The 72,089-nt window shown below is 47.6% G+C and overlaps 2 protein-coding genes across 2 annotated transcripts; both read left to right on the top strand.

Moving 5' to 3' along the window:
- The first annotated feature begins 9,387 nt into the window (after positions 1 to 9,387).
- Positions 9,388 to 16,659, top strand: LOC119402016 (uncharacterized). The gene is made up of 4 exons (XM_037669051.2): positions 9,388 to 9,598; positions 11,648 to 11,789; positions 13,768 to 13,926; positions 16,251 to 16,659. The coding sequence occupies exons 1-4, from the start codon at positions 9,405 to 9,407 to the stop codon at positions 16,623 to 16,625; spliced, it is 870 nt and encodes a 289-aa protein (XP_037524979.1). The 5' UTR covers positions 9,388 to 9,404; the 3' UTR covers positions 16,626 to 16,659.
- Positions 16,660 to 58,810: 42,151 nt separating this feature from the next.
- On the top strand, positions 58,811 to 71,344 carry LOC119403262 (uncharacterized). The gene is made up of 2 exons (XM_049418470.1): positions 58,811 to 59,518; positions 66,087 to 71,344. Exons 1-2 carry the CDS (start codon positions 59,035 to 59,037, stop codon positions 66,713 to 66,715), a joined length of 1,113 nt encoding a protein of 370 aa, XP_049274427.1. The 5' UTR covers positions 58,811 to 59,034; the 3' UTR covers positions 66,716 to 71,344.
- Positions 71,345 to 72,089: the final 745 nt, after the last annotated feature.

Below are 72,089 nucleotides of genomic sequence, written 5' to 3'. Positions count from 1 at the left end.
CTCTAGGCTACTTCAAGAATGCTTGCTACCATGTCTTGTAGCCACGGTGATATTAGCCCCTTCAGACACGAATTATGATGCGCTGTCTGCAAATGTGTCAAATTCGCATGGAATGTTTTCAAGACGCTCACTATTGGATTCCAAGAAAGAAAACGATGGAATGTGTTGTGTTGTGTGAGTTTCAGTAATTAATGTTATTTAGCGTGCAACTAATTATATCATTATTCTGCCATCAGTCAGCTTCAATACTTGCATAAAAACAATTAACTATTAGGCCCGAAAAGCATGCACACTTGCTTTTTTGGTTGTATTCGTCTCGAGCGGAGAAAAAAAACATACTCTTGACGTTAGTCCTGGAACGCGGCACGTCGAACGATCGTCTAACATGGTAGTGTCTCCAGCAAAGTGATCATCTGCAGCAATACGCAGGACAATGAAGTAAAATGACCGCTAGTTGTTCAATCAAGAAGCGTGCACGAATGTGCACACTGAGTTTCAGGCCATTTGAAGAAACACGCGGCATCGGACACGCCTCCGAAGTTCGCGTCCCCAAACGAGGACGCCGTGTCGCAAAGGGTTAGCGCACCTCTCGCAGGCTTGCTGCACCGTGAGCATATACAGGGTCATCCACATCTAAGGCGAACACCTGATTAGCTCTTTTAGTTAGTTAAATTAGTTGTCAAGATCTCCTAGAAGCTGATGTCTAATACATGATTTTGAATATTACTATTATCGACACTATAATAAGGCGTCATATAACGGATATTTTCTTTGTGAAGTAGGTTCTAGATGGACAGGCTTGAATGCCAATGAGGTGACGGATGCCTCATGCTACCTCGCGCGTCTGGCCATCTTCAGCGTCTCTAGGAAGCAGCATCGCGTGCTCCCTAGAGGGAACTAAACAGACCAGCAATAAAAACTGAAAGTCACTGGGCCGACTGGAAGCAGCATAACGAAAGTTAACTATCATCGCGTTTGACCCGCTTCATCACCATCGTCATCATCTGCCTTACTACACACACTGCAGGGCAAAGGCCTCTCCCATGTTCTGCCAATCAACCTGGTCCTGTCCTTGCTGCTGCCACTTTACACCAGCAGACTTTTTATTCTCATCTCCACCTAATTTTCTGTCTCCCCTTCGTGCGTTTGCCTTCTCTTGTAATCCAGTCACTTACTCCTAATGACCAGCGGTTATTTTGCCTGCGCGCTGCATGCCCTGCCCATGTCTAGTTCTTCTTGATTTCGACCAAGATGTCTTCAACACCCGTTTCTACCCTGACCCACTCTACTCTCTTCTTGTCTTTTCAAGTTACGCCTATCATTTTTCTTTCCACTTCTCGCTGTGTAGTCCTCAGTGCAAGTTAAACTCTCTTTGTAAGCCTCCAGGTTTCTGCTCCGTAGGTAACTATCGGTAAGATGCAGCTGTTAACATTCATGATTTGAGATGCTTGCCGAATGCTCCATCCCATTCTTATTATTGCGATAGCAAATATATGGATACTCTCGGGCGGATTTTTGCCGTCGCCGTCATGTCCCGGATATATATATATACATATATATATATATATATATATATATATATATATATATATATATATATATATATATATATATATATTGTGGGCGTTCATTAGACACATCTACCCTCTTCATGCATGTTCATCATCATGAGTGTTCGTCATCTTCATCGGTGGTGGGAACGCTGCTGGATTGTGAGATCTGTGCCTCGGGTGTGGTCGCTTCACCGTGCCTTCGGGGCCTAATAAAGGTCGCGTTAACCGCTGCGTTACAAGTGGTGGAGGCTGCTAAGCGATCTTCCTTCCTCTCGCAACCTGCTCTACCTCCTGGAGCTCCGCTCAGGTCGCCGTCTGTGCCAGGTGTCCGGTACCATGCCTCAGGACGAGCCAACCGGCGCACCTGCTTCTACTGCCACGGCCCCGACTACCGCGGCCTATCCACCATGGATTATCAGTGGGCACCAGCGTGATCCCCCCATGTTCGCCGGACTTCGAGGTGAAGATGTGGAGGATTGGTTGGACCACTACGACCGAGTGAGTTCAACAAACAACTGGGATGATTCGGCCAAGCTTCGCCATGTTTCTTTCTACCTCACGGACGTAGCGAAAACGTGGTATTTCAATCACGAAATTGATTTCACGGACTGGACCCATTTCAAGCAACAGCTTCGCCAAATATTCGGCACTCCGGCAGTTCGTTCTGCCCTCGCAAAGAAGACCTTGGACGCTCGCAAGCAACGACTTGGCGAATCCTACACCTCATACATTGAGGATGTGCTTGCTCTTTGCCGCCGTTTTAACACCTCCATGACCGAATCAGAGAGGGTTCGCCATCTGCTGAAAGGCATCGGCACAATCGCCTTCAATGCGTTGGCCATTCAGAACCCGACAACAGTCGCCGACGTTGTTGCCACGTGCCAACGCCTAGAGGAACTCGAGTCCCAGCGGTTGCCGCCGGACATCCCTGACAACACCGCCACCGCCGATCCCTCGTTGCGTGCTATGATCCGCGCGATCATACGGGAAGAGCTACATTCTCTTGGCCTATCAGCGACCCCGAGTCCACCTCAGGCCTCCAGCACTCTTTTGCGCGACGTGATCAAGGAGGAGTTGGCGTCCATGGTCGCTCCGGCGTATGTGGACTCTCTGGCCCCTCGACTCCAACCAACGTACGCACAAGTCGTCGCTGGTTCACCAGGTATCGTGCAATCGATGTCTGCACACTCGACGCCTGCCCACCTGGCTTCGATGACACCGAGTGCGCCTAGCCAGCCCTTTCACCCACCATGGCGATCGCCTCGTCCGGTCTGCTATTACTGCGGGTATCGTGGCCACATTGCACGCTTTTGTCGCAAGCGTCAGCAGGACGAGCGCCGTGGATTCGACGCCTACGAACGGGATGATGGTGCCGCCGGGGCCACTTTTCAACGCCGTCCTTACGCTCCGCCGCCGCGTCGCTCTCCATCGCCAACTGCAACATCCGAGACGGCACCAACTTACCGCCCCACTAGACGCCGCTCACCGTCGCCCCTTCGCCGCTCTACGTCACCACTGCGACCTGTCTCACAGTTCACCGACCATCGCCCGGAAAACTAACCTATGCAGCTTTTGGAGGAAAAGCTGCATTGAACGACAAGACAGAAATTCCTCCAGTGCGTCCATATAACATGGTATCTGTTTTAGTAGAGGGTGTATACGTGGACGCTTTGATAGACACTGGTGCTTGTTTATCGGTTATTGATCGTTCTTTGTGTTCCCGTCTCCGGAAAGTCACCACTCCTTATGATGGATCTACATTGTTCGCTGCTCAAGGGGACGTCATTCAACCTTCCGCCATGTGCACCGCTCGTGTTTTCATTGATGGACTTCTCCATTACGTACAATTTGCCGTGTTGAGTTCGTGTGACCACCAGATGATATTGGGGTGGGATTTTCTGTCTACGGCAAACGCTTCCATCTGCTGTCGAGAACGTGTTCTTCACATGACGGAAACTGACTATGCCCTTTCTGCGGATGACAAGCCACTTCGCTTGCTCGCTGTGCAGGATACTGAGCTACCACCTGGTCATCAACGAATAGTTACCATCGCCTCTGACGTGATCGACTATGGTGACGTGCTTGTCCTACCGTCTGCACGCTGTCTCGCAAGAGGGATAGCCTTTGCGTCAGGGCTAGTGCGGTTCCACGATGGCTGCGGACTTCTTTACGCTACAAACCAGACGTCCGAGAAGATTCTCATCCCTAAAGGCACTACAATGGCTTGCGTCACGGAATCCCAGCCTCTCTCTGTTGTTCCGCTCGTGCCGGTGTCCTCTGACCCTATTTCTGTTGCACGTTCCCCATGCATTTCTGCTCTCGCTGCGACTATCAGTCCCGACCTGACCTCATCGCAGTCAGATGAGTTGCTTGCCTTGCTGCAGAAGCATGCGGCATCGTTTGACGCACATTCCTCCTCTTTGGGACAAACGTCCATTATCACGCATCGGATCGAGACGGATGGCACTTCTATCGTACGCCGTCGACCATATCGCGTCTCTTCATCCGAGAGGAAGGTCATTGAAGAAAATGTCGCCGATATGTTGCAATGGAACATCATACGTCCCTCAGCGAGTCCTTGGTCATCTCCCGTTGTTTTAGTACGGAAAAAAAGATGGCTCCGTGCGATTTTGCGTAGACTACCGGGCACTTAATAAGATCACCCGCAAGGATGTCTACCCCATGCCGCGCATAGACGATGCCTTGGATTCACTACAGGGTGCCGAGTACTTCTCAAGTCTAGACCTGCGTTCGGGCTATTGGCAGATACCCATGCACGAGGACGACAAAGAAAAGACAGCGTTTTCAACACCAGATGGGCTCTACGAATTCAACGTCATGCCATTCGGCCTTTGCAATGCTCCAGCAACATTCGAGCGCATGATTGACACCGTTTTTCGAGGCCTGAAATGGAAAACATGCTTGTGCTATTTGGACGATATAGTTATTTTCTCATCCACATTCCATCAGCATTTGCAACGTCTGGACGAAGTTCTCACGTGTCTTGCCAACGCAGGCCTTCAGCTGAACACTAAGAAGTGCCGCTTTGCGAGCAAGACAATTAAAGTGTTAGGTCACATCGTAAGCAAGGACGGCATTCGTCCTGATCCAGACAAGATTTCCGCTGTCCAGCACTTCCCGCGTCCTGAAAAAGCCAAAGATTTGCGCAGTTTTCTCGGCCTCGCTTCCTATTTTCGTCGATTCATTCGAGACTTCGCCTCAATCGCTTCGCCTTTGCACAAGCTGCTCGGCTCCGGCGTTCCCTTTGTGTGGTCTCCCGAATGTGAATCGGCGTTTGTTCATCTGAAGTGTGCCCTCACGTCCGAACCAGTCCTTTGCCATTTCGATGAAACCGCACCTACACTCCTGCATACGGACGCTAGTGGTCATGGCATTGGTGGTATTCTGCTACAGAGAGACAAGTGCTCACGCGAGAGGGTCGTCTCATACGCCAGCCGTGTACTGACACCTGCCGAAAAGAATTATACCATCACCGAGCAGGAGTGCCTAGCCGTCGTTTGGTCTGTACAGAAGTTTCGACCTTACCTTCACGGCCGCCACTTTACTGTGGTTACAGACCATCACGCCTTGTGCTGGCTCTCGACACTCAAGAACTTGTCTGGCCGCCTTGGTCGCTGGATTCTTCGTTTGCAAGAATATGACTTTAGTATTACATACAAGTCGGGGAAAAAAACACCAAGACGCCGACGCACTTTCGCGCTGCCCGCTTCCTTCGGAACCATATAACGGCACCACCACTACCGCACGCGACGAGCTCTCGGCCGTCCCTTCTCCACACGTTTCATGCTTAGCTACTATGGGCCCGACTTATTCGAACGAGCGTGGTTCATTGTTATCTCACCAACGCGCTGATCCTTACTGTCGCCGCCTTATAGACCGCCTTGACGGGACTTCTCGGCCCCCTAACGCCCGTCTTCGTCGACAGCTGACGCAATTCAAGCTCGACAACTGCGTCCTGTACCGCCATATCTACCATCCTGACGGTCAACGCTGGGTGCCCGTTCTCCCCCACTCTCTTCGAGCTCAAGTCCTCAAGGCATACCACGACGACATGACCGCTGGACACTTGGGATTTCAGAAAACGTACGATCGCATCAGATGTCACTACTACTGGCCGGGCTTGTCCACAAGTGTAGCGAAGTACGTTGCTTCGTGCACGCTTTGTCAGCGTCGGAAGCTCCCCACATCAGCTCAAAGCGGACAACTACAACCACTCCCGTGTCCACTGGAACCATTTGAGGTAGTTGGCATCGATCTGTACGGTCCGCTTCCTATGACAGTCACCGGTAATCGATGGATCGTTACAGCTGTCGACCATCTGACACGCTACGCCGAAACAGCTGCCGTGGCTTCTGCATCAGCTTCCGAAATTGCTGATTTTATACTTCGAGCCCTAATCCTTCGTCACGGTGCTCCTCATGTCATCCTGAGCGACCGTGGAAAGGTATTCCTTTCCCAACTCGTTGACGAAGTGCTCAAGGCATCCGGCACCACCCACAAAACAAGCTCCAGTTACCATCCGCAAATGAACGGGCTCACTGAACGCTTTCATCGCACGCTCCCAGACATGATAGCCATGTATATCCAACCGGACCACAGAAACTGGGACGCAATTTTGCCATTTGTGACTTTCGCGTACAATACCTCCGTACAGCGTACAACCGGTTACTCGCCGTTCTATCTCGTCCATGGTCGTTTCCCCTCTTCTTTCCTCGACGTTTCCTTCTTCTCTGCGCCTGTTAAACCATCTCCATCCACCAGTGAAGAATACGTGTCCCGGCGGCTTCATTGCCGCCAGCTGGCCCGCGTCAACACTGAAGCAAGGCAACAGGACCGCAAGCTTGACTATGATGCATCTCATCGCGCCCTGTCCTTCAGCCCTGGCGATGAAGTGCTCCTTCTTACACCCGTTCGCACTCCTGGCTTGTGCGACAAATTTCATTTACGCTTTATTGGCCCCTACACGGTCTTGAAGCAAACGTCTCCCGTCAACTATCGCGTGGCACCTGTTGTTTTTCCAGCGGACCGCCGCTGCCGGGCCGCAGAGATAGTCCACGTATCGCTCATGAAGCCTTTCACAAGGCGTTCTTCTTCGCTTTAAACTGCGGTAAGGATGACCGCTCTCGCGTGGGGGGGGGGGGGGGAGTTAGTGTGGGCGTTCATTAGACACATCTACCCTCTTCATGCATGTTCATCATCATGAGTGTTCGTCATCTTCATCGGTGGTGGGAACGCTGCTGGATTGTGAGATCTGTGCCTCGGGTGTGGTCGCTTCACCGTGCCTTCGCGGCCTAATAAAGGTCGCGTTAACCGCCGCGTCACAATTATATATATATATATATATATATATATATATATATATATATATATATATATATATATATATATATATATATATATATATATATAAAGAAAAAAAAAGCAGAAGAAAAATATTCTGAAGTACCCGACCGGGGAGTCGAACCAGCGACCCCTAGCTCTTCAGCGCGCTGCGTTAGACAACTCAACCACATGCCATGTATGCGCCGGTGGAGTAAAGGTGTGCCATTTTGTTCACATTTACCGCTGGTGGTAGGCAGCTCGGAGAAGCTTGAGCGGGTTTTCTATAATGCAACGCTCCTACAATTTTTTTCAATTTGACGCGCACGACAAAGTGGCCCCTTTCTGTACCCACGCGTGATGTGGAACGAAAAAAAAAACACCGGGCACAGCTTGCGTCAGACGCCCCCGTGTTGCAGGAGGCGGAAAGGGGTCCCTCCACGCGCCGCATTTTAAAAGAAAAATAAATATCTAAAAGCGTCTAATTCTGCGTTGTCGACACGCAGTCTTGGCCAATCCCCCAGAGTGGGTATGTGCCATAATTTTGAGCAAACAAACAAGCAAACAAACATTGCCGACACTTGCAGCGCGTTGCTCAAGCACAAAGGCGTAACAACTGTGACAGTTGTTAGTTCACGCTAGTCCTGTGTATACCTGTGCGTTCATTTCGGGCGTCCTTTGTTCTTCAGCGGCGTGCTGCAAGTATCAAGCTGCTTGTTGTTCTTCGTGTGATATTCCAATTTCTTGCTATCGCATTCATTGCTTCGCCCTTGCGGCGAAACTGTGACTTTTTCTCCTAGTTACTTCAGTCTCATGGTTCGTCTCGGCGGCTACTACCTGTCCTAAGTAGACGTGTTCCTTTAGAACTTAGTGTCTCGCTACCTATCGCAAAGCGCTGTTCTCTGCCGAGACTGTTGCATATTACTTTAGTTTTCCACAAGTTAATTTTCAGACCTACCGTTCTGCTTTCCATGTCCAATTCAGTAATCATGAGTTGCAATTCATCCCCTGAGTTACTCATAAATGTAATGTTATCAGCGAATCGCAGGCTACTAAGGTACTCTCCATTAACTTGTGTCCCTAACTCTTCCCAGTCAAGGGTCCTGAAAACCTCCTGTAGCTACATGTTTAAGAAGCTCGAAAAAACGAGGACGAAGCAGAGAATACACAGAGGGCAGGCGCTTGCTCCTGTAACCTTTTGTAAGCACGCGGTGGATAGCATTGAAGAGATCGTGTCTCCCTGTCCTACGCCCTTCTTTATTAGGTGGGATTTTGTCGCTTTCTTTAGGGAAGACTATGGTGGCTGTGGAGCCCCTGTAGATTCCTTCCAGTATGTTTATGTACGGTTCGTGGACGCCCCGATTCCGCTTCAGCCTGCTTCAGTCTTTCGTAATACTCAAGCATTTCTGTGCTCTGTCAACGAGAAAATTGTGTGTTGTGCGTCCTTCGCGTATGGCTAACCCCTACAGAGAAATAACTAAATATATAAAACAACGCAAACTTTCTATGTGTACTGGGTTTCTGACTCAGAGCCCCAGTTTCCGAAGTCCCCTGGGCTAAACAACCCTGCCGGCAGAGCGTGAATTTATCTGAACCACATGAATACGCTGTACTAGTGGCACAAAAGAAGTGTGGAAGTAGAAGACTTTCTCTGAAGGTTTCGTTTTAATATTTTGTGGTAGTATAATCAAAGCCGTCGCTAGGACAAAACAAAGTGTGTGACCGGGTTAGAGGCATTCCATAGCTACGCCAACAGCGCGGGAGAGGCACAAAGACAAAGGACAGCGCCAGTCCTCGTCGGTCCTTTGTCTTCACGCCTCTCCCGCGCTATTTACGTGTTTAGGACAAAATGTCAAGCCGACCTGGGGGATTGTTAATATGAGGAAAGTACTGACTTTTGCGACAACCTTAATGCCGAACACATATTCCGGTGTTCGCCGAATGCGCCTTTCTTTTGAGTAGTTTCAGACACTGACGAACGCTAGAAACAACACGAAAGGCACCCTGTCCGTCCGTGTCTTCCGTCCAAACCTTTTGCGCTTATCGGTGGTCAAGTTTCGGGAAGGCCACAACCAGGCCCGTAACCAGGAATTTTTTTTTCGGGGGGGGGGGGGGTCCACTTGCTGAAAGCCTCGACTATTTGAGAAAAGCGCCTATTTTCATTATTTATTTTCGGTAAAACAACATGTACCATAAAAATTTCAGGGGGGGGAGGCCCGACCCCCCCCCCCCCTGTCTACGGGCCTGGCCACAACCATACATTTTCATACAACAATGATTTAGTCTTACACATCTCTTAGGCAACATTCGAAGGAGATTCTGTGTGGAGTTTGTTTTTTTTTTGTTAAGTGTGACGTATTCGGTTAAGCAGCAGCAGTATCAACAGCCATGGTCAGCAAAATCTAGAGAGTTTCGCAGAGGTAAAAGCTCCTCTTTAAAACATCAAACCTCTCGTGTTTTCTTATGCTTATCTGCTGCTTGTATGTGTAGGAGAGCAGCGTACTGTGGGAAATGTTCGGCGGCGGGAAGGACGTCCGCGAGCAAGCGTGCGCCTACGTTCACGAGAGACTCTTCAGGGCCCAAAGCCTCCAGGCGGCCACCGCTGTGCTGGACAAGATCATGGGCGACACTGAGGAGAAAATCGCGCAGGTCTTGGACAACGTGCAGCTTATGCTGAGCCAGCGAGTGTCTTACTGGCTTTCCAGGTATGTTCGTGGCGTCTTCTTAGTGCGTAAGCATTGTTTTCGAGGAAACTGGCAATAATTGGTGCAAATTAGTGTCCCTCACGCAACTCTTTGTAATTGGAAAACAATTTGACAATTGCAAAAGGTGTCACAAAGCAACGCGAGAACATTGTCAATGTAAGCGATTGGTAACTTACTTGTAGGTGGTCATTAAAAAGTTCGGCAGCATCTAACACTCTGTAACACTTAAATGTGCAAGCCTGCTGCATGCTTGGTAATGCATTGTGTCATGCAATAGGGGACCAGACTTCTTGCAAGACGTAACAAGCCGCACTATGAGAGACACGCATTAAATTATCTTCACGTTCTTAGTCGATTGCATTGCCCCCCCCCCCCTCCTGAAGGTTTCTGCACATCACGTGTTGTTGCAGTACCTCCTGGATCGACCAAACGACGATGCCATGTGGTGACGTCACATGGTGACATCACAACATGGCGTCAGCAGCGACGTAGGTCATGTGGGTCTTTGTACCGCGTCCTTCTCCTGTCACGTTTCGATCAAAGGGCCGCTCAACGAGACTCTTGAGGCTTTCGCCTTAAAAAAACATTGGCAATGTACACACCGCCACGCGGCAGTCAACAAAGTGGCGTCACTAAATCGTAGAAAAAACGAACAAGTAATAATTGAAAGTATGGTCGGGAGCGTATCGGCAATGACGTTTTAGAACAATGCTCACTGAAGCATAAGCCCGGGCCGCTAAAACAGAAAACACCGAGCGCCTCTATACACAAAGTCCTTTTTATAGGGTATAAACCAAAATTTATTCCGGCCAGTTTTTAAATACAAATGACATTTCTTTAGCCCCAACGACAGGTTTCGGATGTACAATGTATATCACCGGATGGCTAAAACAATTTCATTGTTTCTTTGTTCACACGTGACCTAATGTATTTTAGTTGGCAGCATATGTAAAATGACCTTTTTTTTACCATGGAATTGCCAACTGACTTACAAAACGTATGATTCCAATTGGAATCACTGGATCTTAAAGGGTTAACTTTTTCATAAGCTTCAGCATCATCATACTTTACGTGGAGGACTCTCCTTCCTCAACCATAGTACGCTTGTCGAATCGATCATCGATATAAGGCTGATCTTCAGTTATTTCCCAATAAATTTTCTTTTAGTTCATTTTTCCTCGCTAATTACATGATTGGAACCACGTTCCCGAAAACGTTGTATTCACCAAGGCCAACCAATAATTTCGGGCTGCTTTACCGAGCACTGTGTAATCGGGTGTGTTTTAGATAATATTCTGCAGTCAGAAGCTTATGTGAAAGCGCGGTTTGCTTTTTATTGCGATAGCAATTATATGGACAGTCTCGATGGATTTTTGCGGTCGCCGTTGCCGTCGCCGTCATGTCCCTCCCTTATGAAGTCCAAATTGATAAGATCCCCCACACATCGTATGTTCTACCGCGGGTAAAAGCGCGCGAGCGGGGTGACGAACGCGGCCGAAGCAGAGATCAAACGAGCCGGCCCACTTCCGCCGCTCGGAGGGTGCATGCGATAACATCACCCCGTTCGGGAGGCCTGCCGTCGAAGCAGACAGGAAATGCCCCGTCCGTCTTTAACGACCATGAAAAGACGCGAGCGGGGCGTGGGGGAGGGTGTCGCGTAGCAGCAACTTTGAACTTTGAATCTAAGGGCGCGGTCGCGATCGCTGGCACGCACGCTATCTCGACAGCATCACAGCGGGCAGCTCGTATACCCTTCTACGTGCTACGCTCTCAACGCGAAGTGACTATGCGGAGAGCATCTCTCCCTGGAGCGGCCGTGTTCTGTTACACCAGCGTTTTTGTAGTTACGCGAGATCGGGTACAAAACAGTTAGCTGCCAGCCTCACTTCGTATAACAGTACAATTTGTTACTATCGCATTCATTGCTTCGCCCTTGCGGTGAAACTGACTTTTTTACCGTCATTTGCAAATGCTGGCGCTCTAGTGCACATGTCGCCAAAAGTGTCGCTCGCATATATTAACCAACGACTCTTCATTTTACGTTCCCAGGCACGAAGAAGACGAGCTCCTTCGCTACCAGGTGAAGCGAAGACCGGGATACCGGGCCGAGCTGCAGGCAGTGGATGCAGAACTGGCGGGAGTGTCCGAGCCGTCGGCTTCTGACCTGGGGACGTCCGTCTTCTCCTGGAAGGTGCGATGCGCTGATATTGTCACTTTGTGCTGACTGCGAAGAATGCAGCATTCAAACTGGTAAAGGCTTAGCGGTCTTGACTATATAGTCAAGGGTCCCCATCACTTTAACACCGGCACTGTGGTCGACGGTGCAGCAGTTACTACGGTGACCATGCAGCAGGTCACGTTCACCACGGGCGAACGTGAAATCAGGCAGGTTTAGAACACCTATAATGTCGCGCGTGCTCGCAAGCGTGTTCAGAGGCTGGACACATTTTCCTTGATGCTAATAAGAACATGTTTTCTTCATCACGAAACTCACTAACACCATCGCTTCGCCAGGGTCAAATGGCTACGTCATCAGTTGACACCCGAACAACATCTACGTAACATGCGTTCATCCTGCTGCATTTACAAAGTAATGCTATTATCAGTAACCGTACACAGAAAACACCAACCCTTTGTCACCGTATCCTTGGCAATATTTTCGATAAGTTAAGTTTTCAGTGCGCTTTGGGGTATTGATTATATGTCCACACACACCGGGTGATGCGCATACTAACAACTGATTTTATTTCCGAGCCTACAAATGCTTCTTTACAGACTCCAAAAAGAGATAATTAAAACAACGAAGAAAAACAAAATGAAATGAAATCAATTCTCGATACATGTATCTGTGTCTCGTACCTGTGGTGCTCGTCAGTGTATGGCAGTACGTGAAAAGATGAAGTCATAACAACTAACCCCGTTGCAGCCTTATTGATTTGCATAACTTTTTTTTCAGAGGCTGCAGCAATGGCTTTAGCTATAAGTACCAGGAGAGAAGCCACCCCCAACCACAAGAGACATGTCGCTTTTTGATGACAGGCCTTTACCTTAACAACTTTCACGTTACTAGGTCATCTGCTGCAACACTAACACGTTGTAATATGGTGTCCTGGGTACCCGGACTTCGAATCCAGTGAACGTGCTGAATCCGTCGCTCGCTATCTTTCCAACCGATTGGATCAGCCCAGCTCCTACACCTTGCCTGTGCCAAAACACCCACGTGAAATTTTGGAAACAGCCTCATGACGGCCAGCGCAAACAAGACACGAAACACACAAAAAGTACACAGACAGTGTTTCCTGTCTTGTTCGCGCTGGCCGTCATGAGTGTGGTCCACGCTATATTACTTTGGAGACACCGGCGCGTGACGCTCCAAAAATGCGTCTCTTCGTACAAATCCTTAACTGAGGTCACAAGCCTAAGGGAATCCCATATTGACTTTTATCCGCATATTTTAACCACACGCATTCTGCGCTTTACGCAGTATAGCGCTTGATGCTCGTGGTACAGAGGTGCCCTGCCCATTCCCACAGTTCGTTGGACGTGTCGGTGTACAGACGGGTCCACTGTTAAAGGGAACACTTGCATGCAGGGCGTGTCCGGATTTGCTCTCCTGCAAAAGCATAATCGCTTACATTTGCTTAACACTACTGGTGGTTGACAGTTATGACCGCTTTTGAGAAATTAGTGCCGTGCACAAACAATCTTTCCACGACTACTTGCCCTTAAGGGGCCAACACTACGAAAGGTGCTCATTCGAGTATTCCCTTTAACAGTGGACTGTAGTGTACATTCCTATTGGTACTAATGTGGGACATTCTTAATAGTCCTAATGCCTCCTATTCATTATTTCTCTAATGTCTGACATTCCTAATCGTCCTAATTGTGGGCATATCTAATAGTCCTAATGTCTGACATTCCTAATGACCCTAGTGGGGTACATTCCTAATGCTCCTTATGCAGAACATTCCCAATGGTCCTACGTCGCACATCCCTAATGGTCCTGGTGTGGAGCATTTCTAATGCTCCCAATGTATGACATACCCATTCCCACACTTCTTTGGACGCGTCAGTGTACATTCCCAATGGTCCTAATGTCACACATCTCTAATGGTCCTGATGGGCATTTCTAATGCTCCCAATGTCTAACATTCCGACTTGTCTGGCAGGTGACGTATGACCGTGCCAGGAACATGCTGACCGTGCCCCATGGCCTCATGGCGGTCACGGTGAAGAGTGACGATGAGGAGCCTGTGCTGGCTGGCCCCGTTTCGGCGCCCCTTATGCGCCTGCTGCTACCACGACCGGAAGGACCGTACTCGTGGAAGGTGAGCTCAGTAGCGTGCATATATATATATATATATATATATATATATATATATATATATATATATATATATATATATATATATATCAGGGCTGTATCAATCCTGATACAGCCCTGATGAGAGCCCGGCAGATTTCTTCCTGTTCTCAATGCTGAAGAGAAGCCAGAACGGGCACCGTTTCAACGGTGTTCTCGCTATCCAACTAGCTGTCAGAGTCTCTCATGGCAATTGACTTTCAGGAAGTCTTTGCAGCGCAGGAATCCCGTTGTACGTGGTGTACTGACGCCCAAGGAAACCATTTTAAAGAGCTTAACTGACGTATCAATTGTAAATAACGAGGACCCGTGGTCGTAGATCATGAACACGTCTTTACTTCATGAAGGCTCGCTCCGAATCCACTTCGTTCTCCTCCTCCTTTTTGACCCTGTCCCCCCCTCAAGACTACGCCCCACTATTCTATTTTCAACATCATCCGAGGGGGAGAGGACAAAAAACGTCACATCAGTCATTTTGTGGCTTCCATTACACACAGGTTTTGCACCGGCCGGTTCACCACGTGGCCCGTAGCCAAACAAACGGAACAGGCTGTGACTATCGCGTCTGTGATGCAGTCATGTCACTCGGACAGCTGTTCTTGCACTGTCACCGCGTCTCAGATGCCAATCGGTGATGAGGCCTGCTCATCCGACGTGTAAATGAGGTGCGCGCTTCCATCTCCGTCGTTTCCACCTCGGTGTGGCATTGGTGGTGTACTTCGCACTCAGGTTCTGCAGACGGTTTACTGCAGCGTTTGGGAGTCTTCTCCATGTGCCTAGATACCTGCAGCGATGTTTCTTGCTGCGGCCCGAACCCTGCGAAGTCCCGAATTTCGAGAAGGTGGTCGATATCGACGCTTGTTCTCCTGATCGGTTCACCACGTAATTGACGAGTCCCGGTGCCTGACTCTCCCGCTTCTCGGTAGGGATATGTTCGTTGAGATGCTCGCACAGTAGGTTCGCGTGGTGGTGGTATTTCTTCGGCTTCGTTTTCGGGACCCTCCACTTCTCTTCCCGAGGCAGAAGCAGCGCTTTCTCCTCCTTGTGTACGCGCTCCTCCCTTCGCTCAGTCATAACGTCGTCCAGTTCCACGAAGCTGAACGGAACAAAATCCTAACATCCAGGCTGTGCATCCAACGACGAAGATTCCAAGAAAAACACGGCACGAATGCTAGCTCCATCGAAGGAGTCATTGTTGCAGGTGGGCAAGCTGTCGGCAACTTCTTCCTTTCCACGCTTCATCGGTTGCTCACTGGACACAAACTGTTCGTCAACTTCAACCTCATTATTCATTCCACAGCTTCCACCATTTTCACGACTGCCGCCTGTACTTTCGAGAATGCCTATCGCTTGATCCTCTTTCGGTTCTTTATCGCTCTTCGGAATACTACCACAGTTCTCCAATGGCTGTTCCTCTCTTGTCCAATTAACAGCGTGCAACGTTTGCTCAGGAGGACCTTCCACGCACATCATCGTCGCTTCGATGTTATTCTCTTTTTCATTCCTTTGTGGACTCGCAGACAATCCGCTTTTGTGGTTCGAATCTGAGCCTTCGAAACTTGTCATGTCTCTTTGCATGCCTTCGGAGATGCTGTCACAGTCGTCGGCAATTTTACACGAACCAGCTCGGTTGTAGTTTCCGCTTTCACGTCTGGCGTAAGCAAAAGGGGAATAGCACGTGTCACGCAGGAGAACAGACTGTTCGCGTTCAGACAGGAAATACTGCCCATCAGCGATGGCATACAAGACCTTCTCATGGTATTCTGCAGACTCGTCGAGTTCCTTGTCAAGTTCTTCGTCTTCAATAACGTCGAGGATCTTCCTGTCTAACTGGCGCAGCTCAGCTTCTTTGCTCTTCAAAAAGTTGACGTGCTTCATGACACGGCGCGCTTCGGCATCGGGATTCTGCAGCAGTTCTGTCAGGAGCGTAATAATCCGAGAGACGCTGACCCTGAGAGTTCCACGCACCTTCCGAAGACGCTCGGCCGAAGTCATTGTAGTCCACGAATGACCATTCCCGGGTTTCACGGCACCAAACCCTGCGAAGTGCCTGTGAGCTAGCCCTTGGACAGTAAAGACGTGTTCCAGATCTACGACCACGGGTCCTTGTTATTTACATCAATCACGTCATTAACTTCATTTCACCACACCCAGTTTCATTACTATATGGGCAGACGCTGTATGTTCATGCTCCCCAACCCCTTCTGAATTACCCTAGACTGAAACCTTTCTGAGAGTATTGAGAATAACAAAATAAACAAGTAAATAAAGAAATAACTAATTTCGCAGGAGGGTCACGACCAGCACCTTGCCTACGTCAGGGAGTGCTTCCGGTCGGCGCACAACACCAGCCTGGACGTGGACGGCGACTCGGCGCTACTCGAAGAGCTCGTCTACGAGTCCGCTCTGCTGGGGCCGCTGTTCGACGTCTACCGCAAGGCCATCTTTGAGACGTTCGACGCGGACGTGTACCTGCACCGGCAGTACGACAACTGGCAGCTCTTTTATGTCATCTGGACCATGACGCACTGCGGCGAGCCACAGCGAGCAGACTTGGTGAATGCGGTGCTCAGGAACTCCGTGCGCTTCACGCGGAGTTTCAACTGCGGCCTCAAGGACGCCATGTATCAGAGAAGGAAGTGTAACTTCTGGGTTTACTGGTGACCAATAAGATACGGGCACCGCCTGGTATGTGTGACATTGCTTTTCTGACGTCACTTTTTTTCTCACACGCATGTTGTTTTAGTCTTCATTTTGTAATCAAATAAAGTTTGTAGCAATAAATAAAAATGGTCAGTGCATGACATAACAATTGGAATGATGTACATTCATTCATTCGTTTTCACAACGGAGCTATTTAAAGGGCCCCTAAACCACAACAGACGCTCGCGTGCTCCTCTCCATGCCCTTCCGCCATCCACAACGGCCGTCGTGGCGTCACCTGCCTGATTATGCGCCGTTGCGAGCACAGACGCTGTCAGTGGGCGAACAGGAACCGGTTTTCTTCTGGCCACGGTGTAAGATATGGCTCTGGCAAGAGCCATATCTTACACCGTGGCCAGAACACAGTTACACAGTTCTTGCCAGTTCTTGCCAGTTGCACAGTTCTTACACAGTTCTTGCCAGAGCATGGCTCTGGCAAGAACTGCGTACTTTAACCGGCCGGGCGTGGTCACGCGCACCCGGTCTGGGCAGGGATCAGCAGACGACTCATGCGTTTCAAACGATAGATGGAACTAATGTCGCATTTGCTGGCTGCGGCGGTCGCGTTTTGTTCGTAGACAGGAGGTTTGATGTGAAACTAGTTAGATGCTAGCCTTACATCTTATAACACTACTTGTCGGTCATTTGTCGGTCATCTTATAACACTATTTGTTGCAGTGACACCGGTCCCCATTGTGATCGCTGTCAAGGGCCGGAAACACTTGAGAAAATACTTTGTACCTGCCCAGCATACGCGCATGAACGACGGAAATTGATTTCCTCTACTGAAGGATTGCATAATAGGCTATTAACTGAGGAGGTTGTGTTGGGCCCTTGACATGGCGCCAACAGTGCAGTTGTGGTAGTAAGAGCGGTCACAGCTTTCCTGCAGGCCACTGGACTGGATGCGCGGCTACAGCACTGAGCCAACTAGACGGGACTGCATATACTCACCTCCCTAGCTTACCATCGTCATTCATTACTGTTTTCCTACCCTAGAGCATACCATCGCTCAGGCCGACCTCTCTGCTTTTCTGTAAATAAACCGCTTGCTCTCTCTGTTGCCACAACACACATTCTTCGTGCCTCCGGCGAAAGTGACTTTTTTAATCACGAGAACTCCGCAAAGACGAAGTGACGGCACAGCTCGCGCACTTGGAGACACGAGGCGCTCAGTGGCTTTCTTGAAATAACGTGCTTTTTAACGCGATAGCGTTATGGTGCGTTCACACTGAGACATTCGGCGGCGACAGCGCGCGGAATCCGCTTCGGCGGCAGCGAGATCCGCCGGAAAAGCCCATTTCGCGCCGATCTGTCCTGGACCGATTTTTGCGGCAGTTGCCGCCGGATTCCCTCACCGCGAACCAATTGGAACGCGAGTCGAACATTCGAAAAATGGCGGCGCGCTTGTGATATCGCAGTCGTCGAAGCCCGCAGCAACAGTGAAGTCTTTCGTAATCATCCTGTAGCTCTCGACAACTGCCAAGTGTTGTCGCGATTAGCATCTTTGCAATACATCATCGCGATCTCGCAAAACGGGTAGCATTATCTCGGCTCGACCAAGCTTCTCGCGTCTTGCAAATCAGGGCGAACCAACCACGACTGCTTGCGTCGTTTCTTGTTCGGTGAACGCATGTTTCTCCTCGTCAGACATCGCCAGAAAGTTCCTTTCGAGCAGGCCCAGCAGTTCGACAACCCTGCTCCTGTTTATGCGCTCCGCCATAACGAAACGCGTGCACAACGCAGAGCGCGTCGATGCCAGCGTTCCTTCGCGCGAAGGGACGATGACAACTAGGCGCCCTAGTTTCGGCGGTGCGGTTGCTAAGCGGTGTGAACAATGTAGAATTTCGGCGGCGCGCGAATTCCGGTCGCTGTGGCCGGCGGATTCCCCAGTGTGATTGAGCCTAGAGAGCTCGTGTCGCAGAAATTCCAGTGTCGGTGACGGCGTCGCAACCGACGCTTGTGAGCAAAAAATCGTCCGCGACCGAAAAATTGAGAAAGATGGAAATAAAATAAACAATAAAAATCTTCGGTCCCCGGGCCGTTTGCGTGGCAAGCAGATGTACTACCACAAAGCCACGATGTTACTTGCAACTGCTTCGGAGAAAAACACTACATAAATGCCATGTAGTGGAAGGAGTCCCCTTAACGCGTTTTGTTCGGCAAGTGCCACGACGAAAATGAGCCCATTCGGCAATTTGTAGGCGCATTGGCGAGGCCATTAAAGTACGTTTTTTGCGCGACGCCATGTTTCGAAAAAAGCCGGGATAGTGCAGCCATTGCCGCCAAAATCACACGCGAACTTTCAAACAGCTCCAAAAATGGACAACTATGTCCATCTAGCGGAAAACATATCAAGCCAACGCCTGCTTTCTAGAGGAGGCGTTGACCAAGCAGGAGGAGGAGGAATAAACTTTATTGACAATAAATTGGAGCGGGATTGGGGGAGCCATGCAGACAGCAAACGTTAGATAATGTGCTGCCATCTGTGAGGCATTGTGAGAAATATGTCTCGACTCTTGCACAGGGAAGTGCTTTAGATCGAAAACCGGCACCATTACAATAGATACATAGCGCGCGCGTGTGTGTGTCTGTGTGCGTGCATGTGTAACAACACACATTAATAATTATGCACTTAGTGGTTGAAGTGCGCACTAGGGGCCGGATTTCGCTATCGCGTTCAACTCTTAAGGCGAACCTTAAGGGTCCACCAATTTTGTTTGTTTTTTGTTCTACACACACGGGCTTTTCCCCACGTTATCCTTCTCATTATGCATATAAGGGTTTCGCCCTAAGAAAAGATATACGTGTAGACGAGATCTGTTAGCACTCCATATATCAGCAGGCTATACTTTTCACACAAGAAGTGTTTGATGTTCGATATATTACTGCTTTCAATAAGTAAATAAAACGGGTACTTGCATGCGACTAGCAAATTCACATTCAGATATTGACATGGTTTAGAAGTGAAAAATTTTAGAGCATTTCTAAGTAGCATGCAATGTTTATTGCCGGTGCGACCCGTAGTACACTCGGGACCCGGCAAGGACGCTACTGGTCGGGGCAGCGAGGTAGCGCTGGAAAGACACCAGAGGGAAGCAGCGCGAGCAGAGTGAAGCAGAGCATTGGCGATGCTGCTAGACGGAGGCGCGTCTTCGCCTTCACAATTGCCCCCGCTGAAAAAAAGAGTCATCGTGTGGCATAGGAGGTTGGAGACCGGGGTGTATGGTAGTGCTTTAGACACGCCAGGTGGATGAGGTCACGTTCTCGTCTACGCATGTCGTCAGATGGCACCAGCAGTAGTAGCTGCTGCTCCCCCGTGGACACTCGCGGAACGTCTGCTTACCGTAGTATGTAACCGTAGTGTGTAAGCTAGAGAATATTTTCCTTGGAGGTGGTTTCTCTAGGTGGTGAAGTCAAACTTTTCTTTATTTTCTCTTTTTTAATCGAAATTTTAATTTTGTTTTATCTAATTTATCGATTTTGGCCTGTGATACTTAGGTGGTGCATGCAGGGAATTGGTATTTTTTAAATTTAAATTTCATTTATTTTTCGCCCAGCTCCATTTTAATGTAATGGGGCTTCACGATACTGCATCCGAACTAATCCAAGCACGCCACACGAAACAAGTCATGCGCCTGGCCGTCACTAAAATGGCCAGGTGCATGGCTATCACTATCAGAACTTGGCATCGAAGCCCCCATTCTGAGGAGGGGGGAACAACGTATCCCACGTGAATGGAGGCAGCACGGCATCGTCAAACCACTACCACGCAACCTGCATCCGCAGTTCCACAAACATCAACGTCGGGCACGGGCCAAGGCTCACGAGAAATATTCGGACACTGAGGGCGCCTTCTTTGTCGATGCAGCTGGACCAGTGAACGGCAAATACACGGCTAGCGTCATTCATCAAGCAAAAGAGCTTGATTTTACATCAGCCCAGACACAGACGCAACTAGCATGGAAGAACCAGGAATTGCCCTCGTCCCACGAAAACCCGGGTCCACCTTCGTTCTGACAGATTCACAAGCAGCCTACCGAAATTTCTGAAAAGGCCACATTGGCCACATTTCGCACCGAATCCTCACACAGCTATCGTCCCCACGCTCAGAGGGAGAATGGAAACAGCCGATATGGATACCCGGCCACTGCGGAGTTAGAGGCAATGAGCTCGCCCACGCCTTGGCCCGAGAATTACTCTTCCGGACCTCCGACCCCGGCATATCCCACCCACCTTCTGCTATGCGTATGGACCCGCTTCTCACATATACAGAAATTCTACAACCCTAAAGACTCGAAAGACGGAAGCTTCTGCCCCCGGTGCCAAACCTCAGTAAGGAATCGCAAGCAGCGTGGCGTCGCCTGCAGACACTGTCCTACCCTAACCCATACATACTAAGATAAATCCCGACACACACGCACCGCAGTGAAGGTTCTGCGACAATAGAACAGCCACCCTGTACCACATGGTATGGGAATGTACACACAATCCACCATGCAACACAGGAAAAACCAAACATAAAAGGGTGGGAGGCAGCTCGGATCTGAAGACCCAAGAGGCCCTCGTGAAACGTGCGAGGACAGCGGCCCGCGCCAATACGGATCCCGGACTAAGGATCCCATTCACCGATCTTCTCACATAACACCAAATAAACGTTTTATTCTCTCTCTCTCTCTGTCATCGCCAACAGCTGCTGCTGCATTATGCACAACGTTGCTTTTGCGCAATATCAAAGTGAACAAGGACAGATGAAACGTGCACAAGCGCAGGTGTTCTTGTTCACTTTGATATGGCGCGAAGAATTAGCGCAGCTTGCACTAAGTGAATCGAATTGAGTTGAATTTATTCACATAAAGCCATTTAAAAAATACAATAGATACAATACAATTCAATACAAGCCGCGCAAGGCTGGGTCAGTAAGTGGGTGGGCGGCCTAGCTGGCCCTGGCTTGGCTAGGTTTTTGCAGGGTAGCTTCGGCGGTGAATGAGCGCGTGCCGTTTTATGATGACGATAAGTTTGTGTCTATGACACACGCCAGACTTCGACCTTGCCAGCTCTGCTGTTAAAATGACGTTATAGATCACCGACACCAACTAGCCGAAACCCATACCTTACTGGGCTGCATAATGTTTCGCAGTGTCTGACAGAACACAGTACTCAGACACTATGTGGCAGAGGATGATCAAGTCCCATGCGGCGAAGCGGATGTCAAAACACGCCTAAGGCAAGGTGCGTAGGGAAGTGAGGCGAGAAAGTCGTGACATCGTCGAGGTAGCATGGGCACATACATCTCTCGAGGCAACGCTTCGTATTGGTCATGAGACGTCCAAACGTGACAGGCGCGTTAAAAAGGCCGCAGGTGATCACGTTAAGTTCATACAGGCCGTTAGGCGTAATAAATGCAGTTTTCTGGCTATTGGCTTCACTCACTGGGACATGGCACTAGCCAGAACGCGCGAGAGAGAGAACACACACCTTCGTTTACAACGTAGCTAAGGAGAGGCGCCCTTAGGCCAGGATGCCTTGAGCTCGGCAAGCGCCCTGGGCCCTAGCGACAAGCCTAATCTGATCGTCGAGGTTGGAGCTCGCGAAGGTACTCTCCCAAAGCTCGCGGGTGCTGTAAGGGTCGGGGCGTTCGACTGCGTTGAGTTGGGTCTAGGGCCCAGAACAATTATGCTCCTTCAAGGCTGTCAGGGACGTCGTCTATGCGCGGAACAGTGTCTACGCGCGGAACAGCGTCTACGCGCGGAACCAGTGTTTGTTGCGAACGAGAACGGCGGAAGATGCCAAGGACTGCGATACTGTTGACTGACGTCCTGATGAAGCATCCCTTTAATTTTATCGTTGATGTCTTCCTGTTGCGGATACGCGGTATGGAATTAGACGCAGCGAATGGTGTAAGCCGGTGTCTGTGTAGCGCTACACTTCCGACGTCCTGGACAGGTGCGGTTTTGAAACATCGAGTGAATTTCGGAACTGGCGCAGAAGATAGAGCAGTTCGTGGTTTTCGGTACATGTGAGTGTATCGGCGATGAAACTGGAGAACATATCAGTAGAATACGTGAACATCAGCTGTAATGCACTCGTTGTTTGTGCAGGACACTACATTGAAGACTTCTTCAATCGCAGCTCACAAGAACAGCAATTGTTGAAAGATCGACTGAACGAAAAACAAACGTGTTTTTAATTTTGTGAAACTGCGCAAGTGCAAAGGGAAGTTCCAGGAACGCAGGTCACTCGGCGCTCAGAGAATGCTACCTCCACCAAAGAAGGATTGTCGAAGCCCAACGTGAGTGTTAACGCCGCAATAAAGCATTGGTCAGAGAATAAACGCTCGCTAACATTAAATAAAAAATAAATGCTTGCTAATAAGTGCTCACTAATAGGAGCTTTGCTTTACACGTAAAGTGGTACACAGCAATTGCATACAGCGAAAAATACGTATCGAGAGCTATTAACAATTAGGGTGCAAACTCTAAAGCGTGGCATCCGTACAGCCGGTTTCGCGTGAGTTCTGCAGCCACCCCGGTCCACTGTACAATATACGAGACAAAATATCCATAGCTGGGTCTTATGCGGGGGAAGATTTGTCCCAAAAATACATGTTCGAAAATAGTCGAAAGGGACAGCAGTTATCGCGGCAAAAGCAAAACGCAATAAGATATATTTACAACTCGGGTACCAAACACTAAAGTATGGTATGTGTACAGGGTTCACGTGGTTACGTTTGATAACAACAATACGCCCAGAGTTCAGATAGATGGCTTTGGTCTCTGTTCAGTGTACCCTGGTCGCGCCGTCATTTCTTCCCCTAAGGCAGGCATTGCTGCGTGACAAAATCGTCCCTGGAAGCGCAGTCGAAGGCGGTGCCGAACTCGGGCATGTTGTGCAGCGCCACCAGGCAGCTGGCGCGCGGGGACAGCGGGCCCGTGCTGCGACTCGAGTCCGCGTCGCACGAGAGCAGACAGAAGCGGGCGAAGAACTCGGCTTGGGCCTCGGGCCACAGCTTCTGCAGGTCCTCGCTGTCGGTCACGGACTTGCCGAAGCTCGCCAGGAGGGCGTCGTACGCGATACGCAGACCCTGGGCGCGCAGCACCATCTCGTGACGCTTCCGTTCGCCGCTGCCGTCAAATTGGCCCTGCAAGCCCAGGCGACTGTGCATCCGTTCGAAGCAGGCGGCACTGATGCGGTACTTGCGCATCGCGCCTCGGGTCCACCAGGCGTCGGAGCGCCGGTGACCGCCTCCTCCCTGTGAATCGTGACGACAGCAAAGTTTGCTGTTTTTGTAGAACTTTACAGCGAAGCTGTATATCGCTAGCAGATGGGCAAATGTGACGGTCCAGAGTGCGCAGAAGCTATGAAGAAGTAACGCTAACATGCGCTACATCGAAGTGTTTCCGCGCCTGCACTACTTTCTCTACAGGTTTTGTCAGCGTATATAGCTGGGGATGATGCCCGCCGCAGCATGAATCGCTACCCATAAAATCCTTTAGGTGTTCTTAATATCCTTTATGCTGACGTCATCGAACAGTTTGAAGCACGCATATCCTAAATGGACCGACAACTGGCCAGAATGTGCCATTAGACCTTGGTGAAAATTAAAAGACCGTGAATTATAGTGACAGATTCCAGCATCCTTTTCGCGAGCTGAGTAGGATTTATATTTTTAAATCACGTTTAAAAGTCACAATCAGCTGGTATTTCGCGAAGCCTAGCGGAAGAGCCTTGAACCTGGGTTATGGAGTCGTTCACTTTGATGTACACTACCACTGTTACAGGGAGCACTCGAATGAGCCCCTTTCATACTGCTGGCCCCCTAACGGCAAGTGGTCGTGCAAAGATTGTGCCCGGCAGTAATCTGCCAAAACGAGTCATAACTGTCAAACACCAGTAGTCTTATGCAACTCTAAGCGACTGTGCTTTTGCAGGAGAACCAAATCTGGACACGCCGACACGCAAGTGTTCCCTTTTGCGGAGTTGCCCCACCAGAATTGGAATGACTACGGAATCATTCCACATTTTCGCGACCCCGGAATGGAATGGGGACGACGCTTGGAGGAATAGAATGAGAATGGAATTAAGCGCCTTTCGCACGGAATGAAATGGAGATGGAATTACGTCTTTTTCCCAAAATAGAGCACGTTTTCGTCCACCTGCTGTTTTTCAAATTTCAGACATTAGTAAGTCTGAGCTTCGAAATTAACAATAAAGCAGTATTTTTAAAATGACTTGGCTAATTACAAGCACGGTACATTTATAAGCAACGCGCCTACTAGAAACCGAGGCGTAAGCTGTTGTACAAACAAATGCATTATCCCAGCAGATACCGAAGGGAGAAACAAGTTATCCCTGCGCGTTGGTTCCCATTGATACCCCACACGAAAGTGGTCAATACTCTATGCACAGCCTGATCTTTATCTCACGAGCAGTTTAGTACCTGACACACGTAAATAACCTTTGCGACAAGGAAGACATTGCATACCTGCGCACAGGCGAACACAGAAAGTTCTCACCCCATCCATGCTTGCGAGACGCGCTTGAAAAGCGTGAGTGCTGACGAGCAGTGCGGCCCAGTGTTCCGTATTCGACGCAAAGGCACAAGGTGCCCGAGCGGTGCACTGTTCTAACTAATACCAGCAGATCTAGAGGGTCGTATTCCCCATTAACCAAATCTTAGTTTTCTCCATATTCACGACCGCTACAGACGCGTGGAAAAACTGCTTAGTCTTCTTGAATACTACTTTTGTCAGCATAAAAATACGCTATGTCGTCATTTTAGCATTTAACACATTTAAGAATAAACAATAATAAAACACCACCATTCGTTCAAGCATGCTGACCATGCCTATACTATAGGTAGCGGGAGACCTGCCCCTATGGGAATTAGTAGGGCAGTTGTACTGCACCAGATATGTCACCAAGCTACTATCCCTCGACCTTGGTAACGGGTTTTGCGTACTTTTGCAGTTCTTAATGCATCTGATGACATCAGCTTTATGGGGCGTTCATTCTTAACTCGATAACAATACCAAGATGCCTTTCCTACGTTGAGGAATTGCAGGAATGGAATTGAACTGCCCGGCCATTCCCGGAGTGGGAAGGGGCTAATTTTTTTCGTTCCGAGGAATTGAAAGGAATGGAATAGAGGCAAGTTCTAATTCCCCGGTATGGAATCGGAATGGAATGGAGGCGCTCATTCCGCAACACTGCTTCCCACCCACTGCAAAGTGCTCAGCCATAATTCTTCATCATCATCAGTCACAGCACAAAGTGCACATAATGCCGTACAGATGTGCAGCGTGTACCACGAGACTCCGAAGGATGACGAAAAATGGCATAGTGGAAACTTCTCTACTTCAGAAAAATTGGGATGATTTATGGCGTAGTAGGTACCTTGCATGTGTACTTGTATTATTGCCCCAAGAGACCTCCAACGGGCTCTACAAAGTCCGCTTTTCCAGCTTTTGTTGTGACTGTGCTGCGTGTCCCGCGCAGGCCTGGCGATCTTTTTATAAGAGCAGCGGTCTCGCACATCAGATAGTACACTCAATGAAGTGCTGCTTCTGAGATCATGCTCACTCCCTTGACACAAACCATTGAGGCCACTAAAAAATTCGTATTTGTCATTTGAGAAAATAAATACTATGACTTTGCAATTAATACTGCTTTGTGCAAGTTGGTAGGAATTCGTGATACAGTTACTTCCGCTCCTCTGAAGAACGTGTTTTACCCTTGTCCCACTTTCCTAAGAGGAGGGCAAGTAACCACATAACAAATCCAATGTTCTTTATGATTATCTTGGCTTCAAATTTTTGCATACAAAAAAAAACTGTTACGAACCGTTACGGAACATTTTTTTTTTTCGTTCCGTAACAGAAACGGAACGGAACTTTTTGCGGTGGAACGAAAGCGAAACCGAAATGAAAAACATTTCATTCCGACACCCCGACTGGAAATCGATAGGCAGTAGGGATATTGCTTTAAAGAAGAGGATAACGGGTTGGTCATAAAACTTTGTTCCGGTGTTCTTGCTGCTCGGCTCTACCATCTGAGAACTGGTTACCTAGAATTACCTAGAACGCATCTTAACAATTATATATATATATATATATATATATATATATATATATATATATATATATATATATATATATATATATATATATATATATATATATATATATATATATATATATATATTATATATATATATATATATATATATATATATAGCTCGATGAAACGTCGCACGCTAAGAAGCGGCGCTGCCTTCGCAGCGACTAGTGGACCATGCCGGAGCCGGCCCCGGTTCTCTAATCCCGAATTTACTAGCCTCAATGTCATTTCTCTAGCGGGAATGAACTCAATGAGGTAACGACATCCGCACCGTCTCATTGGGTGGCGTAATCACCGGCGCAACGGCCTCTTCGATAGCAGTGGCCAACAGCGCCCCGACCGTGGCGTAATTGAAGTGAGCCGGCACGCCGATCGGGTAGAAGTACGGGGCGAGCTGGTACAGCGTCGGAACAATCACGGACGCCGTGATCCAGGAGTACGCAAGCTCGCTACGCTGCTCCCAGAGCGGTACCTCGAGCTCCGCTCGCGTCGGGGGACTGCGAACGCGAACACCGTGGACTAAGGCCATGACGTTGACGTAGAGCTCGATGAAGCTGTCGTTGCGCTTGGCGAGTTCGTTGACCAGTCGAGCGTAGCGGCTCGTGCCGTCGTTCATCGCTGCGGCCATTGACTGCGGTGTCGTTGACAGCGAGAATAGAGCTTGTCTTGAGCTGTAAGGCTAAGCCTAACGATACTCAGTACCGAATACAGCCGACCAGTCTGTTTCATAGAGCTTAATCCTAAGCTAGAAAGTATCACATCGCACGTCTACGTCTCCGCAGCCACATCACACATCTGCAATACAATGCAATGCAGCTCAATACAATGCAATATAATGAGATGAAGAACAGTAGCGTACGCATTTTAGCTGGTTGGTTCATGGTTACGAGTGAAAAACAACGCGAAAAAGACGCGACAACAAAGGACAGACCACGGCGCTGACTAACAGCGCCGTGTCTGTGTCCAGCATATACATACTTCACAACTATCGTAATGAAAGAACAGAAAAATGAAGACTCAGCCTGCGCAGAGACAATAAAGCGATCAATAGGACAGGAATTCTATCTCCTTCGGAAAGAGGGAAAACGAGGGGAGGATTGCACATACCTCGCCGCTATTGTCGATGTGATCAGCTTCTAAAATAACACGTATGCGTTCGTCATGGTATTTTGACAGGAAAGTCGTATCTCTAAAAGATGGCTGGCAACCGCAATTGCTACAATGAAGAGATAATCGACCATCTCTAGCTTGTTTTTGAACCTTGTTCGAATGCTCGCGCATGCGGTCATTACCGCACCGCCCCCAGCCGCCCCGTTCGACCAACATAATAACGCCCGTAAGAAAGAGGAATCTTGTACACAACACCGTCTCAACATTCAGCAAACTTCTGCCTGTGCTTCTTAGTGCATCTTTTGTTCTCTACCTCTCCATTGACGTGCTTGCACAGGGTACCAAGCTTATTTCGGGCAGAAAACAACAACATCCTGACGCCTGCCCTGCCGACAACTTTCGTCAGATTGCGCGCTACCTTGTGCACGTAAGGCATAGCCGCTACAGTTTGCTGCAAGTGTATCTCGAATTGAACAACAGCTGAGCGCTTGTTTTTTTAAAGCCTACTACTAGGCTTTCGGCAATGTCAGTCAAAAGCATTGCTGGAGAACCTACAAGCTTGAGACGTGCTACCTGCGAAAGAAATTTTGCTTCAACTTGGTGGTCCCAAGACCTGTCAAGCGCTGCCTTCGTGCAAGCTCTAGCAATGCCGAGCTTAACAATCTCCCAGTGCGCAGAGCAAAAAGGAAGAAGGCTCTTTTGAGACCTAGGCGCATAACCATAGGCCTGCACACGAGGGGTGCAAGGGGGAATGCAGGTTTTTGACGGTAATCGCGGCCAAGCGCCACTGATGTTGCACCCCAGGAGCTGCTTTCTTCCCATTTTCGCCCCCGGAAAGCCGGGGACCAGAGGCCGTTGTGGGAAGCGCGTCGTCACTTCATTTTCATTTTTGTATCCACTGCGAAGCTTGTTTGTGAACGCGACCAAAAGCGTTGGGGGGGGGGGGGGGTACATCTGTCAGGCTTCGCACCCCCTAATTGGCAACCCTGAGCACGCCTGCGCTCACAGCCCCAACTTACATAGCTATTTGAGAACGAGAGTTCCAAGTCTAATAAGCATAGGCGTGCGCACAGGGGGGGGGGGGGCAGGATCACCTGAGAGGGGGGGCGCAAAATCTGCCCCGTACATTGACTTTTCTAGTCACCTAAGAAGGGGGGAGTGCAAAATCTGCCCCATACATTGACTTAGTAGGGTGGGGGGGGGGGCGCTGCGATGAACCTTTCCCCCCCCCCCTAATGGGGAACCCTGCGCACGCCTATGCTAATAAGCGTAGCTTGTTGTCCGAGGGATGCTCAAGGGTCAATTCAAAAGAAATTAACTCCGTCAGAAACACGTCAAAAAACGTAGCAGCGGGCTGCGCGTCCGGAGGGTAGGTGCTGTAGAAAATTAAAGAGTCACCCACGTATCGCATCGTCTTTACCGTGCTCGTCTGACTGAGCTTGCTCTTAAGATTACGGCCATAGCTGGCTAGTAAAATCTCACTGAGAAACTAACACATTTGGTTGTTAGTCAGCGCCGTGGTCTGCGTCCTTTCTTGCCCCGTCTCTTTAGCGTTGTTTTTTTCCATTCGTAAAAGATGAAAAATGCGTGAACACAGGGTATCGCTGGAGCCGACGTTTAGACAAGCGGACTTGTCTTCTTCACGGCTGCAAGTTGCAGCCTTGACGAAGACAAGTCCGCTTGTCGAAACGTCGGCTCCCGCGATACCTCGAGTTCCCGAATTCTTCATCTCTTCAAGCTTATACCTTTCCCTGAACTAATGCAATACAATGGCAGTACAAGCTGAGTTTCTCCAGCTTCCCCTTGTATTCTTTCACATATAACGTGTATTCCTTAAAATCGAACGTTTGTACCCACCGACATACGTCGCGATGTAAAGACGAGCCCCACCAGTCTGATCCGTTGCTGAGCGGCTAGGCGCATCGGCGTGCTCAGCCACTTGAGCATGGTGGCTTGGTGCGACACCTTCTTCAACTGGTCGTACGTGGCCTCTAGAACGTGCTCGGTCCCGGGAACCTGTAGCACGCTTGCCGCGAGACGGGGCCACGAAAACGCCAACGTCCTCTGCACCAGTGGGAGGCAGAACCGCGTCGCACCTTCGGGCTCGGACGACAGCCGGGCCCTCGACAGTTCCAGGGACAGTATCTGAGCGTCCAGGTGCGAGGCCAAGTACAACGCCACGTTCTCGAGGCCCCCATTAGAGGTAATCTCGCCGAACGCTCGTCGGAAGCGTGTCGCACCGTTGGCCGCGGCGACGTGCGACAGCAACAAACTGTTCTCTCCGAAACGCGACAGCACGCCTAGTATTTCCCTGATCCAACCCGTCGCGTTCACGTCCGGTACGAGGTTATCCAGGAATTCCTCCAGGGGTCCATCAACATCGCCTTCTTCGGTAGTACCGCTGGAGTTGCGGCCACCCTCCAAGGCGGCGCTTACGAGGTCGTCCATCTCCAGGGTATTGTTGAGGTCGCTCTGTTCGTACAACGCAGAGCGACGCAGGGTTTCCTCCAGGTCTCGCCGATCGCCGGTTGTCGTGAGTTTGCGGAGCAGCGAGGTGCCGCTCGAAAGCCGAAGCACGGCGTCGCTGTCCTCGGTGAGCAGTTGGAGGACCAGCACCGTGTGGAAACCGACGAGCAGCGAGGTGCGCACCAGTAGTTCGACGAGCTTGTTGTAGCTGGGCGCGGTGCGGATCTCGGCCCAGTTCAACTGCTCCCGTGCCCTTTCCAGCGTGGCCGCCAACGCCACCGGCGGGGGTTTCTCCGACGTGTACCGATTGCACTCGCGGTAGAGGATGCGTGCGAGACGGAAATCTGCTGCGTCACCTGCGATGGCGTCGTTCCGAACGTACGATGAAACGAGCGCGCGCACGAAAAGTATCGACATAGATAAGCTATTCGGGGTCCAAGCTGGGGCTAGTTCAGAGCATAGGTCGGTAAACTCACTCATTAGTCAACTGACTCAGACTCACCCAGACTCAGATCGGCCCGTGAGTCTGAGTTTGAGTTCAGAGTCCGGATGAGCAATATTTTAGTGAGTTTGAGCCCGAGTGAGTCCGGTTGAGGAAATTTTTAGCGATTCTGAGTGCGATTGAGTCCGGTTGAGGAAAATATTGGTGAGTTTGAGTCCGAGTGAACCCTAAGCGCAAAATATATTTCTTGAGTGAGTCTGAGTGAGCTCCAGCTTTCATTGCCGACCTACGGTCCTATCTACTAGAGCACTGCACGGGCCGGATTTTACGGCCCGGGCCCGGCCAGGGCCCGCTTTATGAAGCCCGAGCCCAGCCCGGGCCCGTGGTTCCAAGCCCGGGCCCGGCCAGGGCCCGGGCGTACATGACTGAACCCAGCCCGTGCCCGGCCCGGGCCCGTCGTTCCAAGCCCGGGCCCGGCCCACGCCCGGGCGTTCATTACTAAACTAATCCAGGGCGCGCTTGTTCATGACGAGGCCCGACCCGGGCCCGATAGAGGATATTAGTTGTTGATGATGATTATTAATGATGCCGTGCGCTTTGTAGCGGGCGATCGGACGGAAAATCCGGTGTGTACATGCATCGAAATGTTGCTTTGCCCACGGTGGTAGCTCAGCGGTTAAGCTGTTTCGCTGTTAAGTCCTAGGACGCGGGTGCGATTCCCGCGGCCAGGACGGCCGCAATTTGGTGGGGGCGAAATGCAAGAACACCCGTGTATATACTTATCTTTAGGTGCACGTTAGAGAACTCGAGGTGGTCGAAATTGATCCGCTGCCACTACGGCGTGCCTAGTAATCATATCGTGGTTTTGGCACGTAATACCAAGGAATATAAATGAAATGTATCGTATCTGTCAACCTCGAATAAAAGACCGAAATCTTTATGCCTCCCATGGGAACAACCGTGATCTGGCCCATTGTTAGTGCTGTTAATATATATATATATATATATATATATATATATATATATATATATATATATATATATATATATATATATATATATATATATATATATATATATATATATATACGTGTCACTTCAGCGGCTTCAAGCCCGGGCCCGGCCCGGGCCCGCACTTTCAAGCCCGAGCCCAGCCCAGGTGCAGTGCTCTACTATCTACTCATCCTCAGCACTACTGCCAGCCTTATGATCGTCTTGCGTTTATACTCAAGTCCATTCACACGTATCTCAACGCACTCACGTTCATGTCGCACCTCATATGTATTGGTCAAAGACGAATTGGTAAAGGTACGTGCCATGACCTCACCCCCGCAAACTCTGTCACGGAAAGTTCTTGATAAAAATATCTCGTTTGAGTCTGGTGTTTCATAAAACTGTCTTTACTGGATTACTGATAACTCGCATTTGAAGGTATAATATCAAAAGGTGTATCCAAGAGCACCGATTATGTGAGATATTGGCATTGAAGAGCATTGATGCCAAGGTCGAAAAAGGGTAGTTTTACACTCCCGGACTAACGAGTCAACTCATTCATGCTTACTCACTCAAGTCAAGCCATGAGTCTGAGTCTGAGTGAGTCCGGCTGAGTAATATGTCGGTGAGGTTGTTCGAGTGAGTCCGGTTGAGAAAACGTTTAGCGAGTCTGAGTCTGAGAGTCCGGTTGAGGAAAGTTTTGCTTAGTCTGAGTCCGAGTGAACCTTCAGAGCAAAATGTATTTGTTGAGTGAGTCTGAGTGAGCTCCGATACGTTGCTGTCAGATTCACGGCTTCGCCCTTGCGCGGAGCCGTGACAATAGCCGGGCGTGAATCCGCGCAAGCCTTGCGCGGATTTTTTAAATCAGATTTTAATATTGTTTTACTAATTTTTATACCGCACTAATTTTATACCTCGTTGCAACACAACCCACATGGAGCGAACTTTCCTACCAAATTTTGGCGCCGGCGACGAGGCATTTGAGTGTTTCCGCGACCGGAAGCAGAGTGCAGTCGAGCCCTTATTGGGCCGCGCTCTCCGCCTGCGTTCGCCACGTCCTGTGCTCGAGCGGCGTCCTGCGTGTGCCGCTCGAACGCAGGAAACCGGCTCGAACAAAGACCGGCTTGATCGGCGGCGAACAACTCCGTTTTGGCCGCCGCCCTCCGTGCGGTCGCCGCCGCTTCTTCGTCGGGAAATCGCACCACGTGGGTGGGTTTTTTCATAATGGAAATGTTGTTCCTACCTTCCGTCTTTTCTCGGCTCCGGAGAAACCCGGTGATCCTGGCGGCGGACAACTCGACGCTGTCACGGTGAAAGCTACCGCCGTCCCTGCCGCGAGCGACCCACGAGTCGCAGACGTAACCGTAGAAGTCGCTGCACGCGTCCACGCTGGCGTTCAGCAGGCCGGCCAGGTAGGCCCGCGCCGCTGTGCACTCGGCCGTCACGCAGTCCAACGGCGACCCGCCGGGCTTCGCGTAGATGATGAATGCGACAACGGTGACGATCACGGAGAACATGATGGCGCACACGCAGGTCACGGCGCCGTACAGGAGGCGTCGTTCCCGCTCGTCCACTTCCGTCACGAACGACACGTTCATGGCTGCGCGCGCAACGCCCGACGCCAATCAGAGTCACGAAGAAGTGTACGGCACTGGCGTAGCCAGGGGGAAGGGGCGTGTCCCAACATCAGAAATTTTTTCCATTTTGTGTGGACATATATACACGCACGCACACAAACACACGCACGACCCTGCATAAAGGTTGGTTAACACCCCACCTTATAAAAAAGTCAGTTTTGCCGCAACGGCGAAGCAGTGAATGCGATAGCAACAAATTGGAATGTGACACGAAGAACGGAAGGCAGCTCGAAATTTCCAGCGCGTCACTCAAGCGCACTGGACGCACGAAAAGAACACACACAGGACGAGCGCGAACTACCAAGTGTCACAGCTCGACACTTAAAGCGCGCTGCTCAAACATGAAGGACGCACGAAACGAACGCAGAGGTACACACAGGACCAGCGTGAACAGCTGAAACAGTTATCCCTTCTTTCTGCTTGAACAGCGCGCTCCTTTCGCAAACGCGGCCTCTGCAGCGAGCGAAGTGACCTTGGTACGCTCTGCAACTTTGGCGCGGACGTCGCGGTGGAAGCACAAGACGCACAAACCACCCCACTCACGAGATAAGCGCGCGCGCCCGCGACCACGCCCAGTAGGGCACGGTGCACCTTGCGCCTCTCGCGTGGCAGGAAGCGCGCAAGCGCGCGCGCTTCGCAACGAGCGGAGCGGCAACCTTTAAAGCGCGCCCCTCGCGTACTTCGCGCCATCTCGCTGATGACCTAGAAAGCACGCTGAAGTAAATGGTGTATATAAATAGCTCGCCGTTAGCATGCTGAAAGTCTTACTTTTGTGGCCGTCGCCCGTTCAATTCCGCGCGTCGTAAAGTATTTTGCTTTGTGGCTTACATATATATATGTATATATACATATACGGGACATGACGGCGCGCCGACGGCAAAAACCAGCCAAGAGTGTCCATATAATTGATATCGCAATAAAATTTCTGGCTACACCCCTAGAGTAGCACATCAAAGTCGAGAGCTCTTGGCGAGTTAGGTGTGCATTAATTGTTAATGAAGAACCAGTGCGGAAAAATTAAACCGTTTTGTTGAAATGTTGGTGCACGTGTTTTGTCCCTCCATTTCCATCTGTGTGTTGCTTATGTGCTAAAAATTCTTACCGAGGGAGTTCAGGTCACTATGAGTATATAAAACAAAAAAAAAACTTGAGGACACTTGCGCTTCGCCTCAAAAATTGAACGTGATGGCGTAATAGGGTCTTGTTCTCATCGCCTTGTCAATCGTTATTTTCGCTTCGCTTCTCGGTGAGCACCGTGCCGCAAGGAAAAGAAAGTCTGTGCGCGTGACATTGGCAGTAAAACTATCCTAGAATGCCTACTGCAAGCACAGCTGCGAAGTGCCCGCTACCCCATATATCCCCTTTTACGAATTAGCGAAGTACCCACTGTGTACCCAAGGCAACACGCGCACCTACACTTTTGCTGCTGATGGTGATTAAATGTATTAGCGCTTTGTGAGTGGGGGGCCTTTAAAACGAACACTCGATGTTCAATTCACACGTTTTGACGCCTGATACGATTCTACGCTTCTGCCACACGACATTACATGGATTAAAGACACTCCTCGCGCTGCATGACATTCGTACAGGGGACGTCCCTGGCAAGCCCACGATGTGCACACAATTACTACCACAGGCGTGCGCACGGAGGGGGGGGGGGGGGAGGCGGCCACCCGCCCTAGTCATTAAGAGGGGGGCGGGGGCGTGAAGTCTGTCCCATACTTTGACTTAATAGGGAGGGGGGACGCTCCGATAAACATTCCCATCCCCTGAAGGGGGACCCCTGCGCACGCCTATCATTACACTTACAAAAACACGTCAATCCAGCTCGTATCCAGCTCGTAACGCTTGGCCCAAAGGCTCGGGATCCCACAAGGCTCGGGATCCCACAAGGCGCGGGATCTGCCGATTTTTTTTCCAAACCGTTACCAAGCAATGGTGTGGCATTGTGGTGCACCCACTGCTTGCCACGCGGGAGGCCTGGGTCCGATTCTCAAGCAAACTGAACATCTTTATTATTTTATTTACTTACATCTATCTCAGATTTTCGCTCACGGACAACACCGATTTTTCGCTCGCAAGCAACGGCGCCCACACTGACGCCGAAGCCTCAAATTCTCGAAGCGAGCTCTTTAACGCTCTCGCGTTAAAATCAGTTTCGCTTAAATGTCCCCTAAACAGCCTCTGAAGGCACAAAAAACGAGCGCGTTATTCTCTCTTAGCGTTTCTCGTCTTTTTGCCGCACTTCGTGAGGCCAGAATGGTGATTCACGTGAAGTCATTATGGTATGTACTCTCGATTGGTGCATATACGGGACATATAAGTTGTGAATTGTCTCCTACCCCGCTTTGCCATTCAATAACCCACCCTTTTTTCCTTATCTCGGATGACTAGCGTGCGCGATCAACTGATTTCAGTTCATTTTTTTTAGTTTCCTACTACGCAAGCGCAGATAACAGCTTGTAGCCGAGGATCGCGAAATCCTGATAGGCTCAACGCTTAGTGCTGACATTATACACGTGGCCAGGAGGAGATGTCTGTAGGAAGGGTAGTGAAGGCGAGAAAGGAACCATGCCCTCATCTTTGAACACGGAGTGGTTTAAAGGGCCCTTTAAGGGCGGAGCAAGAAATGTGATAGCAATAAATTGTAATGTTATACGAAGTGAGGCTAGCAGCTAACTCTTTTGGATCCGAGCTCGCGTAACTCAACAAAAGCTGGTTTAAAGGGACACTAAAGGCAAATATAAAGTCGACGTTGATTGTTGAAATAGCGGTCCAGAAACCTCGTAGTGCTACTTTAGTGTCAAGGAAGTGCTTATTTTGAAATAAAATCACGTTTTAGTGGTCCGCATCGCGTTAGCGCACTTCAAATCACCCGCCCGAAATCAATATTAATGAGAATTAACAGACAATAATGCCAAAGAAAGTATAGGGGATGTTATTCGTAGTAATTAGGATAAAGTGTGAAGAAAGTAAAGTGGACGAAAAGATAACCTGCCGCCGGCAGAGACCGAACCTGCGACCTTCGAATAACGCGTCCGATGCTCTACCACTGTGCTACGGCGGCGGTCATCCTCCCGTCCACTTTACGGGGTATATATGTGCATTTAAACCTGGCAGCGTTAGTCAGCGCCAGTCGCAGCCATGGTGGCGAGTGTGGAACACTTTTTTTATCTTGTTGGCGTCACGTAGCACGTGATCTTTTTACGAGCTGGCAGCTCACCAATAAGCCCTCGCATACTACCTGAAGGCATCAAGTCTGCCAGAACGAGACCCTCACTATGAATAAAGGAAAGACGATTACTTTTAAGGGCTCGTTTCTTAGTTAGGCACAATAATAATGAGAACTAAAAGACAATAATGCCAAAGAAAGTATAGAGGATGTTATTCGTTGTAATTAGGATAAAGTGTGGAGAAAGTAATGTGGACAAAAAGATAACCTGTCGCCGGCAGGGACCGAACCTGCGACCTCATCAGTCTTTCACACGTCACTGCTGCCGTGCCCAACGTTGCCCGCCTTTACTGCGCGGCGGCGTGTACTGGCGGCGTGCACCATTCGGGCATCCGGCAACATCAAAGTCATGCGGTATTTTGTCGAACTTTCTGTCACAGTGGCTTTCACGAGAGCGCAAAACGCACGCGGCAGTACGCGATACCGAAACTACCACTGAGACGCGAGTCACGCGACCGCGTGAGCGAAGCAGAGCGCCGGGCGAAGCGCAGTTCAGCGAAAACGGAACCTTTGAACCACCCGCGCCGTTCCCCATGGCAACGCCAAAGAGGTTCTTTTTTCCATGAATCGAACAGAAACGAACAAACAGCATTTTATTACGTTTCTTGTTGCACGGAAGGTTCTTTTTTTATTGCTGCTACTTTGATTACTAGTGATTAATTGTAGGCAGACTCTCATACGTCACCGGGATCATTTTGAAAATGTTCTGCTCGTGGCGCTTGTTGTGTGATACATTTAGGCTAATTTCTCGGTAAGTAGGGCACTGCTGTTGATAATACTGCAGTTTTAGACGTTGTCATACATTCACCTTTCACTCTGACATAAACTGTTATTTGCCTTTAGTGTCCCTTTAAGGGAATACGGCCGTTCCAGGCACCGAAGCGGTTTTCGTGCTATCATTTCTCTAAACACGAAGTGACCGTTCATAGCACGGCACATCTACGAGCCGTCTCCCGATGCCCGCCCAGATAGCGCGCGCGCCAGCGACGCCTTAGCCTGATGAGGCGCATTCTCCAACGTTGGTTGGAGAATGGTGTCAGTGTACTTTCAGGCTAATGATTCTCCAACATTGATTCGAGAATCGTGTCAATGTACTTTGAGGCCCAAAACTTAAATGCAGACCGGAAAACAATCTTATTTATTGCGCACGATAAATGTCTCCACTTAGATGGTTAATGTCAGACATAATCGTGGTTTATAACTTGTTCGCTACCACAGCTTCCTTGCACTCTGCGACAGTTTCCTTTACGAAAACTTGCCATCAATATTTCCTGCATATTTTTTCGTTTGGAACATGCTGCATTAAAAAAATGTCGCCTCTTCACACCTTTTAGGTCAAAGGCGCCGTAATTTCCTTTCTAGAAGTGTAGGTATGTGCGCTCTTTGTCGCTGGACCACGGAACTCATCGTGCACTAGTGTAGCTACTATTTTGACCGACCCCCACATTGTAATGAGCACGTTCCGGTAAAAACTCTTCAGCTATACTGGTACCGCTCACAAACGTCTCTGAGGCTCACCGTAAAAGGACCAATGACCCGTAGAGCCGACACCGTCTTTGCGTCGGGGCCCCGCGGGGGAGGGCGAGAAGGTTTCGCTTGCCGGTCCAGTGTGGCTCGCGGTGTCGTCCCCTTTTCTTTCCTTCGTCGTGCCTTGGCTTTGTTTCTTGACGATTACGCGAGCCGCTTGGGCCGAGACCGGTGGATGCGGTCCTGGTATACCAGCTGGCGGATGGCCTTGCTGCGAAGCCCCCTTCCCTGTCCCCTCGTCTCGGTTCACCATTTTGTGGCTCTCTCGATAAGACGTCGTTGACGGACCGGCCGGCTGGTCTTTCGAAGGGGCCGAGCTCGATGCCTTTCCGTCATGCGATGAACACGGAGCGACCGTTTCCTCAATCACTGCAGGAACGGCAACGCCAGCCGGCGGCCCGTTTTGAGAGGTGGTCGTCGGTACACCAGTCATTGCGTCGAATGGCTTACTGCCTGGAGCGTCAGCCTTCAATGCGGCTTTCTCCGCTTGCGGTACGCCAGCGGGGGCTTGGGCGTGGCTACCGGCGACTACAGCTGGACCATCGGGTACCTCACTCGAGGTAGCCTGTCCTTTGTCGAAGATAGACGAGGCGGTGACGCTGGGGCCAGTGGTCTTTTGTTTCAGCGGGGCGTCGGTCGCGGGATGGTCTGTGCACGCCCTCCTGCCATGCCGTGTTGATGAAGACTGCGGGCGATCCTTCGCGAAGATATGGTCGGATGTTGTCCCAGCGACCTTTGCAGCTACATATGGCCCAGTGGCAGATCTGGCTTGGTCCTGTGGTGGGGCAACGGCAGGGTCCAAATGATATGCCACCGCCGGTTCACCTATCGAAGCCGTCGATGCTGTTGGAGGCCTACCCAAAGAACTGCTCGTTCTGGACTTGGCGGCATCTTTCTCGGCGTGTGTTTTGGTGGGCACCTCCTTCTCGGATGTGTTCTTTGATCTGGCAAAGAAAAAAAAACGTTTTCTTTCAGATTTTCAATATTTGCTGGCTTACTCCCTATTCCAGAAAGACGGTAAGAAATACAAGCCTGGCAGAGTTAATTGTGCCTCAAAACCATGAAGCTAAGCTTTTCTGGAAGGGAACAGGTGACAAACAAAAAATATTCCTTAACGTCAGAGTCTCTACCTCCAGACCCTAATACACTAGCAAAAATACTTTACAGTACCTAAATATCTGTGCAATGCGTGTAAAGTAATGCGTATATCTGTCAGAAAACATGTAGAGCTTCACTCCGGTTTCCTCAAGAACCAGTAGTGAAAGTATAGGAATGAAAAGACTACTACTTTTCTCGCTAAATGACTTTGATAAAGTGCTTCCATACAGTCCAATACAATCAATTCAATATAACTGATTCCAACACAGTCGACTGAGAAGAAAAAGAAGATGGCTTTCACCTTAGAGTAGCCTTCGGCGAGGCCACAAACGAAGTTCACGTGTATTTTTGTTACTCCCCTGACCTCAACAGAGATGAAACCGATTCATTGTTTTAACAAATTGCAGCGCAGTACCACATTTCGAATGCACGACGTCGGCCCTCACCTGCCTACGTCGTGGCTCGACTTTCGCTTTGCGTGACCACCTGCAGCCCCGTGTACACCTTCGGCCGCCGTCGACGGTCCAGTAATCGAAGACGTTGACGCCCTGTGTGTCCTCCCCGGAGGGCTGCTCGCTTTGGTAATGTCATTCTCGGCGTGCGCTTTGGCGGCGCCCGTTTCCTCCTTGGCGTCATCCTGTTTTTCCTGCTTCTTTTTCGAAGATGACGACGACGACGACGACGACGACGAAGTTTTTGAAGAGCTGCTTCGGCGCTTGCCCCCGACGCTGCCGTGAGCGGACCGACGGAGCGAGTGCGCTGCAACACTCGCGTTGACGGTTACGTTCGGAGGCGTCTCTTCACCGCTCGTGACGCTTGGCCTCTTCGATGGGCGCGACTCCTGTTCGGATCCGGCGGAGGCTCGTCGACTCTCTCCGCCGCTGCCGTCGCTGAAGCTGCCCAAGGATGAACTGCGCCGCCTCGAAGGGGTCTCCGTTTGGTGAACGGCATCAATGCCGGACTTGTTAGCCGGTGTGATGACGTGTACTTCCGGTTCTGCCACGATGGAAGCCCTCCGGCCGGTGTGGTGCCTGTGGCTGCTCTTGCAGAGCGAGGACTTGTGCCGCTTGCCGCCCGCACCGCCCTGATGGGGGTCCCCGTCGTTCTCCATGTGGAAGACCAAGTCGTCTGCTGCTTCTAGGGCACGTAAAAGCGGAGCTGTGATCGCGGCACGAGAACCAGCTTCCTCGCGATAACGTGAGAACGCGCGATGATTATGATGTTGATGATGATTACCTGCATAACTGGCTAACACCCACCCTGGGTTCGTTGGTTGGTTCCTTAGGGGAATAGCTCAACCCACTACGGGGGATCGGCCACGAAGCGTGCGGCAGTAGACTTTGTGAAAAAATAAATTAAAATGAATATGCGAAAAAGATAATTTATAGTAAAGAAAAAAATGTTTGGGCAATTTTGATTCTTTTATTATTATTATTATTATTATTATTATTATTATTATTATTATTATTATTATTATTGAAATGTTAATTAAACGGTTGTTAAATAATAGAACTAAATAAATAAGCAATTACAGAAATTTAAGGGAATGAAAAGATATATTTCTACTTATAATATTAACATGGCAATCTCTTTGTTTCTTTAATATAAATGAATATGGCATCATATATGCCTCTGTTGCATTGCCCTAGTGCCGACGTCCCCAGGGAGAGTAATGCCGATGTGGAAAGCTCAAGGCCAAGTTTTTGAAAAGGAGGTTTTAGAAATCTTTGCCTTATGTTTTGGTATCTTCGACATTCTGTGAAGTAGTGCTCTATTGTTTCTGCTTGATTACAACAATTACAGTTAGGGGAAGGAACGAAACCAGGCCTGTGTAACGAAAAATTTAGTGACCATGTGCTATTCCATGAAAACCTAAGGTGCTGAAAATATGTATTGTTTAGGACAGAAGATTTAGTACGTTTCTTTTGCAGACAAAAATTTCGGAATCGTGCGATCGTGTTATTAGAAGACGGCCTCAGAACATTTATGACCGGTCCTTTAAGGGATGCTGCCGCCAGAGTGTCCACCGCTTCATTTAATATCAGTCCAGTGTGGCCTGGTACCCAAACCAACCGGACGTGCCGTGCGTGATTGGTCATATATGAGTAAAATTCTGTTAGGCAGCTCGACGGCTGTGGCACTGCTAATGCCGTACACACAGACAAGGAATCCGTTAATATAACTGCTGAAGAGATATGTACTGGGAGTTTCCGCAAAGCAAGAATAATTGCGATTAATTCTGCCTGGAATATTGGTGTGAAGTCGGGCAAACGAAGGGAAAATGACCAATTTAGTGCTGCTGAATAAATGCCCACCCCTGCCTTCTCATCAGTAACAGAAGCATCTGTGGCTATTACTGAATTTATCCGTACGTTTTTAAGGTCGTCTTCCAACAACCCATTTAAATATCTAATGGGCAATAACTTAGCATTTTTTGGAAATGTGTCGTCATATTCTATTACTGCAGTGTGTTTGAGTGCGTTTGGGTAGATTATCTCACTAAATGTCACTTGTAATGGCTCCAGGAGCTTTTGCACGAAAATTATTTGAGGGCGATGTAGTCGAGACCATTCACTTTCAAAAAATGTGGACGGCTCTCTAAGAAATACATATTGGGAGCGTCTGTGTTGGGAGGCATATATGTTTAGAAATGTTTGAACTGTTAAAATTCTAAACCTAGTTTGAAGACATGACAAGTTTGTTTCACGGTAAAGTATATTATTAGCTACAAATTTTGGAAGTCCGAGACATAAACGTAACACCTCACGTTCTATAGTTAGAAGGGGGCGTAATTTATAAGCAGGTCCCCCACAGAACAAAATGCATCCAAATTCTAATATTGGGCGGACATACATGCAATAGATCATTAACAATGTTTTTCTACGCATTCCAAAACGAGTGCTGCTGGTTCGTCTTAATAATCCAATTGCACGTACACCTTTAGCTGCAATGTACTCAATGTGCGAGGTCCAATTAAGATTAGGCGTGTATATTATGACCAAATATTTTAATGAATCGATCTGTGGAATAAAGGCCTGGCCGTACAAAAGTGCAATATGCACGGGAAAAGTCTATGGAAAAGCAAGAAGAGCACTTTTGTTAACATTCAGAAACAAATTCAGGTCGTTTAAGCCATATTTCAATCTCATTCAAATATGACTGTAGAATGTTGTACAGCGAATGTATATCACTGGAAGATGCAAAGAATGCAATGTCATCCGCGTATACATACACTTGCACGTCGTTGCGCGACGGAATCGAACTTAGTAATATATTGAATAAAATGGGCGAGAGAACTGACCCTTGAGGAACTCCCCTTGTTTGTTTGTATTTTTGAGAAGAAAACCCATTCTGCGAGCAATAGAATGTGCGTCCACTTAGAAAATTTTGTATCCATGCAATTATATACTCAGGAACATTTACACCTTGGAGTTTACTAATCAAGATGGCGTGTTCTACGCTGACATATGCCTTCGCAATATCTAAGGTCACTAGGGCGGCATACTGTTTTTTGTGCCGTGCAAGTTTAATTCTACTTTCCAAATCAACATGGGCACACCAAATAGAGCTTCCAGGGCAGAATTCAATTCGCGATTCATTCAGTATATGTTTTGCCTCAATCCTTTCTTCAAGATGTCTATATAATAATCGCTCTATTAGTTTTACGAGATTCGACGTGAGGGAAATAGGCCGTATGTTATCTATTGCATAACCAGCACCCTGTTTTTTAAGCAGCGGTACTACTTTGGCAACTTTCCAATCTGGGTGAATCCAGGCATTTTCTATAGAAAAATTTAGAAAGTTACAGAGATCGATGGGAGATAAATCAAACATAATTTTTATCATGGCTGCAGTTATATTGTCTGGGCCCGGTGCTGAGTCTGGCAGTGACTTTACTACTTCCGTTATTTCTTCTAAGGTCGCCGCCTTATATTCGTCGGCTTTTTCTGTAACAGACAAATGGTAGGGTAACACCGATGTGAAACGACACTCCAATCCTTTCGCAACTGTTTCCAGTGACTGAACCAATTTTGCGGCTGATAATAAAGCTGATCCTAAATTTATTGGTGGCGGAACAATCTTTTTGTGTCGCAGAAACCTAAATAATGCTTTCTTATTTTTTGTCGCTGACATATAACTGTATCGTTTGGAGTTAAAATCTTCTTTGGCTTTGTCAATCGTCTGTTTAAATGTAGCAGCAGCATATTTATAATCTCTCCAGTCACGTGGTCACTGGTTGTAAAGTAATTTTTTCCAAGCTGCTTTACGTCGCCTGTAGTCGCGATCACAGTCAGGATTCCACCATGGCGCATTAGCACCGCCTTTAGTTGACTGCACACTGAATTTAGCTTTTTTCATACTATCTCCTAATAGTTGACAGAAATTAAGTGCCTTTACTTGGTCACTTAGTCCTGTCTGTTTGCTTAAGAGTGACCGTAATGAATCTTTAAACTTGTTGTAATTGACATAATTGCGAACACATTTGCTTAATGACGTAAGTGGGCACACTATTTCAAACAATATTGGTTGGTGATCTCTGTTTGTGGCCGATGTGATGGCAGACCAAGACGAAATGATGCAACCGGAGCTTGTAAAGGTGAGGTCTATGACAGAATGTGATAGGCCAGATACATAAGTAGGGGTTCTGGAATTTACACAATGAAGACCATTCAAGCTGGACCATTCTAGCAGCCGTTTACCACAGGCATCGGATCGGTAACCCCACGATATGTGGTGAGAGTTAAAATCCCCTGCTATTATTATGTTCTTTCTGCTTGCTGCTAGTGCGGAATCCAAAGATTTAGTACTCATAACGCCTGCAGGAAAATATACATTGACTATTGAAAACGGTGTATAGCCAGGAATATTTACGTCGACTGCCAATATTTAACTTTCTGTAGATATGGACTGATGGGTAATCTTCGCTTTATGACAGATGTTTTTAGAGATAAAACACGCTAAGCCCCCTCTACAAGAACGGCGATCCAAACGAAAGCAATGGTAGTTATTTGGAGTGAAACTTTTTTCTGTAGAAAGCCAGGTTTCTTGCAGCATATCCACGGAGTGAATGATGATGAGTGGGCGAAGCTGCGGAGGTTCATCGGTAAACCGTGAATCTTCCGTGAATTCTGCCCAGTACATCATCACCGACGTGAGATCGGGCGCGTTTATACTAAAGGTTCGATGAGAGTTATGACGACTTGCAGCTCACTTTAATTTTACATGTACGCTGTGAGAGGAGAAACATCTGGCGTCTTTCGTTAAGCAGCTGGCGTCTTTTCGTTTTGCTTTAGAAACATCTGGCGTTCTTTCGTTTTGCTTTTAGAAAACATCTGGCGTCTTTCGTTGGTTTATTTCATCAATCAACAGCGTTTTGAACAAAAGTTTTATTGTTTAATCACGCACAGGAGAAATCTCACCAGGCACTACCTTGGAGGTAAACAATGGCTGCTAATGGGAATGAGAGACAGAAGAAGTCGGCTTTTAGCTAACACTTACACTTCTACTTCTACTAACGTTTCCTACTGGAACATGCCAATGGCTGCTAATGGGGAATGAGAGACAGAAGAATTCGGCTTTTAGTTAACGCGCACGCTGCGAATTTTTTATTGTTCAACAACGCACAGGAGAAATCTCCCACCGGCACCACCTTGGAGGTCAAGATCTGGTACTAGCGTTAAGGCTGGTTACGCACTACGACGGGGACGAACGGGTGCCGCTTTAAGGAGCTTCGCCCCTAAAACGTTTATGGATGAGTGGCTAGTTAGTGAAGGCGGGAAGGTCCTTTATTCAAGGAAAACCCTCTGGTCTGGACCACTGTCTGGACCGCCCTTGCCAAGAAACTAATAAATAAAAGTTGAAGTCCTACGTGATTAGCTCACACACACCTTGAGGGATTGGCCAAGAAACGGATAGTCTACCATAAATGGACATGGATAATTTATGTGACTTTTGAAAAAAACCTTAGAATAATGGATGTTAATATTGGTAACATAAGAGTTTAGATCGAAGCCGTTTCGACTCGATTAAAAACTTTTCAACAGCGGAGCAACCACTGTTCTTTTTTCTTCTCCACGGTAACTGTCACTCATACCCAATACTGTGATTCGGCGAAGAAATGGCTGGATTATTCCAAAATATCGCGGTTAGAATTTGTCGGCTGCTATAGTCAAATAGTAATAAAAATTAAATTCCAACTTATCGGTAATGCATCGTTTGAAGCTGATGCAGTTTACGAGGGCATTGTTTTAGATTCTGTTGTAAGAAACTTCTTAATCCAAGCAAGCATCCCTGTGCCTGTATCCCATGCAGAGCAGAGACTCCAGACGAAAAAAATAACCGGTTCTGTTACTTCCAGACCATCACTTTTCTGTTTTGTACCGCAATAGAAAGCGTACCGTCTGAAGTGTCCAACCTTGCAGCGGTTTCTCTGGAAAGTAAGTAGAAATTTTTAAAACAGAATTTTTAGATCTGCGTTCGGTTTTCTTCCGTTGGCGCGAAACATGCCCACAACGCTGGTTGGTGGACTCGATGACGATTGTAGTGCTGGTAAAAATTAAAACCGAAAGGCCATGTGATTTCTTTAGAATAACTTTCTTTTCGGTGAACACTATTGTAATGAATGTAACAGTCGTTTTCAACGCGCTAGCGGTTAAATGAAGCCTTATTATACGATTACAGAACACTTGTTTTGCTGTAATCGTAGTCTATGCGTTTATTTTAGCACTGCTGCCGCAATCCAAGCCAAGTGGATTCATCAAAAAGAGACAATAAATGTGCGCAGCACATGTGAGACATCCTAACAATACAGCGGCACAGTACGACCAGCGCGGAGGTCCGCATGGCATAGTGCATGAGTTGAAGCAGACGAAATCGCAGACGGCGCCGCATGCAGCGCCACCGGACGCCTTTTTGGATGCGTGAGAAAAAAAAAAGCAAAAGATTACTCCCTGACTCAACCGAAAGGTGCCTCAAGTGCGTAAAATACAATTTCAAGTTATACATGTTTGTTTTTAAGCAAAATGAGTCTACCTGCGAGAATTTCTTGTCCTACCAGTAGATTGAACCACATCGCCGTTGGGTGACGCTAGCGGTCTTTCTTTCACGATTTTCAACATCAAATTAAAAATATAATTCCTTTTTTAGGGGGCAAAAGCATGCTCGTTGCTGCCGATGTGACGAACGATCTTCTCATTTTCACGTGTATTCGAAAATCGTGTATTCGAAAAGTTTCGAATATTCGATAACTTCGAGTATTCGAAAAATTCGAATATGCGATTCGATTATCATGCATAAAATAACTCGTCTTCCACATTTCTGCTGCGTTCGTATCGCTAAAAACGTTGCCGAGAGGAGCGATAAACATCGTAAGTACACGGAGGCACGATATCTGCCTGCGACGAGCGCCCCAATACGTATGATTTATTGCTGGTGCAGCTCCGACGTGCAGCGCTGTTGGCGATCATGTAACCGTACATTTTCAATATTATGCGGCCGTAACGTGCCGCACTACCACTCGTTCACTATGCGGGACCACTTCTGAAGAAAGACAGTGACCCACGGGACTGGTGGAGGACTGTAGGCACCTTCAGATACCCCAGTCTGGCAAAGCTGACTTTAGGAATTCGTTGTAAATTCCAGGCCACGTGCTGCGCTATGTTTGGCTCACGTGTTCTCAGGAGCCTCGACTACCGATAGGCAGCGTTTTCTAAATATGCTGGAAAAGTGTTGCAGTGCCCCTTTAAGGTAAGGGCCTCTGAAGCTAAAAGCAAACACTGGAACTTTAGACTAAAAATAAAACATATTAGCTAATAAACGAAAATGCTACATGAGCAAACGGTCAGACTATAAGGTGGGATTTATGACGGGCATAATGACGGGTTCGGAGCCAATGATATAAATAAATAAATATACACTGTCATGATAATCTTTATGATTCATTTATGTAATCAAACACCGCCGAGCAGGCATCCCTGTGGCTGTAACCTAATGTAGTGCCGCCAAGTGATAAAATTACTGCAACAAGTTCCTAATCCTGACTTTTGAAGTAGAGCTATAAGGTATCTTTTTCTCTGATTAGAATATCGGAGACAGAATAAAAAGAAATGGTCTATTGTTTCTATTTCCTTGCAAAACTGGCACAACGGTGAAGCCTTGAGTCCACCTTTATGTAAATAATATTTCAACTGCGGAATTATACTGCGTAATCTGGTGTAAGTAACTTCCAACTGCCGAGATAGACACCACTGTTTATTCCAGCAAAATGTTATACGTACAAAGCCTCTGAATTTATCCAATGATAATTTGCCTATTTCATTGCGCAAACAAGCATTTACTAAACCTTAATGCTGTCGCGTAAGCCGTATCAGGTAAAAATTGGGATAAGGAGGGGTCCGCTTAGAGATGTTGTGGCGAATGAGTCCGCCATCTCATTCAGATGTATACACCGCGATGACCTGGTATTCATAGCAAATTAATTTTTTGCAAGTTTCCCGGTATTAGATGACGAAACATGCTAGTGAGTGGTACATTTTTTGCCGTAGAGAGTGCAGAACATACTGAAAGAGAATCTGTAGTTCTATACGGCTTCTGATTCGCTTGAATGATGTTTGCGTAGTGCTAGAACGATAGCAAATAATTCCGCAGTGAATACAGGTGCATGAACTGGAAGTCGAACCGAAAAAGATCAGTCAAGAGAAGGAGAGAAGATGCCTACCCCAGCCATTTCCTGTGATACGGATGCCTCAGTCGCATTGATATTGTTTATTGTGAGGTGAGCAAAGTAATCTTTTAACTGATCATTTATATATCGAAACGGCATTTGTTTCGCATTAAAAGGGAAAATATTATCAAATTCTATGTGAAGGCTTAAATTAAGCGTGCTTGCTGAGCCAATATATTTTATTTTTACGTTTAGTGGTTCTGGCAGCGCTTGAACGAGTATAATCTGGGGGGGGGGGGTATAATCGCGACCATTGTGTTTGAAAAAATAAGCCCGTTTCTTCAATAAAAAACGTAAAATGATTGTCTCTGAGGCGAATTGTATGTCTTTAAGAATGTTTGAACGGTAAGTATTTTGAATCTATGTAACAAAGATGGTATTCGCGCTTCCATATAACTTGCAACAAACTTGAGAAGTCCAAGGCACAAGCCCAAAGCTTCCCTTTCTAAAAGTATTAAGAGCCTAATTTTGTAAGCTGCGCTGCCAGAAAACAGTACGCACCCAAATTCCATGATAGGCAGCACATACATTTCATAAATCATTATCAATGTATTTCTTCGCAACCCCGTTTTCCTGTTTCCAAGCTTTCGTAGCCACCCCATGGCGCGTGTTGCCTTAGAGCCAACTTCTTCAATGTGACTTCTCCAATTTAACGCTTCATTATATATGACTCCCAAGTATTTAAGGGAATCTCTACCTGGGGAATGATCTCTTGACTATCCATCAGTGTAATGTTGAGAGGATGATTCTATCGTATTTATACAATTCTGTAATGCCTGATAAAGTGAATGCAGATCACTATTTGTAGCAAGAAAGCAATGTCATCTGCATACACATGTAATTGAATATCCCGAAGGGTTGGAATGGAGCTTAGGAATACGTTAAACGAAAGAGGCGACAGCACTGCCCTCTGTGGTACACCACGTTTCTGCTATTATCTACTCATGGCCTCCGATATGGCGGGCGCGCGGCGTGTGCGCCCGCCATCTCGGAGGCCATGATATATTAGAAGAGCAACCCCCTTGAAAGTAGTGAAATTCCCTTTCCCTTAAAAACTGTCACTCCCACGTTACGCAGCGACAAGGACAACACTGAAGAGGGGTGGGACGCAGCTCTACGCAGTCCCACATAATAGGGACAGTTATGGGCAGTCCAACGGGCACGCGAAGCGGCTGGAAGGCTAAGTCTTTCGGTCACAACGTGGAAGCGGCCCGCTTCGGGCTAGAAAACTAGGGCGACTTATTGGACCTATATAAATAAAGTTATTTCATCTATCCATCCATCAAGGAGAAAACCATTTTCTTCTTACTTTTCATCTCAGTCGATGTATTGATCCTTCCCCGCGCCCCAGTGAAAAGTCACGAGGTTTCTGCACCTCGTGGTTTTGCACTGCCTCCAGCATTGCATTAAGGTGTCCGCACCTCACCTGGTTTTGCACAGCCTCCGTGATCGGCTAACCTTTGACGTGCCTTTGACCAAGCGACGATGTCACGTGATGGTGTTATGATGTGACATCATAATGAAGGTCACAAAATTTAGTAATCTGTGACTTCATCACTGTATCGTGATTTTTTGCATCACTCGTGTTTACGCCTCCGACGGTTTTCACACTTGGTGAGGCATCCAAGGCTTTTTAATATAACCACGTCGCCAACAATATTCGCATGTGCACAGCGTCGCGGTAGGCGTTGCGGCCGGATAGCAGCGTGAGACTGCAGCCACTGCAGCTAATGCCCCTTGTGCTTTAACACAGAACGCCTACACAAAATCCGCCTTTACTTACAACGGGAACATAGCGAAAGTGTGGTGTACTAAAATGGGGTAGTGTGCCGTCTTCGCAGCAAACCAATGGGAGAACGGTAGTCACTTTTGCGATGACGCCACCAGCGAGCGCTACGATCGAACGGTGTGCCCGGCGCGCAAAATTTAAATCGGTATTGCGAAAATTTCTGCCGTTCTTGAGTCAAATGGTCAGGTAACGCGATTGAAACTAAATATATTTGCAAGATTTAAACACTTACACACATTTGGTTGCATTATTGCAATAAATAAAGATGCTTCATGCAGAGGCGTAGCCAAGGGGGGAAGGGGTTGCCCCCCCCCCCCCCCCGAGAAAAATTTCTGGCTACGCTCATGCCTGCATCATGCTTACTGTTTTGATTGCAAAAGGTATCGCTGTTCATTCCATGCATATGTACGCCTGTCTAGCTAATGCGTCGAAACACACGAGGAGGTCCGGAAGGCTAGCATTAACAGCATCAGGTGAGTTGCACGACCACCCGTCACCTGCACCAGCCAGAAGAGCAGTCGCAAGGTTTCGGACAGAAAAAATACAACGCTTAATGACGAATGGTGCTCCATTTCGTGAGATATTTTACTCCTCAAAGGGGCGCCAAAGCGCAGGAATGCAGCTATACGCACCGCGATATATTCGGGGTGTTGGATTTATCCTATGTGAATAAGCCAGCGTAATTAAAATCATTCTGCAAAAACTTGAATGCATCGGGCTTCCTCAAACACTGTCACGCACATGAGAAAATTCGCCATCAGAAATAGGAGGGAACGATCAACAAGTTTCCCACGTGCACGCACGACCAGCGCGGCAACTACAAGTACCGATCTCGGAGGCTTTGTATCTCAGCTTACCATAAATTACTTCAGGTGGCGGCGTCAGGTGGGTGCACAGTAGTACGGTGTGCTCTGGCACCGCAGGCTGTCATCGCAAAAAGAGCCACACTCTAAGAAAAGATAGAGTAAAAAGGGCGTCTTTTTGTCCCACAGTTGGTAATTTTCAGCCTTGCAGTTTCCATTCCTTCACGACAACTTTCAGTAAAGTACATTCGTGACTACAAAAAAGCGGATTTTTACCGAATTAATGAGGAAATGGCCATATTTCTTCAACACTTTGAACAATCAGCTCCTAACAGGACTATCGATGAAAACTGGTCTTCGTATAAAGCAAAACTTATCTCGCTAGTAGAATCATATGTACCCTTAGTTTGCATTCGTGGTGATGCCGGGAAACCGTGGTTTACAAATTCATTAAGAAAACTGTGCAATAAGAAAAAGCGATTATTCAGGGAAGCCAAGAGCTCCGCTTCAGCATTAAAATGGGAAAAGTATTTCGAGTGTCTGAGCAGTTATACTAAATTGCTGAGGAGCACTAAACGGCACTTCTACAACAGAGACATACTGGACATCCTTCGAACTAATCCAAAAAAATTTTGGACTTTATTAACTTCCAACCACAGTGGCTCGCATAACATCTCTTTATTAAATCAAGATGGTACTGTCGTTCCGAAGGAGTTTCGTTCTGACGTTATGAATGCCTACTTCACCTCAGTTTTCACGCACGAACCGGTTGCAAATATTCCTGTTCCGCTGAATCCCAATTTTCCTCAAATGCTACCAGTTAATATTTCGGCAGAAGGAATCTGCAAGCTGATTGATAACTTAAAGATATCTAGTGTCCTTGGGCCTGACAACATATCTGCTAAAATTCTTAAAGGCACAAAAGTAATATCTAGTCGCGTCCTACAAATCATTTTCACGCAGTCTATTTCCAGCGGCCAAATCCCGTCTGAGTGGAAGGTTAGCAGAGTTGTACCAGTCTTCAAGGCAGGAAGCCGCTCCAATACATCTAATTACCGTCACATATCTCGCTAACATGTATTGCATGCAAATTTATTCAACATATAATTTACTCCCACCTGGCAAAACACCTGGACAATAATTCATTTTTCTTCCCGAACCAACACGGATTTCGATCCGGCTTTTCGTGTGAATCTATACTTGTTGAATTCTCGACTGACTTGCACTTAAACCTAGACTCATCCTTTGCAACCGATGTCATTTACCTCGATTTTTCTAAGGCTTTTGACCGCGCTCCTCACCAGCGTCTCATGACTAAACTGTCTTGCCTTTTTGATCCGCTGATATTGTCATGGATTCACTGCTTTTTAACTGATCGCTCCCAGTACACCGTCATCGAAGGCCATCTATCTGCCGCCACTAACGTTATTTCCGGAGTCCCACAGGGCTCTGTCCTTGGCCCGCTTCTATTCCTAATCTTCATCAATGATCTTCCTGCTCCAATTTCATCAACCATTCGTTTGTTCGCGGATGATTGCGTTCTCTACCGGCGTATCTCTACTATTAACGATCAGGAATTCCTGCAGGATGACTTAACGTTAATTCAAAACTGGTGCTCGACATGGCTCATGCAGTTAAACGTATCAAATGTAAGTTTATGCACGTGTCCCGTAAGTATCTAATCTACACTTCCCATACACGATAAACAATACCGCTCTACAACAGGTGGAATCTTATAGGTATCTCGGCGTAGAAATAACAGATAATCTAAATTGGTCTAAGCACATCACGTCACTTTCTGCAAGCGTTTCTAGATCACTAGGTTTCATCAGACGATCACTCACATTTGTTTCGCCCACAGTTAAACTAATGGCATACGAAACTTTTATACGCACCAAACTTGAATACGCATCCCCTATCTCGAACCCCCATCAAGAGTACCTAATCAAGGCGTTGGAGGCAATACAAAATCGAGCTGCTCGTTTTATAACTTCCAAATATGATTATAGATTGAGCGTCACTAACATCAGAAGTTCGATTGGTCTAACCCCTTTGGCATCCCGTCGCAAAATAGCAAGTCTTTGCCTTTTCCATAAGCTGTATTATAACTTTCCTCATTTACGCGAGAGCCTAATCCAGCCGCCCATGAGATCATCACGACGTCTGTTTAATTGTCACAGTGTTCAACGCATTCATGGTTCAACTAACGCCTTCAACAAATGATTTCTACCGACTGCCATATCGGATTGGAATGTACTTCCTGACGGTATTGTTAGTGAGGTAAACTGTGTGAAATTTAAAGATTTATTGTTACAGCACCACTGTCAGGACAACGAGTAGTAGCCCTGTTCTTTGCGCGTTTATACCTGCCTTCCCATTTTCATGTTATGTTTTATTGTTTTTCTTGCTTTTTTCCCCCTTACTGTATTTTTTTCTTGTTTTTCCAACAGTATTTATGTCATAATTTTAACCTTGTGACCCGAGGTTACCTATTGTTACCCCCCCCCCTTATGTAATGCCCCATGAGGGGCCCTTAAGGGTAAATAAATGATGATGACGATGATGAATAATCGTCATCTGGCTTGCTTGCGTTTCCTTTCTTGAAAACTCGGCGCTGGCCACTTTCCTACCAAGAATGCTATGTCACGCTGATAGCGCGCATGTCGTTCGTGACCAGAAACTGTCATCATCGTCACAACAAAAGTTGTAAGCCATATTGTGAGCCAGTTACGGTCGACCACAAGCCAGTACAAGCCAACGTTCTGGCGCGATGGCGCGATCCTGCGCTGCAAGCGGAGTAGGGAAGTTGCACGTTCAAGCCGTTTCACAGGTGACTCAACGTTTATACAGTGCATCGTGTGGCACCGTGCACCCCCGCTTTTGAAGACTGAGGTGTGTCTGTGGAAGCTTGGTAGTGGGCATTATTTCAACCGCCTCGTGACTGTCCCAAGAAACGCGTCCGCTAGTCCGCGCGCCCGCTGCATGTTGTCATGTCGCGAAGACCGTAGTTGAAACCCGCGAAATGGCCCAAGATATGACGACGCCCGAAGGAAGACGGCCGGAGCAACGGCAACGGACCTGCTATGTTCCGGGCTGCAAGAGCGGCTACAGATCGTGCAAGGAGACCCGGTCTTTGTTCCGCGCACCAGTCGAGCCCGAACGGCTCGCAGCGTGGTCGCGCAAAATCCGGAGGAAGGACCGAGCCCTCAGCCACGCATGCGTCGTTTGCGATCGCCACTTCGACGAGCGCTTCATCGAGCGGACGTTTCGGACCAAGATCAACGGCGAAATCGTCGAGATCCCACGCGACCGACCGCTACTCGCGAAAGACGCCATCCCCACCATATTTCCCGAGGCGCCAAAGTACCACACCAAGAAACTGTCCAGGAAGCGAAAGGAGCGAAACCTATGCGATCAGGTACTCCCCAAACCAAAGAAATGCCAAAAGGACAATACTGTGGAAAACGCGTGTGCTGATGCAGCATCAGAAGCAGAATCGGAACCCCGCGATCCGGACGCGGGTAGACCACTGAGTGAACGCGTAGTAAAGACTTACGAGAAAAGACCGCCATCTTCAAAGCTTCAGGAGAAGCAGAACGTCGGCATTCAGGTAAATGGGTGTGCTGATGCAACAAGATCATCAGATGCCCTACTGGTAAGCCAGATAGCCCACAGAAGCAACACGTCGAAACGACTGACGAAAGGCTGGGATTCTCAAAGCTTCGAATCCCTAAGGGCTGGTCGGAAATAACTCTGGTGGACTCCGAAGGTTTGTGCCTTTATGCCCAGTGCGAAGCCGATGCTGCCGAACCCTACTGCAGCGTAGTGATGCTCAAGTCGGTCAGAATCGAAGCTCGGCAGGGTGGCCTGGACACCGCTTCAGCGGAAGTGCACTTGCGGGGCAGAATCTGGTGCGAAAAAGAACTGACGACACGCGAGGACGCGGAAGAGTTGATCGACAGCATCGACCAACTGCCCCTGTGTCCTGGTGTAGGTATGCAGCCGTTGACTTGCGAATGCCCGGCCTACAACGGCAAGTTCTTTTCCAAGGACTGCACCCTCTTCGCAGACGAGAAGCCGGGGAGATCCTGCGCAAGGTGCAGGTATCAGAGGAGACTCATCCAAAACCAGATGGGGAGGAGGCGAAAGAGAGGCTACGAAGTAATCATGACTAGAACAAGCGACATGCGATGGGTTGTAGAAGTGAGCCCAGCAGGCACAACACACAAGCAAGTGACCGAAGGAGTAGCCGTGGACTCGGTGGAAGTGTTTGAGGAGCCCGGCACTGACTGACCATATGAGCAAGCAAGTTTATTGATCGTGTGAGAACGAGACTTGTTTGCAGTTCCACCGTTGTGTTGTAACTGCTGCCGTTACGTAATGGAGAGGGACGGGCAATTGCTGCCGCTGTCCGTGCCGCAACTTTTCACAGCCTGATGTACAATATTGTCCAATTACGGGGCACTGGTTGGCCATGCTTTTTTTGCATGGTTTACATCGAATGTACAGACGGGTCCACTGTTAAAGGGAACACTTGCGTGCAGGGCATGTTTGGATTACGCTCTCTTGCAAAAACATAGTGGCTTAGATTTGCATAAAAGTACTGGTGCTTGACATTTCTGCCTCTTTTTGACAGACTCGTGCAGTGCATGAGCAATGTTTCCCTGTCCACTTGCTGTTAAAGGGCCAGCAAAATGAAAGGTGCTCATTGGAGTGTTCCCTTTAACAGTGGACCGTACTGTACAAGTATCGTTTCTTTCTCATCCCTCATTTAGAGTGAAAATAAACTCTGCACTTGCCAAAGTACCCCGCCATTCTGCATTGAGTATGCTCATCTTGGTCAACTTGTAGGCTGCGATGCGAAGGTGACGCATAGGCCTATTTACAGGCATCAATGTTTGTTGACGAGTCATCTAATCGCACCAAATGTAATGTAGACTAAGGAGATAGGGACTAACACTGTCACCAGAGATGTACATTATCTCATCACCATCAGCCTGACTACGCCCACTGCAGGGCAAAGGCCTCTCCTAATTTTCACCAAGTAACCCGGTCCTCTGCTTGCTGCAGCCATGTCATACGCGCAAACTTCTTAATGTCATCTGCCCACCTAAATTTGCCCCTCCCCCTCGTGCGTTTGCCTTTTCTTGGAATCCAGTCTCTCTTAATGAGCAGCGGTTACCTCGCCTTCACGCTACATGCCCTGCCCATGCCCATTTTCTTCTTCTTGATTTCAACTAAGATGTCCTTAACACCCGTTTGTTCCCTGATCCACTCTGCTCTCTTCTTGGTACTTAAGGTTACACCTTTCACTCTTTCCGTGGCTCGCTCCACCATTCTCATCATAGGTGGAACACAATCAGTGGTGGTCCAACTGTGCCATTTATTCCATTTTATACAATCCAACCTCTCTGCACTTCGCTGTGCCAAGTCCAGTACAAGTTGCACCAGCTGCGCCAAAGTTCACAGTTTTGGCCTTTCACACAGCAACTGAGTGTTTTTCGCCCAAAATGTTCTTGGTCTGGCCCGAAGAACCTCGAGAGCTTTTTGAAATTGCATCGGACCAATTGCGTCGGAACCCGCTTTACACCGATGCGCTTTTTTTTCATTAAATCGTACGTATACAGAGTGTACAAGTACTTGTTCCTGGGCAAGTTGGCGCCTTGGTTAGCTAAACATGTTATTTTTGGTGCAATGCTTGTAACATGAAGGAAGGATAGATAATAAGAGCTCCACTGTCTATTTGCTCTGTCCTTTTTTCACGTTTCAAGCATTGCGCCAAAAATAACATGTTTAACAAATATACAGAGTCCTGTCGCACACAGAAACCACCCATGCCATTTTCGCCTCTGTCGCTAATGCCTCCCCAAAATACACTTCTTATATATAGCGGTGAAGTCAACACATGACATTCTCTGTGTGAAATGCTCTTCTGAAATTGTTGGCATTGTCTCTGTCTGTACATTAGAGCAGCATCTCCTGTTCCTACAGTGATGATAATCTCCAGAATATACTCACACACTTACTGTTACACTACTCTAAATGATCTCGAACACAATTCTTGTGCTCCAAAACTGTCCTAAATTACTATTATTCCGGCTCCAAAACTGCTCCAAAGCACAATTATTCCTGCTCCAAATCTGCTCCTAAACAGCTTTATTCCTGCTCCGAAAATTGCTCCAAATCCTAAATTGGTTGGACCACCACTGACAATACATAAGCCTCCAGGTTTCTGCCCCATAGATAAGTATATTGTGTGGTTGTGAGTAATTACCTGTGTTGACATTCAGGGTTTTCTGATTTCAGCAACCATCCTCTTAGCATCTATAACGAGAACTATAGTTGTGGCTTCTTTGATAAGTACCTGGGCACTGTTGTCATCCATCCTGCTGTATAAGTTTCACATCATTGTGTTTGGATTTTCACTCTGCCTTTCAACGTTGTATTTAGATGATGGCAATCAACAGCTCCTCAAGTGCACCCCTTTTCATACACGTGCCAAGGAGTGTTGTGAAGGTTGGGATTTCTTCTACTGTTCGCAAAACACTGCAGCACATAAACATTGCAAGACACTGCAGTTATGACCTTTGCGGTGCATAAGTATTGCATAGGATGCAATGCTCTTAAGCACTGAAAAAAAAAAAACGGCGTCGACCAGGTTAGTGATAATTTTGAGGTCAGTGAGAGTCCATCTGTTGATCTCTTTCCCAGTGCCATGTTAGTTTAAAGACTCTAAAAACATCTTTAACTGAAGCTACTAATATATATGTTTATTTGTATTTATTTACAATGTTGGCTGCAAGGCTGCCACGGTATGGATGTTAAGGCATCACAAGTACAAACTATGTGTTACAATAGTAAACTACATCAAGTTTCATATGAAAATAAGGTAAACTAATAGGCTTTAACAATTGCATAGCACTTTGATAATCAATTTTCTCACTTCTAATTCATCAGACACACTCGAATCGTAGCACAGGAGGTGTGCTATGTGGCAGCAGATAAAAAAAAAACAAAAAGTACATCTATGTACACATGTGGAAGCAGACATAGATGTTCAGGTTTGTAAAGATGTCATTATGAATTTTTCAAAGGAGGCCTTTTATGGTTCGGGCTAGCAATGAGTTTGCATACATGTCGATATCTAGTCATGGCACAGCAAACATTGAGCCATGCTTTTTTCCTGAGAGTTTGCTTGTTTCGGGGGAGCTAAATAAGATGCAATATCGATATCAAAATGTTGTGCAGACGGCAAAGAATGTGAATTTAAGCACTGCCACTATGCACTGCTGCATTAGAGGTGGTGGTTGAAGCACGTTTAACAACCCTGCTACCATTTCTGCACAGGAATATTCGGACAAAATAAACCATGTAGCCCTTCTTTGCACCTTTTCGAGTTTATAAAACGTATATATATATGTTGAAGCGGATCCTATATAATGCTTGCGTACTGTAGCGTTGGCTTAATGTAGGTTAGAAACACAATTAGTGTGTCAGTTTGAGGTGCAAGTTTCAGCTTCCCGCTTAGAAACCAAAGTTTGCTTTCTTTCCATTTTTTTCCTGCAGCACTCGTGGTATTTCTGTCATGCGTTTCCCAGCTTGTGTTCATGGTGTCAGTTATGGATGGCAAAGATGCGTTTGCCCTTTCCAAACTCGTCCACAGGGGGAGAGATGTTGCCAATCACCGAAAAGGTATAGTAAGTTTGGCTTGACAACTTCCCTCTCCTCCTCCTATAAAGATGTGTGCGTGTGTCAGAAAGTAAAAGGCGAGCACCGCTAAAGCAAGGAACAGCGAGCAAGAAAGCTGACCATTATCGTTGTGTGAAAAACTTATGCTCCCAAAAGGTTGCAGCTGCCTTTGCAGTGGGAATTACAGGTGAAGAAATACAGCTAAGTGTGCTAATGTTTTACAGCAGAGCCGTTATGGTCCGGGTTTGCCGTGTCGTAGATAGGAAATTATCATCATCATGAACCGCCACCCGCTCAATCACCGTTCAAGCATTCTGTACAGGTCATAGGTACAGATGGTTAACAAGAGAAGCTGAAATGTCCCCACCAGCTCTGCTGTGACTTAGTGCTTAGACATGCGCGACTTAGTGCGAGCTGCGCAATTTTTTTTTTTCAGTGCACAGCTATCATCATCGTCGTAACTGAGAGCCATTTAAGCATGAGCCAGCTGCAGTCGGCTACGATCCAGTACAAGCCAGCGTCCTGCTCGCGAGCTGTACTTGTGAGCCGTAGAGTCGGTTGAGTCTTGAGAGGCGCCTCAACACCTCAACATTTATATTGTCTCGTGGCGTTGCAGTGTGATTGGGGTCATTGATTAAGCCGTTTCCGACTGCCGAAAGCGACGTGACCATTGTGTGCATGCCCACGACATGTTGTCACGTCGCTAAGACAGTAGGTGACGATGAAACCCGTCAAATGACGATATGACGATGACGACCGAAAGAAGACGCGACAAACGTGACGGTGTCTGTTACGTGCAGGGCTGCAAGAGCGGCTACAAGTCGTGCAAGGAGACACGGTCCCTGTTCCGGGCACCGATCGAACCCGAACGGCTCGCAGAGTGGTCGCGCAAAATCCCGAGAAGGGATCGACCCTTCGACCATGCTTGCGTCGTTTGCGAACGTCACTTCGACGAGCGCTTCATCGAGCGCACGTTTCGGACGAAAATCAAGGGCGAAATCGTCGAGATTCCCCGGGACCGACCGCTACTCACGAAAGATGCCGTCCCCACTATATTTCCCGAGGCGCCAAAGTACTACACCAAGAAGCTGCCCAAGAAGCGAAAGGAGCGAAACCTATGCGATCAAGTACGCGCCAAGCCCCCAAAAAGGCAAGAACACAGTACAGTGGAAAACGCGTGTGTTCCAACATCAAAAGAAGCATCAGAGGGTCTTAACTGTGAACCAGGTAGCCCACAGAATGAACACGTCGAAACGACTGACGACAGGCTGGTATTTTCGAGGCTTCGAATCCCTAAGGGATGGTCAGAAATAACTCTGGTGGACTATGAAGGTTTGCGCCTTTACGCCCAGTGCGAAGCCGATGTCGCCGAACCCTACTGCAGCGTAGTGATGCTCAAGTCGGTCAGAATCGAAGCTCGGCAGGGTGGCCTGGACACCGCTGCGGCGGAAGTGCGTTTGCGGGGCAAAATCTGGTGCGAACAAGAACTGACGACACGCGAGGAAGCGGAAGAGTTGATCGACAGCATCGACAAACTGCTCCTGTGTCCTGGTGTAGGTATGCAGCCGTTGACTCGCGAATGCCCGGCCTACAACGGCAAGTTCTTTTCCAAGGACTGCACCCTCTTCGCAGACGAGAAGCTGGGAAGATCCTGCGCGAGCTGCAGATATCAGAGGAAACTCATCCAAAACCAGATGGGGAGGAGGCGAAAGAGAGGCTACGAAGTAATCATGACTAGAGCAAGCGACATGCGATGGGTTGTAGAAGTGAGCCCAGCAGGCACAACACACAAGCAAGTGACCGAAGGAGTAGCCGTGGACTCGGTGGAAGTGTTTGAGGAGGCCGGCACTGAGTGACCATATGAGCAAGCAAGTTTATTTATTGATCGTGTGGGAACGAGACTTGTTTGCAATTCCGCCATTGTGGTCTAACTGCTGCCGTTACTTAATGGAGAGGGACGGGCAATTGCTGCCGCCGTCCGTGTCACAACTTTTCACAGCCTGATGTACAATGTCATCCAATTACGAGGTTCTGGCCACGCTTTTCTTGCATGGTTTACATCGAATGTAGTACAAGCATCGTTTGTTTCTCATCCCTCATTTAGAGTGAAAATAAACTCTGCACTTGCCAAAGACCCCACCATTATGCATTCAGTATGCTCAGCTTGGTCATCTTGTAGGCTGCGATGCGAAGGTGACGCATAGGCCTATTTACAGGCATCAATGTTTGTTGACGAGTCATCTAATTGCACCAAATGTAATTTAGACTAAGGATATGGGGACTTACGCTGTCACCAGAGATGTACATTATCTCATCATCATCATCCTAACTACGCCCACTGCAGGGCAAAGGCCTCTCCCAATTTTCTCCAAGTAACCTGGTCCTCTGCTTGCTGCAGCCACGTCATACCCGCAAACTTCTTAATGTCATCTGCCCGCCTGAATTTGTTTCTGCCCCTCGTGCGTTTGCCTTTTCTTGGAATCCAGTCAGTTTCTCTTAATGAGCAGCGGTTACCTCGCCTTCACGCTACATGCCCTGTCCATGCCCATTTCTTCTTGATTTCAACTAAGATGTCCTTAACACCCGTTTATTCCCTGACCCACTGTGCTCTCTTCTTGATATTTAAGGTTACACCTTTCACTCTTTCCTTGGCTCGCTTCACCATTCTCAGCGTAAGTTGAACACTATTCATTAGACTCCAGGTTTCTGCCCCATAGGTAAATATATTGTGTAGTTGTGAGTAATTGCCTGTGTTGACATTCAGGGTTCCCTGATTTCAGCAACCATCCTCTTAGCATCTATCAGGAGAACTATAGCTGTGGCTTCTTCTTTAATAAGGACCTGGGCAGCGCTGTCATCCATCCAGCTGTATGAGTTTCACGTCATTACGTTTGGATTTTCACTCTGCCTTTCAATGTTGTATTTAGATGATGGGAATCAACAGCTCTTCAAGTGCACCCCTTTTCATACATGTGGCAAGGAATGTTGTGAAGGTTGGAATTACTTATACTGTTCCCAAAACATTGCAGCACATAAACATTGCAAGACACTTAGGTTATGACCTTTGCGGTACGTAAGCATTGCATAGGATGCGTGTAGCAATCCGACGCAATGTTCTTATGCACCGAAAAAAAACGGCGTCGACCAGGCAAGTGATAATTTTGAGGCCAGTGAGAGCCCGTCTGCTGCTTTCTTTCCCAGTGCCGTGTTAGTTTACAGACTCTAAAGACATCTTTAACTTAGGCTACTAATTTATATGTTTACTTGTATTTATTTACAATGTTGGCTATCATCACACGCACAAAGTGCGTGTTACAATGGTAAGTTACATCAAGTAAGTGTCATATGAAAATCAGGTAATCTAATATACTTTAACAATGGCATAACACTTCGATAATCGATTTTCTCACTTCTAATTCATCACACACGCTCGAATTCATAGTACAGGAGCTGTGCTATGTGGCAGCTGAAAAAAACAAAGTACATGTATGTACACATGTGAAAGCAGACATAGATGTTCAGGTTTGTAATGATGTCATTATGAGTTTCTGATAGGAGATCTTTTATAGTTCAGGGTAGCAATGCGTTTGCATACATGTCGATATGTTGAGCCATGCTTTTTTTCTGAGAGTTAGCTTGTTTCAGGGGAGCTAAGCAAGATGCAGTATCAATATTAAAATGTTGTTTAGGCAGCAAGGAATGCTAATTTAAGCGTTGCCACTAGGCACTGCTGCATTAGAGGTGGTGGTTGAAGCACGTTTAACATCCCTGCTACCAAGTCAGCAAAGGAATATTCGGACAAACTAAGCCATGCAGCCCTCTTCGCACCTTTTCGAACTTATGAGACGCATATTGAAACATATTCTTTATAATTCTTGCGTACTGTAGCATTAGCCTAAAATAGGTTAGAAACACGATTAGTTTGACAGATTCAGGTGCTAGTTTCAACTTCCCGTGTAGAAACCAAAGTTTGCTTTCTTTCCATTTTTTTCCTGCAGCACTCGTGGTATTTGTGGCGTGTTTCCCAGCTTGTGTTCGTGGTGTCAGTTATGGATGGCAAAGGTGCGTTTGCCCTTTCCAAACTCGTCCACAGGGGGAGAGATGTTGCCAATCAGTGAACAAATATAGTACGCCTGGCTTGACAACTACCGTCTCCCCCTCCTATAAAGATGTGTGCGTGTGTCAGAAAGTAAAAGGCGAGCACCGCTAAAGCAAGGAACAGCGAGCAAGAAAGCTGACCATTATCGTTGTGTGAAAAACTTATGCTCCCAAAAGGTTGCAGCTGCCTTTGCAGTGGAGACCACAAATGAAGAAATGCAGCTAAGTGTGCTAATGTTTTACAGCACAGCCGTTATTGTCGAGGTGTGTCGTAGAAGAATAGGAAGTTATCATCATCATGGTTAACAGATGGTTAACAAGAGAAGCCGAGAAGTGCCCATCAGCTGGCGCGACTTAGCGCGAGCTGCGCAAATTTTTTGTTTGAGTGCAGGGGTGCTATCGCGGAACGATTCTATTTTTTATTCCAATGCTTTTCGTGCTTTTCGCGCTTGGCCATTGGTCAGAACGACGGTCCGTCCGCGTTATCAACGCGATCAGCCAGCCGCGAGTGGTGTATGATAAGAATAGCATAGAATATGGCATTGGAATCGGGAATAGCATCGTTCTGCGATTGCACCCCAGTTCACGGGTACTGGGGTGCTATCGCGGAACGATTCTATTTTTTATTCCAATGCTTTTCGTGCTTTTCGCGCTTGGCCATTGGTCAGAACGACAGTCCGTCCGCGTTATCAACGCGATCAGCCAGCCGCGAGTGGTGGATGATAAGAATAGCATAGAATATGGCATAGAATCGGAAATAGCATCGTTCCGCGATTGCACCCCTGGAGTAGGGTGGCTAGAATGGGGAGGTGTGAAAAGCGGCCGCGGAAACCGGTCCCCAATGTGCGCCGATGCCGCAAGGGGCGCTGTACGCAGGGGCGCGTGGCGTTGAGCAGACGACGTACAGCGCAGCCTTGCTAGCGTCCGACGATTATGGCTCGCGCTATTTCTTGCGTGCTACACTTTGCAGCGTTAATCGTTTTCTTTTTACCTCAGCGATTGCGCTAGTAAAGCGTAGACTTCCTCTCCCCATTTGAAAAGCAGGGTTCGTATTGCACGCCGAGTAGCACTGCGCGTGCCAGAGTAATATTGCTAGCGGCATTTCGCGCACGCCACTTTTGAGCAGCAAGTTTTTTTTTTTTTTTGTTCTTTTTGCGCTTGTGTCCTGCCGTTTTACCACTTGCCATTATGTATCACTGCAACTTATTCAAGTCATTTTTAGTGCTTATTCACATGGTTAAGGTATGTCTTTTTCTTTTTTAAAAAGTGAATTTTTTTACTTTTGATGTTCTGAAAATGTACGAACATACAGAATTGCGGTTCACAAAAAATAACGCTTCTATTTGGTTCTGTTCGAAAGTTATGGTCCTTTTTTTTGTGACTACACTCAAATTGAAAATGACATGTTCGGAAAATTTAATTATTGTTTTTCTCGAAACTTGATTTTCAGTAGGTTTTTGTTGCGAAAAAGCTCATAGCTATTGAACAGATCAATATTTTCCCATGAAAATTTCCATGCTTCTTGCTCAGACATTTACTTGCGCCTGTGCAATGAACTAGGATCATTGAAACGATGAATGACTTTTAATGTTATATAATACTTCAATTGAAATGCAACCTTCTGAAACAACACGACTTATGGTGGTTTTAGGCTATAATATACCTAATAATAATGATAGCGCAAGGATTCTAGCTCATCGCACAGCCTACATACACAGCAAGTGCGTAGCAAGAATTTTTTTTTTTGGGGGGGGAGGTTCAACCATGTTCGTGCGTGCGTTTGTATGTGTGCGTGTATATAGTATACATATGCAAAATTGAAAAATTTGGGGGGGGGGGAGGGTGGTTGAACCCCCCAACCCCCGCCCCCTTGGCTACGCCCCTGGTACACAGCTATAATGCTGCGAAGCCATTTTTTTTTGTATGGTTGGATTGGTATAGTTATGACTATTGCCGTGATGGCCGTGTTATGCGTAATATTGGTAATTACATTATAATTACCTTCCGTTCTTTTACTGAACGCACTTGCAGAGCCCTTTTAAACTGTTCGCCCAAAGGCAAACACAAAACAATTAATTTTGGGTCAAAACCTAAGATTTCTAAAAAGGTGGAAACATACCTAAAAAATTGCCTGCTCTCGCGCTTGTACCCATTACTATGCACTAGCTGCTGGTCAAAACGTCATGTGTTCGTTTTGTCGGCAGGTTGAAAGATTCAAAGGAAACACATTCGCACACGAAGCAAGTTTATTTGAACTCTGCAATAAAGAGCTATCTACAGAACACAGGTCTTAGCCCACTTGGCTTTCTCTTCTTCCTCCTTATGGTTAACCCACTTTAAAAATAAATGCACCCGGGTTAAGGAATAAAAGTGTACAACATATCACGTTGTACGCGCTGTCGTTCACTTCAGACTACGCAATACCAGCTAGCCCAACGTCGTTCCCCTCTATGTGCCTTGCGACGAAATGCTTCTCGCATTGTGCTGCGTTCCTTGTCAGCTGCCTCTCAGCTCTCGGTATCGCACGACCTTACTTCTAAAATAACTCTTTCCACGTCAGTACTCGGAACAAACATGCCTTTTCTGTCGACGAACAGTACCCAGAGTTGCAGCCAGGAACGAAGCAACAACGTGCAGTTTTCTTGTTCAGTTTATATCCTCACACCTCAAAAATCCATGACCCTCGAGCAATAAGCACCACTTGAACGATGAAAAATACGACGCCGCGTTGCCGAGTGCTAGGCTTTCCTCCGGTAATCTGCAACGGCGGCGGCCGTACCGGCCGTAACATGCAGCGCCCCTTGCAGCAGCGCCCCTGGCGGCATCGGCGCGCAGAGGGACCCTCTCTGGCAAGGGAAACGCGCTGCGCTCAGCACACCTCCCCATTCTAGCCACCCTACCTGGAGCAGTGTTCACAGCTATCATCATCGTTGCAAGTGAGAGTCAATACAGCATGAGCCAGCTGCAGTCGGCTACGAGCCGGAACAAGCCAGCGTTTTGACGCGTTCTGCGCGGGAGCGTAGGCGAGCTGTGCTTGTGAGCCGTTGAGAGGTTGGCGAGGCGCCTCAACATTTATATTGTCTCGTGGCCACCATATCGTGGCGTTGCACTGTGATTGGGGTCATTAGTTAAGCCATTTCCGACTGCCGAAAACGACGTGACCACGGCGTGCGTGCCCACGGCATGTTGTCATGAAACCAGTCAAATGACGATATGACGACGACGACCGAAAGAAGACGCGACAAACGTGACCGTGTCTGTTACGTGCAGGGCTGCAAGAGCGGCTGCAAGTCGTGCAAGGAGACACGGTCCCTGTTCCGGGCACCGATCGAACCCGAACGGCTCGCAGAGTGGTCGCGCAAAATCCCGAGAAGGGATCGACCCTTCGACCATGCTTGCGTCGTTTGCGAACGTCACTTCGACGAGCGCTTCATCGAGCGCACGTTTCGGACGAAAATCAAGGGCGAAATCGTCGAGATTCCCCGGGACCGACCGTTACTCGCGAAAGATGCCGTCCCGACCATATTTCCCGAGGCGCCAAAGTACTACACCAAGAAGCTGCCCAAGAAACGAAAGGAGCGAAACCTATGCGATCAAGTACGCGCCAAACCCCAAAAAAGGCAAAAACGCAGTACAATGGAAAACGCGTGTGTTCCAACATCAAAAGAAGCATCAGAGGGTCTTAACTGCGAACCAGGTAGCCCACAGGATGAACACGTCGAAACGACTGACGAAAGGCTGGGATTTTCGAGGCTTCGAATCCCTAAGGGATGGTCGGAAATAACTCTGGTGGACGCTGAAGGTTTGTGTCTTTACGCCCAGTGCGAAGCGGACGCCGCCGAACCCTACGGCAGCGTAGTGATGGTAAAGTCGGTCAGAATTCAAGTCGGGCAAGGTGGCGAAGACAGCGCAGTCGGAGAAGTGCACTTGCGGGGCGAAATATGGTGCGAACAAGAACTTACGACGCGCGAACTAGCGGAAGAATTTATCGACAGCATCGACAAACTGACCCTGTGCCCCGGTGTGGGTGTACAGCCGTTGGCTCGCGAATGCCCCGCGTTCAACGGCAAGTTCTTTTCCAAGGACTGCAGCCTCTTCGCGGATTTTAGGCTGAGGAGAGCTTGCGCAGGCTGCAAGTATCAGAGGAAACTCATTCAAAACCAGAGGTCGTACAGTAGGAGAAAAGCCTACGAGGATGTCATTTTTAGCGCAAGCGCTATGCAACAGGTTGACGAGGTGAACGTGGCTGACACAAGACATGAGCCAGTGGCTGAAGAAGTAGCCGTGGACTCTGCGGAAGTGGCTGAGAAGACCGACACAGAGTGACCAAAGAAGCAAACGAATTATTGGGGAGTACAGTGAACTGGTCTAGTTGGTACTGGTTCATTATGTTACAGCGCGACAAGAACGAAGAAAAAGTTAAGGCACACACTCGACGGGAGTTGATAGTGAGCGGTGTCCCATCGTGTGTGCGCCTTCGTCTTCGTTCTTGTTCCACTGTAACTAATGATCACTTATTGATCATGTCGGAACGAAACTTGTCTGTGATTCCGCTATTGCGTCATAAATGCTCACGTTATGTAACGGAAGGGGACAGTGCACGAACAGTGCAAAGGCATCCAGTTTGTGACCTTTGCGGTACATAAGCATTGCACGAGATTATTACATGTTATATGGATGACTTATGTACACTTATCTGCATCACGTTTTGTTTTGTAGGGTTTATTTAACCACTTCACGTATATTCCGTGTGTGTTCGATGTGCATAACTACTTCGATAAAGAAACCTGCACTAACCAGTGACTCCAGATGTGTAACTGTGCGTGATGTGTAATTTTACAGGTGAATTGGCAAGAATTAGAAGTCAGTATTCATTAAGTACAAGTTGAGCTTGTCACAATTGAAACTAATCCCACAATTGGTTGCCAGCCAATATCAACTTTATATACGCTGTAAAATTTCAAACACACTTGGGTATTTTCAAGCACGCTTGTAAACTGTTGGATGGGTGTTGTTGCATCAGTTCATGCTTTGCACATAATCTTGCGTTTGTTACAAACATAAAGCATTCCTATTTTAATACAGCTGCTCTTTCTCACTTTCCAGGGACAAAGTAACTGTCCCATTAATGTTCAATTTCCAGCTGGTTTGAGCTCGCCGTGTCCAATAGTTATGCTGTTATGTTGAGTGAAAATGACAGTAATCCCAACGATTCCTGTAAAGGCTCTGGTGTCAGCTTTTCCCTACTTCGACATCTTGTTTTAGCGAGAAATCGTGTTAACAAATGTACAAGGAACACTCGTGCACGTTCACTTTAGACAGTTTCTGAACTGCACTGTTGGGTATTTATTCGGGATTCCAGTTTTAGGGAGTTCTGGCACGTAGCCGCGATCCCGCCAGGGTTGCGGAAAACGGTGCCATTGTGCTTGGTTCAAACCACAAGCAGATTTGAGCATTGATCTAAGTCCTTGCTCTCTTAGGAGGTGCTTAAAACAGCAAGTCAAGCTAGATTGCAGGATTACCCATAATTTTTCCAACGTTCTAAGCCAAAAGGTTACTTGGTGTATGAGAAAGGGAAAACTGAAAAGTTGCCCTCAGTTCCATGAAGTAAAATCGCTTGTGACGGAAGACAGAAGTTCAGGAGAAGATGGAAACATGAAAAGATGAACATTCTTTAACAGGGATAGTCGCTGGGGCCAACATTTTGATAAGTGGTCTTGTCCACTTAGACCACTTGTCGAAACATTGGCTCCAGCGACTATCCCTGTTCAAGACTACTCATCTTGTGACAGAAGAGAACGTCTTCGCGGTGCTAGTGATGTAAGGGACACAAAAGAGAAATAACTTCTCCTGCATTAATAGGTCACCCTTTTACAATAACAAGAGCAGCAATCTTAGCTCAACACCTTGCAGAGAGAAAAATGCAGGTGGCACCGCCGCCTTGAGGTCCGTGCAACAACACTACTTGCCGTTGTAAATTTTGACAGCTTCTGCCAAGGCCTTAATAATAATTTGTGCGGTTTTACGAGCCAAAACCATGATATGATTGCGAGGCACGTCGTATTGGAGGGCTCCGGAAATTCCAACCACCTGGGGTTCTTTGACACGCACCCAAATCTAAGTACACGGGCCTCGGCATTTCGCCTCCATCGAATCGGCATCCGAGCACCGTAACCACCGGAACACCGCGGCAGCTGGCCTACATAATTGCTTATTGGTAAAAGTTCATTAAATTGTGTTTTCAGAGCGCCAGAGATTTAACGTGGCAACTTTCAAGAAATTTTGCTGAGCCATTGCGGCCAAAATACGATATATCACACTGACATTCAGACGCTAAAGTTTTGGCCTGATATTTAATAAAGAAATTTGACCTTACTTTCCTAGTTTTCTCTATTAATAATGAACCAACGAGGTCACAGTTAACAGAATAGAATTCTCCAATAATTATTAGTTGAAACTGATTTAGCGTTTCACTTTACTGACCTAATAAGCATTGCTCTAGTCTATGGAGTATTCAGTGAGGACTCCTTCCTTGAAAATGCTAAGGGGGCACGGGTGCCATCAGTGAGCTTCCAAGCATGGAAGATACAACACAACTAATTAATGGCCGACAACCATTTCCCCATTTTAAACGAACATTACATAATTAGTGCTGGTAATTATCTTCATGGGGATATTGCCAATCTGCGGTGTTTACGCTGTCGGAGTGCATTAGGTGGACTATTTCTGTAGCACCTGCAGATTGGATTAGGCTGGCTATCAAGACAGACAGAAAGTGACCTAGTTGGTAAGGATTCATGATGCATGAAGGTTTGCTTGCAAACACAGACACAAGAGATTAAGACAAAAAACAAACACTGTTTCTGTTGTCGTGATCTTTCATGTCCGTGTTTGCAAGCCTACTTTCATTTATGGTTTATGGCAACGATTAGTGCCGGTTCACCCGCTCTTGAGCTCTGCTCCATCAGCACATACTAAACTGGACTCTAGCAGAACAACACCTGTGTCTCGTCCAGTGTTCACTTCACACTTTCCCATTTGGTAGCAAGATGTACTTAGTCCCCATAGGTAGCCAGTCTATTACATTAGCTCAGCTTGGCGATTGCATGTAATGTTCTAAAAGTAAATCTAATTTAAAAAATCGCCAGGCCTGCACCGAACACGTAGCACAGTCGCAACAAAAGCTAAAAGAGCAACCTTTCTAGAGCTTGTAAACTCTCTTGGGGCAACTAATACCAGTACACTTGCAAGGTACCCACTACGCCATAAATCATAGTTTTTTGAAGTAGGGAAGCACCCGCTATGCAATAAATAATTTTTATGAAGTAGGGAAGCACCCACTGTCATTATTCGTCATTCTGCAGAGAAACGTGGCACCAGCTACACATCTGTAAGTCATGTGCACTTTGTTGTGCTTTGGCTGATGACGACAAAGAATTATTGCTGAGCACTTTGTAATGGGTTGGAAGCTTTCTATGACCGACTTGTTGTGCAATTCCCATTGTGTGACACCTGTTTGTTATTTTACTCTTCTGCCATGCTACCAGATGTTAATGAGATTCCTTGCCCAACATGCCACCTGTATAGGGTCTTTTCGCGAAGGAGTTTCAAGCACCGGCGTGGCTCTCTGGTAGAATACTTGGACTGTCGCGCAGAGGACCCAGGTTCAAATCCCATCTGATCCAGGATATGTTCGATTTATTTCATTTTTTTTTTCTATTTCGCGCGATAGCGGGTACCGACACGGGTGGCAGACAACCATGGCGCCAAAATCGGCTGTTGTGATCTCATAACAGCCTTCGCTGTAAAACAAGCCTTACCTCTAGAGCTCCTACCCAACACAGGGTAACAGGGAAATTGCTTCTCTGGCACTCACTACGCTAATTTTGGGGACGTTTCTTGCATTCAAAAGTACAAATTAAAGTCATGTTGGTAGGTAAAACAGCTGCTGACTCCCTATGACACCATGGGCATATGAACACCCACGAGATCTTTTCTGCGAAAGTTCTTTAGGCTCACCTCGAAGTTTTCCCATCGGCTCCGGAATGATGTTTGAAAGCACTCCCCTGGTGCCCTCAAACACCAGTTCCTGTCTTTGTTAGCGAACTAATAAATCAATAAAGTTATAACTGATCTCCTACACACCAAAATAAGACTCATTTTAGTATGTACATGGGTCATTATTGAAGTAAATTTTTTTTTAATATGTGTCGTGAAATGAGACGATCTGTGAAACGTCTGACACAAAGTGGTAAACTAGCAAAATGATCGAGTATTTCATTATGTGGGTTAGCACTTTGTCTTATTTTGTATGTCTGTGTTGTATGTAGTTGCTCATTTTAACGAGATGTACGTTTCTACTTATTTAATTAGACTTCAGTTTTGTTTGCTAATGAGAATTCACCATTATTTATGTTTCCCCGATTATTCTTCTTTGCTATGGTAGGATTGCCTTGCTTTTATCAGACCTTCAACTCGCCTTTGGCTATTGGTTCGACAGGCGTTTGCAATATTTGAGTTATACTATGGAAATAAATATTCAATCATTCAATACCATCTAACCATCTTGTGCTCAGGGGACCATGCTTTCTCTTGCACTGCAGTTTAGCTTGCATTATATAGTTTTCACAGCTCCAGTGAGACAGCAGACCACATGACGTGACGAAGACGAAGAAGTTTTAGTTCACGGTCTTTGCTTTGAATGGGCAATCGAGACTAATCTCGTTAAAGGGCCCCAAGCCACCTTCGACAATTTTTTAACATTTCAAGTAAACGCGCGCATCCAGTTCGGCATGCCGTCACGATCACAATGCCTAACGTGGCAGCGCTACGAGCCGCGGGTGCGCCACAAATTCCAAAACACAATCCCTTGTCCTCTCCGGGCCTTTCGGTAATCCCCAGTGTTGGCCGTGACATCAACATTCGTGTCTGGTCATGTCATCCACAAAAGAACCTATTTGTCTGCTCGTAGATACGTGCGCTTGCTTCCTCCTCGCCGTGCGAGCAGGAGCACTCGGCCAGGAGGAGAGACGAGCAAACAAATGGAGCGTAGCAAAGAGCGAAACTAGTGAGGACCTCTTTTGGATCATCAACTGCCAACTTTTTTTCAGCTACACCCCTCACTCAATGCCCCTTAATGGGCCTGAATAAATAAATACATATATATATATTCCATGTGCTAACCAACACTAAACATTGCGAGTACCTAGCTAGGGCCCCGTTTTTGGAAGTGACCTGATGTGGAAGAGCCACACTAAAACCATCCTTGCATGTATGTGCTCATTGGATGTCCGTGTTCTTAGTCTTATCAAATGCAACTTAAGACACTCTTCAAACCACACAAGGAAACTAGCAAACACTGCATTAATGCAGCCAAAGGTTTAGCACACATAAGGTTTATGGGACGCAGAAGGGTGCCTCATTTTAGTTGAAGCCTCGCAAAATAGTGCTGACGGATTTATATTTTTCACTTTGTACACGCACGAGCGCCGGTTAAAGGGACACTAAAGAGAAACAATGAATTGGTTTAAATTGATAAAGTGTGCTCGGAGAACTCTTGTGTAGTTTATTTCACCACCATAGGTTTATTATTAGAGGAGAAAACCAAGTTCAAAGTTTCATTTTTAAATTTCGCGCCGAACTTTGTAATTCGTGACGTAAAAGACTTCAAAGAGCATTTAACGTATTTTGGCGCCACTGG

Source organism: Rhipicephalus sanguineus, chromosome 8 (genome assembly GCF_013339695.2).
Source record: "Rhipicephalus sanguineus isolate Rsan-2018 chromosome 8, BIME_Rsan_1.4, whole genome shotgun sequence".
Classification (NCBI taxonomy): domain Eukaryota; kingdom Metazoa; phylum Arthropoda; class Arachnida; order Ixodida; family Ixodidae; genus Rhipicephalus; species Rhipicephalus sanguineus.
The sequence above is the reverse complement of the archived record's forward strand: the minus strand, read 5'-3'. Positions and strand labels throughout refer to the sequence as shown.

Coding starts and splice junctions, on each gene's coding strand:
- LOC119402016 (XM_037669051.2), top strand. CDS start 9,405: ATGTTCGGCGGCGGGAAGGACGTCCGCGAGCAAGCGTGCGCCTACGTT. Junction 9,599..11,647: donor GTGTCTTACTGGCTTTCCAG/GTATGTTCGTGG, acceptor TTACGTTCCCAG/GCACGAAGAAGACGAGCTCC. Junction 11,790..13,767: donor CGTCCGTCTTCTCCTGGAAG/GTGCGATGCGCT, acceptor CTTGTCTGGCAG/GTGACGTATGACCGTGCCAG.
- LOC119403262 (XM_049418470.1), top strand. CDS start 59,035: ATGACGATGACGACCGAAAGAAGACGCGACAAACGTGACGGTGTCTGT. Junction 59,519..66,086: donor GGGTCTTAACTGTGAACCAG/GTAGCCCACAGA, acceptor ACTGCGAACCAG/GTAGCCCACAGGATGAACAC.